Below are 68,939 nucleotides of genomic sequence, written 5' to 3'. Positions count from 1 at the left end.
CAGCAGAGACTGGGCCCAGGGAACCTTGGGAGGCCCACAGCTAAGCGCCCTCTCCAGGGCTGTGATCGCCCCGGGAGGAGAGACGGCCCGGACTGTCCCTGAATCCCCCATTTGTAATCAGTTCAGCGGGAGGAGAAGGGCGCCCTGCCCCACGTCTGGGGCTGGAAGTCGGCCGCGGTCCAGCGGCTGAGCAGAGGGATGGGTGGGGATGATGGATGGCTGCGACGTGTCAGCTGTGGCTGGGGAGCAGGATGGGGCCGGCGGTTCTCTGTCCATCCCCCCAGCACACGCCGCCTCCTCCTCGGCCTCCTGCAGCTCAGGTGACCCAGGACCAGAGCATCGCGCGGGGAGCCGGCCAGCTCCTAGAGTCGGGGAACATTTTCCAACACCCCACTCCCCTTTCTTGCCCCCTCTCAGCCTCCCAGCCCCTTACCTGCCATACACAGAGCCCAGGGGAAACTTCAAAATCCCTTAAAAAAAAAAAGCCACAGCTTTGCTAATAGAGTAAGAAAAGGCCCAGCCTGAATTCAGCCAAACCTGGAACGGAATCGTGTCCTGGCCACTTCCTAGTGGCCGCTTCGCTAGTCTGGAACCTCGGTTTTCCCGTCTGTGAAGTGGGGACGATCCCAACCACCTGAGCACTGCTGTAGGATTACAGGCCCTGAGTGCGGGGTCCAGGGAACGTCACCAAAGAAAGAACACTCTGGAAGTGGGCACACGACAGCCCGTCTATAAAGATTTGCTGATTAAATAAGAGGTGAGATAAAACAGAAATAAAGGATCCCAGTGTCCGTGACTTTGTCTTTCTTTCTGGAAGCACCTGGGAGCGGAAGGTGGAGAACCTTCCGGATGATGTCAGCGCCTGTGTGCAGGCTGCATTTCGCCCTCGGGGTGGCTGGCGCTCGCTCACACTGCCGCTTGTCTGGGAAGGAGATTCAGAGCTGAGTCCATGAAAACCGACTTCAGGTTCTCATCCTGTCTGCCTCGGACCATTCCCACAGCCTTACTCAGGCCGCGTCATCTCTGAGCCTCCGTTTTCTTGTCTGTAAAGTGAGGATGGGAATTCTAACTGTCAGAGCTGCTGCCAGGGTTTTCTGAGTTTGTGAGCGTGGAACTGGGCCTGGCCTGCAGTGGGCCCCCTGCACACGGCAGCTGTCACTCTTACTCCCTAAGCTCACCATTGTATCCGTTAGCTACTGCTGCGTAACAACCACCCCCAAAATTAGGGACCTAAAACACAGCTGTTTATTTAGCTCGAGATTCTGCATGCTGGGAATTACAGAATTCCCCCACATTCTGTCAGCCACAGTGAATCACGAGGGGAGGAGCCAGCTGCATGGTCACATGGTGGAGGGCATCTGTACAGGAAGAGAAGTAGTGTGACCGTTTCTGTGAATGATTGGCCACAAGGCAGAAAATCAGGGCATGTGTGGGACAGGACCCAGGCCTCTCCTTTCCTGGTGCAGTGACCGCATCTCAGCTCCCACTCTGCCCCGTGACTCCAGCAGCAGAGCCTGTCACTCTCCCAGATGGCTTCACGGCTCCACTCCCCACCCCCATCAGAGCCGGGTTGTCACCTTCAAGTCCCTTTACCCTTAGGAGCTGGAGAGCAGACTCGCACAGGGCCAGCCACAAGCATCCTGTGCCTGGAGTCATGGGGACCCAATGACCCGCATCCCCTGTGGAAACCCCGTGGGGTCCCTGCCCCCTCATCCTCAGGGAAGGAAACACACACAGCACACCCGGACGCCCTCCCCACAGGGGGCAGCCCCAGCTGTCTGCTGAGTAAGCTCATGGAACGGGCCCGACGAGGCACTTTAGGCCTCACAAACCTCAGTTCCTCCTGCCCACGTTAACCCTCAGGACGCCCGGCAGCTCCCCTGGGGGTGGGGGTGCCCGGTCCTCATTTGTGTTCACGGTTGGTTCCTGTGCATCCTCTCCAACTCTGGGCCTGCCAGCCTCCTGGTGGCGTGGCAGCCCGCACAGTGCCCCAGGCAGTGAGGACATCCGGTGACACAGCCTTTCTGGGGACAGGCTTCTTCTGTGCATTTCCTGGCAGGTAGAGACAGGGTCTTGGTCACCTGTCCCCAACACAGGGTGCATTTTCCATTTTTTTGTGTATTGCCTGTGCCCCCGCCCTCCAGACTGTCAGCTCCACGAGGTCAGGGACCTTGCTCACCTCGGTGACCCGGGCTCCTTCCCGAGAGCCTGGCATGTAGTGGATGAATGAAGCCTCAGATTTAACTGAGTTGAGCCTCTTCAGAAACGGCCCACCTCCTCTACTGCTTTCTGAACCGGGGGTCTTTATTCCCATTGACCTTGAGGCCTAGTAGAAAGGGCACTGGACACAGAGCCACAGGCCCTGGGGGCCAGTCCCAGCTTCTCCATTTACTGTGTGATGGTGGACATGAGGCGGTCATGGGCGGTGGTGCTGGTTGTTCACTGTCAACTCCAAGGGGAGCCATTTATTTAGACTACAATGTGAATGACTCCTCCTGGGTTTGTGCAATGGGGCAGGCTTGCAGCAAGCCATTTAGCTTTTCCAAGTCTTGGTTTCCACAACCATGAGGGGGTGAGGGGAGCAATCGTGTTTACTTTGCCCCGGTTTGAGGGTTAACAGTTGACACCGAGTAAACGGTGGCTGCTGTGATGGCTATGCTGGGGAGGATGAGGACTGGGAAAGAGGCCGAGTGCCAGGGAGATGCAGCTCCCATGCCTGCTGGCTGCCCGCCCTCTCCTCCCACTGCCCTGCCGGCCACCCTGCCTGCAGCTGCATCATGCCTCGCCCGCAGGGCTGGCCCGCTCTTACGCCCAACTCCTCCTCCGGCAGGTCCCGTTCACAGCATTGTGCTCACTCCTGCCCTCCGTCCCTCCTCTCTGTGGGCTCCCTCGGGTTTGCTCCTCTGGGGAATGGCCTCTCTCCTCCCATCCTCCCGTCGCCACCTCCCCAAGGCCCTGAGTCTCCATGAACCAGGGCCCAGAGGATTGGCCGATGGGGTCACTGGGTTGCCGTCACCCTGGAAACCCCAAGCTGGAGTCACCCCTAGTGTGTGATATAGGGGCAGAGGCTCGACCCCTTCACTCCTGCCGGCTGCCACCAGCACCCCTTCCCGCCCCCCAACCCCCCAGGAGGCTGCTGTTGAGACCCCTCCAGCTCCCGCCTTCCCTCCTCCCCTCCAGCCCTTCTGCACTTCCAGCTGTTCCGGGGGCAGGGGCTCCACACCCCCAGCATCCTGCAGGAAGCCCATCCTATTCCCAGAGAGCAGGATGCTGCTTGAGGCATCTGAGGTGACAGTGGGGTGGCGGGGGGGGGGCTTGGCTCTGGGCCTGACATTGCCACAGCCCAGAAGGCAGGTGCTGGGGAAGTGACTTCAGAGGGGACAGGGGTGGGGGTGGGGCGCTCACAGCTCAGAGGGCCTCTCAGCACCTTCCCCACAGGCCAGGAGGCTCCGCCCCACCGGGCAGGGCAGACAGTTGGGCGCAGCAGATTGCTTCCTGCCCCAGGCCCCGCCTCTTGGACCAACCAGCATCCTGCCCTGGAGGCACCAAGGGTCTCCTGCCTGCCCTTTCCTGTCCAGAGAGGACACCCCCCCAGGGGAGGGGGAGCCCCTGGAGCCGGGCCAGGCACGGGCACAGGCCACCCTGGGAGGCAGCTTGCGGTGTACGGTATCTCATTTAATTCCCGCAGGAACGTGGGGCTGGGGAATTACAGCCCCCACTTTATAGATGAGACTGAGACGTGAAGGCCCTCGGCCAGTCCCCCACCCCCCGCCACGAGCTGGAGCTCTTCCAGTATCTGATTTCAGGGGGGCGGGGGGTGGCCAGGGGAAAGGCTGATTCCCTCCCGCCAGGGTGGCTAGAGGGGGTGGGCCGGGCGGTGGGCGCTGCCGCCCCCCTGTCTGTTCCCCTCGTGGTCACTGTTGTCTTTCCTCCCACAGGAGGACTTGGAGGGCCCAGGGGCCCCGAGGTGCCCTCGGCGGGCATGGACTATGCTGCCGGCAGCTGGCAGCTGTGCGCGCGCGTGTGCAAGTGTGTGTGTGGGGGGGTGTGCACAAGTGTGTGCAAGGCTGCCTACATTCCCAGAACACAGGTGTCGTGGAAGCTGCTTCACTGCCGTGGTCTCAAGAGCCTGGGACAGCCTGGCACTGAGTAGGTGCCATTAAGTATTTGTGGAATGAATGAATGAATGAATGAATGAACAGACCTTAGCCCACAGGTTCCAAAGACCCCGGAGAGCAGCCAGACAACTGCCCTGGGGCCATGTGGCCACCTGAGTGCGTGTCCCTCCACAGGGGAAGGAGGTGTGCAGTGGAGATGCCCTGGTGGCCGGACACTCCAGTGTCTTGAGTCACCCCTTCCTCCTGCTGCTGCTCGGCCCGGGGGTCTCGCTCACCTGGAAGACCCCAGGCAAGGGCTGGAGGAGCTCTGCTGGGAAACAGGCAGATGGGGGTCAGCGTCCGGGCAGGCGTGGAAAATTCCAGACTGGCAGTCGTTTAGCTTTTCTGCCCCCCAGAGGCCCCCACAGCTCAGTCTGAGAGGAGAAGAGCTGGGGCCCCTCAAAGCTGGACACGGACTGAGCTTAGGGTTTCAGGACCCGTGCGTGTGCATGTGTGTTCGTGCACACACTGGGCTGACATCCCGCCGGACTTGCCCACACAGCCATGCCAGTTACTAAGATATTGAAACACCTCTGTACTGCTGACCACGACCCTCCCAGGCCAACCCCGAGGGGCCCTTGCACCTCCCAGCAACCCACACAGGAGGACCCATCCCAGATCCCGTCTGGCTTCCACTCCTGTGGGTCAGGGTCCGTGCCACACAACCCCCGAAGTCCAGCTTCCAGGACACTGCCATTGCCCCCACAAAGGACCCAGAGAGCCAGCTGGCGCCCACCCGTGCTTCCTGCCTGGCCCCAGGGAGCAGCAGGTGGGCCCCCCCAGGGGCACCCTTGCATCCTCCTGCCCACTGGCTCAGCACCCAGGCCACCTTGGGGCCCATGGGCCGGTCCTCTGAACAGCATGTCCCTTTGCCTAGACCTAGGGGGAGTGACGGCCACCTGGGGGTGGCCCCGGCCCCATGGAAGGCCCCCTGCTGGCCCCGCACCCAGGGAGGCAGGAAGGATGGAAGGCCCAGGCGGGCTCTGGATGGATGACGGGCTCTAGCATCCAGCTCAGGATGAGAGAAGCTGGACTGTGGCCCCCCCACGAGGGCGCAGGAGGGCGGCTGAGCCTGGGTCCTCCCCAGTTGAAGGAGTGAGGGGCCCAGCAGGCTCGATGCTTAGTGACCCGATTTCACAAACTCAGGTCCCGGTCCGACAACACAGCACGACACTGGAGCCAGAGGATGTCTGCAGAGTTGGATCTGGCGACACCTTCCCGGCTCTGGCGCTCTCCAGCTGTGATGCCTAGGACACACCTCACAGGTGACACTCCTGCACAAGCAAGCTGGCGGACTTAGCTCACCCCCTCAATGATTTCTGGCATTTTCTCGTCTTCTCTAAAGTATTTTGCAGGCACAGCTTCGAGCCCACCTCCTCTCTCTGGGCCAGTGCCACGCAAGAAGACGGAGGTGGCGCTGGCTTCAACCCCAATGACAAGGTGTTGAGGAAGAGCCATGCTGAGGAGCTCCCTGAGGGCGATGCTGGGAGGAGCCCCCCAGGATGACAGGGCCGCGAGGACAGGCTGAGAGGGAGGTGGCCCAGGCCGCGGAGGGGAGCCCAGCTGACACCCCTCAGCTGGTGCCATTTCAGTGGGAGGCCAGCAGGTGGCTGGGACGGCAGGTTCCCCAGGTCTCCCTTGCCCCTCACCTTCTCGAGACGCCCAGCCTCCGCCCAGAGCCCTGGGCATTGGGGTCTGGCCCGCCCAATTTCATGCTCACTCCTGCCCCGCTCACACCTGCTGCCACTCTTTGGGGACGAGGCTGGCCCGTCCCAGCACCCCCATTCTTCCCAACGCTAGGTCCAGGCAGCTGGGGAGGAGAGACGTGCACTGGGGAAGAAAGGGGCCCCCAGTTTCTCTGCGCTCAGCGGATTGCGGGGTCTGCCCTGGGGATGGTCCCCAATGCCAGGGGCCTGCTGGAACCCTGAGGGACGGCCCTGGCGGAAACCCCACCTGGACCCCCCCAACCCTCCGCCTGTCTGCTTCTCCCACGCGGGGGGCTCCCACCTGCAGGTGCCACTGCAGGCAAGGTAAACCCCCGCCATCTGGCAGCCAGACTCTCCTGCCATCCACCCCGCGGGGCCCGGTGCTTCTCAGTCCCCCTCCTGCAGATCCTGCCCCTCTGCACGACCCCCACGCCCTCTGCTGCCGCAGACAGAGCCCGGGGAGGTGTCTGCTCAGCTGGGAGCGCTGTGAGATGGGCGAAGCTGAGGCTACAGTTGCTCACTCTGGTTTGGGGTTCCCGGGGGTCCAGGCACCCAGCTGAGGGCTCTCCATCCCCACGTCACCTAAGCCTCCCCAGCCCTGCCAGCGTGCCAGCACCCGGACGAGGAAAGGGAGGTCCAGGAGGTGGAGGTGCTGGCCAGGGGTTGTGTGGTGATGAAGCCCCCAAGCTTCCATTTGAACCCGGTCCACCTGACTCAGGGGCCGAGCCCTTCTCAAGGCAAAGGGCTGGGCAGCCTCGAACCCCTCCGAGACCTAGGGATGTGGGATGGCCTCGCGGGAACCCAGGGACCTCTGAGTGCCCCAGCCCACAGCTCCAAGTCCAGCTGAAGCTCCAGATTTTCCTTGTCTGCAACCGGACGGCCAAGGCGTGGCTCCCGGCTCCTCTTAGCAGCAGCAGCGTGTTGAGGAAATTAGGGGACCTCTTCTTTCAGGCATACAGCAGGCTCGTGGATGCTTTCTGCTCCAGTCACGAAGAGCGTTCGAGGTCTGTGTGTTTGAGGGTGGTCTCGAACTCCAGATTCCAGACAGCCCCCTTCTTCCTAGTAGCCAGGTAGGAGGGAACCTCGGGAAACAAGAGCTATGTAACAACAAAGTTTCCCTTTTTGCCTTGACCACCAGGAAGCTCAAAGACAAAATTATATATGGTTTAACTACACAACGAGAGCCCAAGGATGGCAATGGCTTTATTTTTGCATCCCAACCAGATTGATGGATAGTGCTAAGTTGAGAAGGGTTCTGAGGCTGCAAGGAGTCATAGTAGCTGTAAGCACGGCCAGGGCATACGGGGCTAAGGAAATGACAGTAACGATCCCTTAGGGATGTCTGCTGTGAGCACAGCCACAGAGCGCACTATGTGCCCAGCACGCACTGGCCACCACCAGGTTGGTAACTCAGCTGTGTTTATTTCATCTGGGTCCACGCTTCTTCATGAATGTCTATTCTCTCTACGTTGTATCTTTTATTATATCTACTGCCTTTGTGGGATGAGCAGGTCGGAAGTCAAGTAGGCTGGAACGGCTTTGCTGGGCGCCCTCGGTGCAGCAGAGAACAGCTCCAGGGGAGCTCGCTCAGCCCCCAGCCTCGCACCCAGCGCCTCCCGCAGGCCTGAAAGCGGTGCCCCCGGGTTTGAGCCACAGGAAGCTTCTTGCAAGAAGTGCGTCAGGTTCAGACCAAGAGTTAGACCATCACTAAGGTGTGTCCCTTCCGTCCTCACCCAGGACAGGCTGTCCGGCCCGGCTCCCGGCTGCTTCTCTCCTTGGGGAGAGTCTGCGGCCAGATCTCACTGGGGCCTGAGGATCTAAAGCAACGTGATTTCGGAATCACCTCGGCGGGATGCAGACGCCTTGTCCCCAACCAAGGGAGGCACCAGAATCCCGAGCCTGGGAATCTGCATTTCCGCCAGCGCCCCCGCTGGAGGGAGACCCACAGGCCTGGGCTGGCGAGGTGCCTGCAGCCACCGGGAGGATGCCGGGCTGCTGGCTCTCGGGCTGGGCAGCAGCGCCGCCTGGCGGGTCGAGCTGGAACCTCATCTTCCTCCATCACACTCATTGCATATGAAGAAAATGCCTCCTTCCTTTCTGAAAAGCGGATGCTCCAGAAGGAGGCGCGTTGATCATGTGGCTTCACGGACCCCGCCCCCCAGCCCAGTTCTGTGCACCTTCTGGGGACACCTGCACCCCGGCCTCGGAGGCATGAACCCAGATGTGTGGTCTACACCTGTTTCCGCTCACAAATTAAACTCCAGCCGCGCCGCAGCCAGGGCGGGCGCCACTCTGCTCGTCCACCAGGCTGCAGGGGGCCTGGAGATGCTGAGAAAGGGCGCCCCTCTGTCCCCAGAGCCAGCCACCCTGCTCACACCCGCTCCCTCTTCCTCCCCGGAAGCAGCGTCCCCACCACAGCAGGCTGGGTTGTTACAAACCCTCTTTAATAAAGTCAGTGATCAAACCTCCAGTATGTTTTACAGAACGGTGCACGGAGCCCCTCCCACTTCGCCACAGGGCACAGCCGCACCCACCCACTCCCCGGGGGCAGAGGACGGGAGAAAAGGTCCCTGCTTCCCTGGACGGCTCAGGGTCCAGGCGAATGCAGGGCCAGCTCTGTGCCCTGCCCTGAGGGTTCATCCCTCTGTCTCCCTAAGCAGCCCAGGGCCAGGCAGCCCCCCTTTGGCCCAGGCTCCAAATCGTGGCCCAGGCTGATCTGAGCTGCCCGGAGAGGCCGGATCAGGCCTGGGGAAGGGGGGGCCGCTCCCAAGTCCGCTACAGCCCACCCCTCCCGTGACATTTAATGAAGATGCGAAACCCAAACATACAAGCATCGAAGTGGACACTGAGTTGACCCACGCAGTGGGCAGTCCCCTGACAGCCCGGGCACCTGACCCCCACCCTCCGCCCAGTTTCTAACACATCCCCCCAACTATGTACAGCCCTGGAAGCAGGTAGAGCCCAGCCCATCTGCGCAGGGAGGTTGCGGCAGCATTTTCTCTGAGTTGCAAAGAGAACCCCGGTGGGCAGGGAGCGGAGGAGCCATGGAACAGCCGGGCTCAAAGCCGGAGGCGGAAAGACAGGGAGGGGGGTCCAGGCCCCAGAGAGCCCCCCATTTCCAGCCAGCACAGGATGGGCAAGGGGCCTTGGCAGTGGGGCGGGAGGCGGGCCTGGGGGAGGGAGCCAGGGAGGCCTCTAGAAGGACCCCTGGAGGCGGGGGACGGGCAGGGAGGTGGGGACAGCCGCTGCCTCAGTACTTGGGGACCTTGCTGTAGTCTTCGGAATGGACGTGCCGGCACAAGCAGATGGACAGGAGCATCCCCAGGAGCTGTGGAGGCAGAGGCAAGAGTGAGAGGGCAAGAGGGACAGGGAGGGCAAGAGTGAGAGGGGGAGGGTGAGAGGAAGAGGGCTGCCCGGTCCCCCCAGGGGCCCCAGAGCAGCATCTCGCCGTCCAGGTCCACACACAGGGTTTACTGCACAGTCAGCAGACGCTCAAGGACAGCCTGGCATTCAGGCGGCAGAGGGTCAGGGAGGGACAGTGTGCAGGCCGGGGTGGCCGCAGGGCTTCCAGGAGCTGAGGGGCCTCAGCCTCCCCAAGCACATCTGCGGAGCAGGGACAATCCGGGAGGGCGGGGCGTGGGGAGGATGGAGCACGGGGATGGTGGGAGGGGAGGGGACTCAGACCTCGATGACAGCGACGCCCACACACACGCCCAGGACGATGCCCAGGTTCTCCTGCAGCCACGCCTCCACCCTCTCCATGCAGCCCTGCGAGGGAGAACACGGCCACGTCACCACGTCAGGTCGCCTCACCCGGCACGCAGAATCCCCAGCCCAGAGGGCCTGCAGAGAGGGCTCTGCGTGCTCCCTGGATGGATAAATGACAAGGGACCCATGGACCCACGGCAGGAACAGCTAAGTGAAGGGAGGAAGGCTGGAACAGGAGGCCAGACGAGCCCAGCATCCCCGAGCCCCGGCCCCGGCCCCCACCCACCTCTCTGTACACGGGCCAGTCCTCGGGGCTATTGCCGCTCTGGGTGGCGTTGCGCGGGGCCTCGCAGAAGCCCCGCCTCTCCAGGGTGTCGCTGTCTTCCTCCCTCCTCTTGCAGGAGCAGGGGAAGGTGATGTTGGTGCGGTTCATGAGCGCCGCGTTGTCCGTCCAGTTGTAGAAGCTGGCCCAGCCGCAGCACTTCACCTGCGCACAGGGGACAGGCTGCTGGGCCACTGCCCGCGCGGGAGGCCGCCCCCTGGCAAGGCGGGCCCCCCGACGGAGGCTCAGCTCTGCCACTGCCAGGCCTCCCCCGACCCAGCCCGACGGCCGGGCTAGAGCTGAGGTCCCACTTAGGCTTTGGGAGTCACAAGGAGCTTAAAGGGGCTTTTGGGAAACACGCTGTCAACCGTGAAGACGGCAGGAGGCCGAAATCAGGATCGGCAAAAACACACAGCAGATCAGAAGGGAAGCTCAAGCGGGAAGACAGAGCACAGGGGTGCAGGACGCAAGGGGGGCAGACGGCAAACAGCCAAGATCGTGGGGTCTGGAGTCAGGCTGCTGGGTCAAACTGCAGCTCTGCTGCCAACCAGCTGCTCAACTTTGGGCCAAGTCCTGACTTCAGTTTCCTCATCTGCACAATGTGGGTAACAAAGTCCCTGACACACAGGGCTGGCAGCAGGGCCGTTGGGACTAGAGGGGTCGAGGCAGGCCAGCGGCCAGCATGGGGCTGGAGGGTGTATAGAAGGCCAGCCCCACCTTCAGGGGCCAGAGCTGAGTTTGGGCTCTGAGCTTCCTGGTGGCCAAAGCGAGAAAGGAGACGTGGTCAATTCTGCTTTTTTAGTGAAGAAAATGCTCTAGTTCCAGAGGCAAGGAAGCTTGCTGGGCTCCGCGTGGTAAACAGGTCTCCAGGGGTGCCATGGAGGGGACCCGAGAGGCTTCGGGTCACGTCTGGGCTTGAATCCCCAACGGGACTAGGATCCCAGGGCCTGGGCTGATATGCCCCCAAAAGGTGAGGGGGCGTTCAGATCCTGCCTTGCCCTGTGCCTGGGAAGCCCCCGCACTTCTCTGAGCCCCAGCCTCCTCGTCTGGAGAAGGGGATGCTGACAGCCACGGAGCTGGGGTCCCTGGCAGGATGCAGAGTGCCCTGCGTGCCCCCACCTGCTTCCTCCCCGGCTCAGGGCAGCGAGCGGCCAGCAGGGGGCGCACCAGGCACGTGCAGGGGGCCCGGGGTCCTTTCTGTGCCGCCCTGCCCGCTGTCCCCTCTCCGGCCACCCCTGGCCGCATGGAGTGGGGCAGCTCCCGGGTCCTGCTCCCACCCTGCAGCCCTCCTCCTGGCCAAGGTCCGTCCCAGCCACCACGTGCCCCGCGGCTCAGCGGCTGTGCGTGACGAGTGTCACCGCCGAGTGTCACTGCCGACGCGGCCCACGATCGGCGCAGCCGCGGTGCAGCGGGCTTTCTCAGCTCGTCCCCATGAGCACGGACACACAGCCCACTTTGCAGACGAGGAAACTGAGGCCAGCTAGGCAGCGGCAGGGTGTCATTCCAGCTCAGGGCTGAGCCCCGCGGCTCTCGGCCGCCACCCCCAGCAGCGCCTGGCAGACGCCAGAACCATCTAGAGGCCCCGCCCTCTGGGGGATCCCAACCCAGTCCGCTGCCTCCCACGTGGGGCCTCACCACCTCCGGAGGGACCCTCTCCCCCAGACCCCTGGAAGGTGGCGCTCTCATGCCAGAGCGCCTGCCTCCCTCTGATCTTAGTGGCTGTGGGTCAAACCACTGTGTGACAGGACGTCTGCCCACGTGCAGCCAGCCTCCAGCTGCCCCAGCCCTGCCTGCCCCGGCCCCGCACCCACAGCCCTCCCCACAGGGGAGAGGAGGCTGTGGCCCAGAGAGGGTGGGTCCTGCCCACGGACACACAGCATCTGGGACCACGAAAGGGGGGCGGCCAGGGCAGATTGCTGAGGTCGATCCGTGTTTGTGGTGATGGGTTCACCATCAAGGCCGGCTGGAAACCCAGTCAGTCAGTCAGTTAGTCGGTCCGTTAGTCAGTCAGTCAGTCCATCAGTTCCTCTCTCACTGCATTCGAGGGGGAATACACACACACACACCCCAAGGGCACAAATTCAGCCTGGGGAGTTTTCACACACATACTGGCGTCACCACCACCTGGATCAAGATGTGAATAAGTCACTCCCTTCACCAGGAACGCTCCTCCCCAGAGGTCGCCCCCCTCAGACTCGTGTCAGCTCACCAGCCCCGGCGCCCAGGTCCCGGACCCCCAGCGTGGGCCCCCCTGAGTGCCCAGCAGAGGCCAAGAGCTGCACCTCCCCCTCTGGCCACGGGGGGACCTGGTGAGCCACGGCGCAGGGACTGTGGTGGCGGCTGGGGCGCGGGGAGGGGGCCGCCCGGGAGCCGCCCATCACACACTCACACACAAAGCCGCTCACCCGGCCGCGGCCGCCTACCTGGGCCTGCACGTAGTCCCAGGCTTCCTGCAGGCTGTCCTCCTGGCCGTCCTGGTAGTTCTGGATGAGCTGGCTCACGATGCCGCCCATCTCCTGCTTCAGCTGCAGACGGAGGGCAGGGGTTGAGGGCAGATCCTGAACCTGGCACCACCCCACTCCTATCTCCTTAAACTGTCCCCAACCCTGGGGACACACTCACGGCACTTCACGTCCTTTCCAACCCTTTCTTGGCCCTTACTGGGTACCAGCTCCCTGCTGTCCCCACATGAAGCCCGGCACAGTCAGGGCCAGCCCCCCCACCCTGCAGTCTGTCTAGCACTCAGCAGCTGCACAACCCTTTAAATGTGACCCTTTCCAAGTTGCTTCTTCAGCGGCCCCCCAGCCCCTACTGTCAGGACAAATGCCAAGGTCCTCTCAGTGGCCCCTGGGCCCGACATTTGGCCCCTGGTCTCTCCAGATCTCATTTTCTCTGTTCCTGCTTCCTCTGCTTCAATTACACAGGCCTCCATGCTGTCTGTGCTGGGCATGTTCCTGTCTCAGGGCCTTTGCACTTGCTGTTCCCTCCTTCTGGAAGCCTCCTCCCCCAAATATTACCATGGCTCTCTCCTCCACTTCCTTCAGAGCCATGCTTAAATGTGACCTCTTCAGAAAGGCCTTCCTGGACCACCAAACAGAATGCCAGCCCTTCTGCATCCCTCCCAGGCCCTCCCGGTCCTGCAAGCGTTCTTCACACCCTCGCGAGCATGTGCTCACTGGTCCTCAGGATTTGCCCTCTCCTCCACCGGACTGTCAGTTCGTGGGGCAGGGAATGTGTCTGGTGAAGGCTGGCCGGAGAGGCAGACACCAACCACGACCGTGTGCGTAACCACGTGCCTCGGCACGCACCGTGCAGCGCCCGCACTCTGCTGACTCCCCCCACGACATCCACGTCCCCAGGGCACTGGCCCCCTCAGTGCTCAGGAAGGCAGGGCCCCTGGCTGAGGAGGAGAGGAACCCGTTTCCCTAATGCCCACGAGAAAACCTTGGTTGACGGAGACAGCAGCCGAGGGCGCAGGGCGCAAAGCGTCGGGCCCTAAGGCCCCTCCCGGGCCCACGACGCGGCTTTCCAGGAACGAGCCAGCTGTGCAGGGGGCACACAGGCCACCCGACTCAAGAGCTGAGCCCAGGGTTCCCCTGGCCCCCAGAAGCCCGGCCCCAGGTGGGGGGCCTCCGAGACCCAGCCCCGGCCCGGCCCCTCCCGTGGCCTTTGCTCAGGGCCTTCCCCTGAACGACACACACCGGTGGTGGTCACCTGCTGCCGCAGTGGAACCAGGCGAGGGGCCCGAGAGGGGCAGGGCAGTCAGGGGACAGCAGTGCCCCCGCCCCTTGGCTGCTGAGAGAGGGAACTGGGAGACGGGCGGGGGGCTTCCAGGCTCAGGGCCGGGTTCGGATCCCCGAGAGCGGGCTGCCGCCTGCCCACCACAGGCTGCCTGCCAACGCTGTGCTCCTAGAAGCCACATCCTCCGGATGGAGCTGCCAGCCGGCCCTGCACCAGCCCTGCCCCCCAGCCGGCGGCAGCCCCGCCAGGCCAGCTCTCTGCTCCTCTCCCTCTCGACCGACCGAACTCTCGAACTCTCTGCAGGGTCACTTTTCGTGTTGCTCGCGCAGAGCTCTACCATTTACAAAGCTTTTCCATCAGTGACTATAATAGTGGCTTTTATCCAAGGCTTGTTACGTACCAGCACTGTGCTGAGCCCTTTCAATGTGCTATCTCCCTTGAATCCTCAGAGCAGGCCCGTGTGGCCTAGGTATTAACCTTATTTCCTCTTTATAGAGAGGTGAAAACTAGGCCCAGAGAGGTTAATTCACTTGCCCAAGGTCACACAGCCAGCCTCTGGAAGAGCTGAGGTTGGGCCCAGGCCTGTCTGATTCCAGAGCCCCGGTTTTCACCCATGAAGCTCTATCAGCATTTAAACCACATGGCCACCCCTTGAAGGAGGCCAGAGCAGTTTTAAGGAGGGCCCAGAGAAGCTAAGGGGTTTGCCCATGTTACACAGCTAGGGCTGCCCCGGGGGCAGGTCTTGGGTCTTTCTGCTCTGACCGTCGCTGCCCCACCTCGGCTCCCCACGGACAGGTGATCCCCGAAGCGTGTAAAGGAGGGGTCCCCAGGGGCATCTGCATAGAGACCCGCCTCTCTCACATCCTCCCCACCCACCGAGGCTCTATTTATGGCCCAGGCGGTGGCTGCAGCCACCCAGACTTCCTGGTTTCAGGTCCCTGCGGTGAGCAGGGGATGGAAGCCGGTAGTTTCCTTTGAGGCTGGGTGGTTTCCATGGAAATGCCACATCGTCCTCTGGCCCGAATGTGGCTGAGACACGGCCCTGGGGGTGGGGGCTGCAGGGCTGCCTCAGCTGGGGCGGCTGCCTTAGGACCCCCGCGCCCAGGAGGCTGTGCTGGGAGCTCGGGGACGTCACCGTGGCCACCAGGAGGATCCTGAGACTCAAGGAGCAGCCAGGGAGTCGGAGAGGATGCTCCTGTCGCTGCTGTGGTTGGGCCCCTGCCCGCGCTCTCTTCCTCCCTCCTTAGGGAAAGTCCCTCCCCCTGCCCCCCTGCCCCCGTGCATGCGGCGTGTGGCTTGAAGGCCCCGCCCCCTCACTGCCACTTGTGCCTTCCACAGCCCGGGCACAGAGAGAGGCTCGGGGAGGGGCACCTGACCCAAGTCACACACGCGGGGGCTCCCTTCCCGCTAATCTGGTGGGCTAGGGGCCTGGTGCTGGTGGCCACTTCAGGCCCTGCTGGGGACAGCCTGCCCGAGGAGGGAGCCATGGCGGGAGAGCAGGGCTGAGGGGCAGAGAGGGACCGCGTCCTCTGGCAGCCTTTGGAAACCTGGATCCAGCTGAGCCTGCAGCCCGCCTGGCCAGTGTGAGCCGGGTTACTGTTACATGCAATCAAGGCCTTCCCGGGACGGGCTGCGCACTTCACAGGCCAGTGCAAAACGACATTGCAGGGCCCCCCGTCCAAAAAGGACCGAGAATTTCAAGACAGCAGCAGCAGCAGAGCTTCAGACCAAGTGTGGGCCCCTGTGTGACTGCTAAGGCCTGGGAAGCCCACCCTGGGCCTGCCCCATTTCCCAGGAGAGAAAACTGAGGCTCAGAGAGGCAGGGCCACTTCCCAAGATGGCACAGCTAGCAAGCAGCAGATGCGACTGTAACCCGGAGATGGGCTGTTCCAGAACCCTGAGGTCTCAGCCACAGCAAGCCACCCCTGTCACCACCGGACTCGAGGCCCCGCCGTCTCCCGGGGTGACTCTGCTCCCCCTCCCCAACCCGTGCTGGGCTTTGACGTCACTGGTGGTGGGACTTTGCACAGAGACGTAGAACCAGAAGAGAGCACTGAACCCAGCCCAGCGCCCAGCAGGCGCCCGAGGGTCCCCGCCCCCTCGCCCTCCGTGCTCCCTTTCCAGAAGGACGGCCTGGACGCCTTGTCCCCTGCCCCAGAGGCAAGGGGATGGCCACCCCTCTGACTCGGCTCCAGCTGCCTCCCTGACAGCAGGTAGAAACCCACGCCGGGGATCCAGAAGCTTCCATCACAGCGAGGGACCGCACCACCCTCAGGGACCCGTTCCACCCCCTGCGCATTGCGGCGTGCGCACACCGGGTATCGGGGCTGCCTGGTGGCAGAGGGAAGGGGGCCCCACCTGTCTGCGGAGCACACAGCAGTCCGGCCAGGCCACTGTCACCGCCCCCGACCCCGGCGCCCACACAGCCACGTGAGCCCCTTCCGCTCCAAGCCCTCAGCCCTCAGGCCGGCTGCTCGGGCCCTGATGTGACCTCCCAGGGCCTCACCTGGGCAGGCTGTTGGTGGCACGGCCCGCACGAGCGTGCAGGCCAGCGTCCAGCGCATCACAGGAAGCAGTACGTCCACTTCCTCCTGACCCCCTCCCACCCCCACTGCCCAGAGAGGACAAGTCAGAAGCCCAGAGTGCCAGAGCTGGGAACAGCCCAACAGGCCACCCGAGGCTCAGAGAGGCCAGGGAACTTGTCCAAGGCCACACAGCGATCAGCAGCAGAGCCCACCTAGAACATGGGGCCCCGGAATTCCAGAGCTGGGCTTTGCCCGCTAAACAGAGGCTGGAACAGCCGGGGGCATCGTAACACCACACCCATTCCTGGTTCCCACAGCCCCAGGGAACGCTGCCATCAATGCTGACGACGACAGGACCGGCAGACATTCTAGAAACCAACCAAGTTAAGAGTGGTGACAACGGTAACAAGCCCCGGCACGATGCCAGCCACCTCTGCTCTGCCCGGTCCCACGCCGCGCCCTCCCACAAGGCCACGCTTTGAGCCCCGGCGCAGCCCGTCAGGCACCCCGGGCCCACGTGCCCGCACCGAGGGACGCTCAGTCTGAGAAAGGGACTGGGGCGTGTGTCACGTCCCACAGCCTCTCCCGTTTATACTTCCCGAGGGACATCTAAATGGGGTTAAAAAGGCCATGTCCATTCAGGTTCAATTTTGCCACCAAATGAGCTGCAAATGGCACTTTTGGGTTTTCAACGTGCTTCTGGATTTCAAGATCACAGAAAAGGGGGCGTGGGCCTGCACGGTTACGGCACGGACAAAGGAGGCACAGAGAGGATGAGTAACGTGCCGAGGGTCTCAGAGCAGGGGCTCCACTCGGCAGCTCGGCTCTGGGGTCGAGGCCCGTGGCCGGGGGCCAGGCGGGCTTATTCTCAACTGACAGCCGTGGAACCCAAGGCCCCAGGGCCGCGGGCCTGCTCAGGTCCCCCCCCTCTGCGGCTGCGCTGCTGGGGGCAGGAAGGACAGACAGCCCTGGACCCCACTTCTGGGGCAGCCGGGGGCTCAGTCCTTCCACCTGCCAGGAGGCCCAGGGGGCGGGGACAGCCGGCCCTCGGCCTTTAAAAGGCTTTCTCCTTGAGGCTCAAAGGAGCCCATGCCCAGCTGGGCCCCATCTGTGGGAATAAACACCACCCAGGGGATGTTTAGTCTCCACTGGGATTTACAATGTGCGGGGAAAGAAAACATAAATCAGGCCTGCGACTCGGGAGGGAGTGGCGCCAGGACTTCCCCAGCACAGCAGGGGAAATGTCCCCTGCCTTCCAGGAGAGGATGGCCGAGGGGAGGAGGTGGAGACGGGAGAGAGGAGGGAACAGGGGCACAGACCAGCCTGCACGGGAGTCAGGAGACCCGGCCACCTCAGAGGAACGGCTCCTGGGGGTCGGCCCGCCAAGATGACACCGGCAGGGGGGAGCAGCGCCGGGCAGAGGGAGCACGGGCCTTGGGGCAGAGGGACGGGGATGGAAATCTCCCCTCTGATGCCTCGAGCTGTGTGTGACCAGCAGTCACTCCGCCTGCCTGGGCCTCAGTCTCTTAAACTGGAAAATGTTGGAAAACTGAAATGTGTGTCAAGTTCCTAGCTCGGCTCCTGGCACGTGGTGGGTGTCTGACAAGTGGCCGCCTGCTTTATTACTGTGAGACAGGGAAACACACAGCGGGTGAGATGGTGGACTCCCCACGACCCCTCCCTGCAGGGTTGAGTGACAGGAACCAGCTCACTGGGGCCCAGTTCTCAACCACCCTGATTTTAATGCACCACTGACTGGGTCCCAGAGAAGCTCTAGGTGCCACAGGGCAGAAATGAAGACCTGATCCCACAACCCTCTCTCCGGGAAAAGAGTTTCCCTGCGCTAAACACTGTCTTCCTGTCTGACACCCAGGCGAGCTTCCTTTCATTTACGGAAACCAGTATTTCCCCTTTCTCCTTCGCTGCCAGGGAGCTCAGTGTTCAAGTTGGCCCTCAGCTCCCGTATCTTGTCCCCTGGCTTCGGGAACAGTGGTCTTCCTCTCTCTCCATGTCCATCCTGATCTCTCGCATTTTGATTTTAGTCACCCTGTGCCTATGTTAGAAGGCAGCTCCAATTCTCCTGGGAAACAGGCTGGATGTGGATTAAAAGAAATAATGCAGATTGAGGTAGGAACCACCACAATGAGAATTTCACCAGCACGAACCCAGAAGCCAGGCTGCCTGGGTTCAAATCCTGGCTCTGCCACTTACTAGCTGTGTGGCCTTTGTCCAAGTTGCTTAACTTCTCTGTGCCTCAGCTTTCTCATGTGAAAATGGAGGTATTCAAATGCATGATCTACAGGACTATGGTGAGGAACAAGAAGCCATGCGGCGCGTTTAGGACCAGGCTTGTTTGCGAAGCGTTAGCTATCAATGGCGGTGGAACGCGTGCTCAGCTCCCTTCTTAGAGGGACCTGAGGCGACTCAACCTTCAGGTGGCAAATGGAGGCGCCCACCTGGCCGCCAGCTCCCCCTCATCGGTGGACAAGACCCGTGTGGCACTGGAGGACACAGGGCCCTGGGCTCGGCCGGCCATGGGCCACGTGCGGTGAGTCTGGGGTGGGGCGAGCTCCAGGCTCACCTGGCCCGGGCACTGCCCAGCTGGGCGCCCTCCCCTCCCCTGCAGGGTGGGGTTCTGAGGGTCAGAGAGAGAATGAACTGAAGCGGCCGACCTTGGACTCAGCACGTGGGGTGCACCAAACCCACCAGAGGGGTGATGGCGCTTCTAGTTACTATTGTTGCCATTGCTATTGTCATCCACCTATCTGAGCATTTGCTTCCCTGTCGGTCAACTTAATGCAGTGCAGAGCTGTTGGGAGGATGGGCCAACGTGTGTAAAGCTTCTAGAAGATACCACATGAACGTAGTAGGTACTCCATCAATGATAACTGTGACAGGGCTCCCCCAACAGCCATTCCCAGCTCCCATCTCTCTCATGCCTCTGTCCTTCCGGTCTGAAAGCTGGGCACTCACTGTCTTGGCCTCCCTCGAAGCCAGGGGTGCCTTGTGACCCGTCTTCAGAAGCCCGTCAGAGGACTTGCTTCTCTAATCAAAGGGATGGCCACGGTCGGCATTGCCCCTTACCCCTTCTTCTGGCCACAGCAGCACAGATGTTGTGCTGGTGCTGTGGCAGCCATTTTGTGACCATGAGGTGAGTGGCGTGATGGGGATGCTGAGCAGCCAGCCAGAACCAGGGTCTCTGAGCTTCCAAACCCAACTTCTGGTTAAGTCAACAACAAACGTCCTTAGAGTTGAAGTCACCAGTCGTCTGATTTTCTATTCCTTTAACTAGACATTGTGCTGAGTTTTACTGAGATAATCTTACTGAATCTTCACAACCACCGTGAGTATTAAATTTATCGCCCCCAGTTTACAGATAGTGGAAGAGGCACAGAGAGGCAAGCAGCTGGCCCACGGCCACACAGCTAGGAAGTGGTCGGGGAGAGTGGAGCTCAGGCCCAGCAGGGGCTCTGCCCGTAGACACTGCCCTCCCCTCTCCGCTCCCATCCACGCGGGACCCCAGGGCACTGGGCCCCCAAGGCCGCCCCACCTGCTCTGGGATGGTCTGTGACGACGGCGGGCTTCTTGTCTGTCCCCTGCCCTCAGGGCCATGTGGGGTGGGGGTGCTTACCTTGCCCATGTTTAGGTAGAAGAGGACCCCGGCCGTCACCTGGGCGATGAAGATCAGCAGGAGGAAGGTGATATACTGGGGGCACAGAGCAGGTGCAGGGTCAGCGGCGGGTCCCCCAGCAGGTGCAGGGCCCCCTCCCTCCGGGAGACGCTCCCACCCCGCCTGGGCCAGGGCGGCGCTCAGGCCCGGGGCAGGGGCCGGGCGGACTCACCAGCCCCAGCAGGCAGCGGACCTCCCGGATGGCGCCGATGCAGCCCAGGAAGCCCATGAGCATGGTGACGGCACCCACGGTGATGAAGACGTAGGCGCCCACCTTGAGCGAGCTGGACGAGGTCTCTGCGGAGGGAGAGAGGAGGGCGTGTGCTCAGCCGCTGTCCCGCCCCCATCATGCACGACATCAGGGGCAGGGCCCGGGCTCGGACCCCTCTGCATCCCCTCCTTGGAGCGGGAGCCCTGGGGTCAGCCCCGCACAAGGGACCAGGGAGGCCGCTTCCGAAGGGCCTCCCCGACGTCCCCCCACCCATCTCTCCTGACCCCGTCCCTGCCCTCGTTTCTCTCGTTAGCACCGGACAGGATTGAACAAGATACTTCTTCCTGATTCTCCTTGCCCGTCGTCTGCCGCCCCCACGAGAACGTAAGCTGGACGAGGGCGGGCCTTTGGTCCCTGCTGGAGCCCCAGCCCCCAGAACAGGGTCCGGCACAGTGAAGTGCGGCGAGTATCTGCTCAACCGCGAACCCTGGGCTGGCGGGTCCTGTGGCCGCAGCCACGACAGGCTCCCCCCCACTTGTCCCTGTAACAGGCGAGGGCTCCCCACAGCCTCTCCAACTCTGACAGGGCGCTGCCTGGGAGGCACCAGCGCCACCATTGCACAGATGGGGAAACTGAGGCTCAGCGAGGCACGCGGGCAAGGGCCAGAGCTGGGGTTTGGAAACACGGAGCTCCAGGCCCCGCTCTTCCCACTGATGCTCGGGGGCACACGTGTTGACACAGGCATGACATCTCTTCGCTGATTCAGCCGAGAAATCTTTACCAAGTGCCCACTGGGTGCTGGACACCGTGCCAACTGCTGGGGACCCAGAAGTCAGATGGATGAGGCCCCCACGCCAGGAGCTGACATTCAGTGGGGTGGGGTGGGGACAATAAATAAACAACGAGGGTCTTGTGGTGTGGGAAGGGCCACAAAGATACTGAACGCATGGGGCCAGCCCGGTGGCACAGTGGTTAAGTTTGCACACTCCACTTCGGAGGCCCGGGGTTCACCGGTTCAGATCCCGGGTGTGGACACGGCACCGCTTGGCAAGCCATGCTGTGGTAGGCGTGCCACATATAAAGTAGAGGAAAATGGGCACGGATGTTAGCTCAGGGCCAGTCTTCCTCAGCAAAAAGAGGAGGATTGTCAGCAATGTTAGCTCAGGGCTAATCTTCCTCAAAAAAAAGATACTGCAGCTGCGAGTGTAGAGAGGTGTGGGGTGGGGACGGGCTGGGGGGTGGGGAAGGCTGTCCTGAGCAGGGACATCTGAGCTGAGATGAGAACGGGGAAGTCAGCCAAGTGCAGACGGAGGGAAAAGCATCCCAGGCAATGGGAACAGCAGGTGCAAAAGCCTGAGGAGGAGAGCGCGTGAAGCTTGGTGTGTCTGAAGAACAGAAGAAGGCGAGGAAACATGGACCAGCAAGAGGGGTGGGGGTGGTCCACAGGCTCATGCTGGAGAGACCCTCTTCAGGGCCACAGGCCAACAGAGCCCCGGGCAGGTGGGGTCAGCCGTTCCATCAGGGCAGCTGACCAGCATCTCCTGAGAAGCCCGACAGAGGACACAGGGCACGCTCACGCCCCAGGACTGTCAGAGCTGGGCTGGAGGATGCGTGCTCTCGGGCGGCAGCCTGGGGTGCTGTATCCAGAAGGCGGAGAGCAGCGGGGCGCATCCGCGGGTCAGAGCGCCTCTTAGGGACGCAGATCCCAGGCCTGTCACAGCCCAGCAGACGTCCTGGGAGCCCGCCTGGTCTACAGCTTCAACGTGCTCCCCATGGACCCGGGCACGGTCGGCTCTGACCAGCTGGCTGTCAGCAGGGAGAACACAGGCTGGCTCCCGGGGTGGGGGGGAGGGGGCGTGGGGAGAGGACCCCCACCTGGGCCACCGAGGGGGCGTTAGCGTCCTGCAGGAGTAAGCACAAAGCTGGAGAGCGGGCGGCGGGAAGGCTGATGCCGTCCACTTCCTGCTCACACACAGAATGTTCTGGAGCTCGGAAGAGCCCTGGCCAGCCCCTCGTCCCCTCAGGGTGCCAGGGCAGGGCTGCCTCCGCCCAGCTCCTCACAGGAGCCCCCCGGGAGGCCGGGGAGAGCCCTCCTAGGGCGAGTTGGGGGCTTCCGGGCCTGAGCCACCTTTTCATCGCAGGCCCCCTCTGCCCGGGTCCCAGCAACCAGCAGGGTGGGGCCGCCAGAGTTCCCGGGCGTGGTGCCAGCAAGTCCCCCCAGAACAACGGGACCGGGGGCCCCTGGGAACCCCCGTGCGCCACCCACACAAGGCCCATCATGTGAATCCCCCCCTTCACTTCCAGAACAGCGACAGGCTGCACGGACATCCTGACCCGACCCCAAGGTCCTGGGGTCCAGAGAGGCTGCCAGGCCGCCCGGAACCCAGCAGGCCAGGCCCAGGGCTGAGCCCCCAGCGCAGACCCCTCCCCTGAGGCCGGCGAACTGCGGGGCCTCAGCTTCTCAGCACATCTCCTGTCCTCGTAGGGTCTCAGAGGCCCGATCCTGACTTAGGAAGGGGCCACCTGAGCATCCGGGGGAGCCCATCCTCTGTGCATGGCACAGGCAGCTTCCTGGTCTGACTGGCGGGTTCCAGCCGAGGGTGGGGGGAGGGGAGGAAGCGGCCCAAACAGAAGGGACCAGAGGAAGTGGGTTCTGACCCCAGCTCCGCTGCTGACAGGCTCCGACCCCGGACCAGCCCTTCTGGGCTTTATTTCTTTCTCCGTAAAAGGGAAGAAAGTCCTCCTTCTTAGCGACATTATGAGGAGTCAATGGTGTCACAAACTCCTTTAACGGTCACTTATGTAGGGTTCACTCTTCACTAGAAGCTTTTCCAAACTCCTTTCACATGTTAACGCATTTAATTTCTCGTAATACCCTCATGAGGTGCCTTCTATTATATTCCCCTTTTATGGATAAAGAGGCACAGAGAGGTGAAGGAACTTGCTCAGGGTCACACAGCCAGCAGGTAGCAGAGCCAGGATGGGAACCTCGGCAGGGTGTGCTCTGAACCACTGTGCCCGCTTCCTCTTGTTAAGGCAGGAACACGTGGCTGGCCACAGAACCCTGCGCTCCATGGATTGGGGGTCTGGGGGCTCAGGAGCTCTGCCACCGGGTTCATAGCCCAGCTCGCCACGTTCTAGCTGTGTGCCCTTGGACAAGTTACTTCCCCGGCCTGTGCTTCCGTTTCCTCCGTTTTACAGTGGGCATGGTGCTGCCTGGCTCCCCGGACTGACAGCGAGGACTCACTTAGGAAAGGGGGGAGCTCGGCACATCGTAGGTCAGGAGCCCCGGGCCCCAGCTCCGACCTCAATTGCTGTGTGATTCTCAGGGAGCCTTTGTCCCCTCTCTGCACCTCTAGCGACGGGCTAGCAGATTGGTGCTTCTGAACCTGGCAGCCCGGGAAGCCTTTCAAAAACCATAACGTTCCCAGCCCCCACTGGCACGGAGGGAGGCAGATCCATCAGGGTGGGGCCCGGGTCCTGGGGTTTGTAAAAACTCTCCGGGTGCAGCTTGGTGCCTTTTGAGTCTGGCCAGATCCTCAGATTCTCAGATCTGACAGGGAGGAGGTGGGAGGAGCAGCCGGCAGCCCCCAGCACCCCGGGCAGGGGGCAGAGGGCAGAGGGCAGAGGGCAGATGGCGGGCTGGGCCTCGAGACTTTGCCCCGTGGCACAGCGCCCGGTGGGTGTGTGCCGGCCCAGGAAGCAGCAAGCCTGGGCCTGGTCAGGGCTGAGGAGGACGCGTCCCCTGTTGGGAGGGTGTGGGGAGCCTGGGCACCTGGCTGAGGCAGGAAGCCCGCACCCCAGCCCAGGATGGGGGAGCAGTGCACGGCCCCAGGACGGAAGCAGGCCTGGCAGCCCCGGGCCGCCCCGGACGCGGCTAGAGGGGATCATCCTTGCCTCCCTTTGCTGCTGAGGGCAGGCCTAGCCCCCTGGGAACACAGTGACGGATGTGGCCCTGCATCACCCCTCCTAGCCTGGTTCCGTTTTATTCAAATCGAGCAGCTGTTGTGGGCCTAAGTCCAAACCCGCTGCCCTGGGCAGCTGCTGGGAGGGAAGTGAGCTGCGGGCACACTCGCCGAGAGCACCTCCCTCCCACTCGGGCAGCCTCGAGAGTCCGTGCAGCAAGCCTGGCGGGCTTCCTGGAGGAGAGTGTGAGTAGACCCAGAAGGGCTCTTACCATCTGGGGAGGGGTGCCTTGGGCTTCTTTCCTCCTGCTTCTAAAGAGAGACAGAAGGGGCCTCCGCACTGTGGCTCACCCCCAACGTGCAGCATTTCAGACCAACGCTCTCAGAGTTCCAGTCCTGCACCTATCACTCAGCAGCTGTGTAAACTTGAGCCAGGGCCCTAACTTCTCTGAGCCTCGCGCCTTCATTTGTAAGGCGGGACTAGCACAGCTCCTACCTCGCAGGGCTGTTGCAGGATTAAAGACAATTTACACGGGCAAGATGCTCGGCCCCTGGCCTGGCGCGGAGTGAGCACGAACCATTGATCATGGTGCCTTCCTCATCAGCGCATGTGCCCGACCCGCCTTGCCGGTGCCAGGCGCATAGTAGGCACTTCACCGACGCCTGCTGGTCTGTCGCTCCTGGCCCTGTCTCACAACCCTCTGAACTGGGGCGGAGAGGGAGCATTGCCCACATTTTGCCGAACAGCCAAATGGAAGGCCGAGAACGTACAGAGGCTTTCTCACGGTCAGGGCTGAGGGAAGGGCCAGGGTGGGGAATAGCCCTCCCTCACCCCAGGGTTCTCCAGACAACAGCAGCTTTGTCCGGGGAGCGAGAGTAAATTCCTTCCAGAAACCCCTGTCGCAGGGCCCATGGCGGAGCGGTCAGCAGCAGGCCCCGGGCAAGGCCCTGTGGTCAGCGGGGAGAGCAGCCAGCAGGGGCCACAGCAACAGTGCGAGCAGCCGTGCCTGCTGCCCCGGCCAGGAGGGAGCGGGGAGAGGGGTCCTTACGCAGGACAGAGATGAAGCTGCTCCTGTCGGCCAGGACCCACACGCCGAAGCCCAGGATCATGGCGCCCAGGATCTGGAAGGAGAAGGGGCAGTTAGCAGGGCCTGGGAGCAGGGGGTGGGGGAGCCCCGCCAAGCCACCCCTGCAGTCCAGGCCAGGGGGACACGGGGAGCCACCTGCATCCTTGCCCAGCCCATGTCAGGGTGACCTCAGGCCCCAAACCGCAGCCCTGGCACCCCAGATCCAGACAGTGTGGGGAGCCCCTGCCGCCCGTCTCCCCACCCCATGCCCATGCGTGGTCAACTGAGCCTTCCAGCTTTGAGGGGTGCAGCCCCCTGGCGGTGTACCCTCCTGCTTCATCCCCTGGCCCTTTCCCGTGTCACCCCTCCACTCCAGCCCAGCACAGGGGCCGGAGCCTCCCCAACAGACTGGAGAAGACCCTTCAAGGACTGAACATCAAAGCCACTGGCCCTGAGACTCGGCCGCCAGGCCTCGGTCTGCAGGAGCGTTTCCGGCAGGAGCTAAGGGCCACCCCAGCTGTGGCAGCCACCATGGGCCCCTCGACAGCTGCTCCCGCTGGGTTAACTCTGCCACGTGTGTCTCCCCAGCTGGGTAGTGAGCTCCCTGTGGGCAGGGCGGGGCTGCATGCAGCTCTGCATCCCCGGGTGCCTGTAGCCCCAGGAGCCGAGGGCTCAGGGACTGAAGGAGCACGAGGACGAGCTGTGAAGGCAGGAGCAGAAGGTGGGGGATGCACGAACACAGGGGGCCGGGGCAGGCCCAGGCCCAGGGACTCCCTCCTCCCTCCCCAGGTGGACCCCCAGCCAGGATCCACGGTCTTACCACGCCGGCCGAGGCCAGGAAGTGCTTGCAGTCTGGGCAAAAGCACAGGCTCCCTCGGGTGGGGCCCCTGCATCCCCCCCAAGGTCAGCCTTTGCCTGGGGCTTAGCCTGGGCCCACTGGGGAGTAACCCACCCTGAGAGTCCCAGCATGTCACCGCCCGCCTCACTGCCAGCCCCGGGTCCCCACCTTGGCCCCCAGCCCATCATCTCGGGTGCGAGGCCAGCAGGGGCGGACAAAGCCCTCAGGCAGGGTGAGCCCCAGCCCAGGGCCTGCCAGGCTGGCTCTGCCGTCCTTACAGCGCTGGGACCCGAGTCAGACGAATGGGGCACTTGCCTCGGGTGCGAAAACTCAGGGGACCCCGAAACCCTCAGTAACCAAGATAAACAAGAGTTTCCAGCAACTCTTTTTAAAAAACCAAAATGAATGGAAAAAATCCATGATGAACAAAATATCAAACTTTTAAATAAGGACAGGATGGGTTTTACTGTTTTTTCCTCTGGAAGAGGAGCGGAGCCCCGACACAGCGGGTACTGTGTCTCCTTCAGAAGGGACGGCCTCACTCCCTGACCCTGGTCCCAGTGCCCAGAGGGACAGCAGAGACGACCACAAATGGGGAGGCGAGATGGCCACCCTCCCCTGGTCCCCTGTCTTCCAGCCGCTCACTTGTCCTCTCCTCTCTCCTTTCACATGGGCCCTGTTATTGTCCTCATTGTACAGATGGGGAAACTGAGGCCCTGACGCCGCACAAGGTTACCCAATTCCCCATCAGGGGCTCAAAGCGCAGAGTGACTGTTGATCGGGGCTGGACAGAGGCACACCGGCCACAGGGCTACTTGGGTTGGCCTGGGCTTGGGCCTGGAGAGCTGGTCTCTGGCGACAGGAAGGCTACTGAGATGCCGGGGAGGGGAGGGCCCACCGTCAGGTGGGGGCACTCAGACTGTGCAGCTCGCTGGGAGGAAGGGGGGCTTCACAGAACCCAGGAGTCTGGGTCCCAGAGGAGACCCCTGGGCCCCTGCCTGCCGACCCTACAGCTCACAGCACGGCCAGCCAAGGGCCCGTCGTCAGGTCCACGTTCTGCTCCCGTCACCCAGACCCACACGGCAGAGGCCTGGCCCGCTCATCTCCACGCTCGGGGCAGGGCAGCGGGGAGAGGAGCCGCTCCGGAGAGGGAAGGAGAGGCAGGGCAGAAATCCCCTCCGGGCAACCGTCATCCCAAGCAGACCTCAATCCGGGCCTGCCCCGCCAAGCTCCTCGGCTCGCCTCCCGGAGAGGGAAGTCCCTGGCACGGCCCCTCTGGTCCCTCCGTGGGTCTGATGACTGCGAATTGACCGTCAGCTGTGGCCGGACCAGCCACCAGGCCTCGGGTCTGCCAGGAAGAAGGGCCGTGCAGGTGGCCAACCAGAAGAGGGGGAAACACCATGGCACCCCCTTTCCCCGTGAAGCAGGCCTGGGGCGCGGGGCACCTCCCCACATCAAGCACTCTAGCCCTCCAGAATCTCCGGACAGGACTCAGCCAGGAGCTGAGACCCCGCCAGCCAGCGTCCTTCCCCAGGGCAGAGCCGAGAAAAGCTGGCCAGGCCGTCTTCGGGCGGGTCTGGCGTCAGGAGGGAAGGAGGCGAGCACGCACACGTGCACACACGTGCTGGGGCAAGCACACACCGCAGCCCGAGCGATGCTTCCAACCACAGGTCCCGTCACGTAGCCACTTCTCACCGTGCGTCGAACCAGGGCCAGCATCCCTCCGGGAGGCCGCAGGGCTCTGCCCGGCCCCAGCCGGACCCCTCCCCCAGCATCACACAGGACTCCAGGGAGCCGGCTGAGCCCCTGATAATTATCTGCTCTCCCGGGGGCCATGTCCTTCATTCCCAGCCAAACACGAGGGCGGTGTCATCGTCCACTCGAGTAAGTGTTTGACTAGAGCCCACCGCCCCCAGAACGTGAGCCCCATGAGGACAGAAGCCATAATCTTCTGCCAGCGAATGTGTCTCCAGCTCCCAGGACGGGGTCTCAGTACAGAGGTGTCAGGGCAGACACCGCCAAAGGGCGAAGGAGCCGACATGGCCCCCAAACTCCCTCCTGTCCCCTCCCCCTCCCCTAGTGCCCACTCCCCATCCTGATGGGCCATCCTGGGCCCCGGCATGCACGGGGTTGACCCCTGACTCCCCCAGCCCCTGGAGCAGCTGGAAAGAGGCGGGAGGGCCGAGCAGGGCAGCGGGGAGAGGGACAGGAAGGGACTCCTGGGCCCAAACCATCAAGCTTGGTCCCTCTCTCCACAAAGTCTCTCCCCACCCCTCCCACCACACTGGGGGGAGACAGGGTGTCTCTGTCCCGGAACCCCAAGCCCCATCGCCTCCTCGGCTATGGCCTAGATCCCTCTCACGAATCCCCAGGATGCCCAGAGACAGAAAGACAGTGCTCCGACCCCCGGCCAGGCCGAGACCCAGGAGCCACGGGTCCTGCTGGGAAGGCCTGGCTCTGGCTGCGTGGGAGGAGCTTTCCAGAGGCCTGGCGGGCCGGGAGGGAAGTGATCACCAAGCTGGGGAGGCCCGGGTGCCCAGGCCCTGCCCAGGATGGCTTCCGGGCCTGCCTGTCCCCCCAGCGGAGGGCCAGAGTCACAGTGGGGCTCAGCACTGCCCTCGAGGAGGGGCTGGGACTGGAGTCAGGGTGGACGACCAGCAGGGCCGGCGGCATTACGGCTGTCCTCGTGCATGTGCGTGTGCACGTGTGCGTGTGCGCATGTGCGTGCTTGCGTGTGCCAGGAACACCCTGGTGAGGATGTGTGTGTCGGGTTAAAGTCATAAGGGGGAATTTACAATGGTTCTTTATTTTCCCAACTTCCCACAATCCTATGTCACTTGTCATGTAAAATATTTTCCCCCACAAGTAATTCACGTCTATTGTAAAAAATCTGGGAAATGCAGAGAAGCATAAAGAACAAAACCAAAATCCCCAGGAGTCCCAACATTAACATGCAGAGGCATTTTCTTCTCCTCTCAAAAATATTCATGTGTGTGTACGAGTTTTGAAAATAAAATTGGACCATAACAAACACCCTATTGTGGAACCCGATCTTTTAACAACGTAGGGTGACCCAGCAACACGGGGAGGACACGGCGCCCAACACTTGGGACCATGAGGGCCCTCACTCCATCACACACCCACTCCCCCACACACACCCCACCATCCTGCCAGCTCCCAGGCAGGAGGAGTGAGTCGGTGCCAGCCCAGAGAGGAACATCGAGCCCCCAGGAAAACCAGCTCCAGATGTGCGCAGAGCTGCCCTCTTGGCGGCCCCCTGGCTCAGGGACCTGGCGAGGCCTGCCAGGGTGGGTGCGGGAAGGGGGCGTGGGTCCCCCTCTAGGGCAGAGCCCATCCTCTCTCGCCCCGCTCTGGGATCTCGGAGGACAGCCCCCACAATGGGGGTGGAGTGCAGTGGGGATAGCCGAGCCCTGGAACAGGAACAGGCAAGTTTTTTCAGGGGGTGCAGGAGGGTGGGGGGGTCAGGACCGGACAAGACAGATCCCAGAGGCTCCTCCCAGCAACTCCCCACTGATGAGTCAGGGGAAGCCCAGGGGGGTCGTCTCCCCCCACGCCCACATCCAGCCCTGATGGGCCTGGGCCTCGGTGCCCCAGGAGAGGGCAAGGCTGAGAGCGGAGCCCAGGGGTCCCCCACAGAGCCACTGGGAACTCAGGGAATCTCCTTGCTGCCCCCAGCCGGTTCCCTTGGGAATGGTCTATCCTCAGCCCCCACGCCATGCCCCGCTGCCGTCCCCAGGCCTGGTCTCTGGAGGGTCAGGCTGGGATGTCCCAGGAGGAGAGAGTCTGTTGTTGGCGATGAGGACGGCGGTGGCCATACTTACAAAAAAGAGCAAGTTGAAGAGGAAGAGGAAGTATTTGGTAATTTTGATACAGGCTGACGCCATCCTGCTGGGCCTGGAGCTCCCTGGGGAGAAGAGAGAAGGCAGGTAGGTCAGAGGAGGGCGGGAGGGGGCCAGGGCAGGGGAGGAGAGGCAACCAAGGCTGGCGGGCACCCGACACCTGCTGGCCCCACACCCTCCCAGCTCACCTGCACAACCCCATGAGGTCGGTACTAACGTGAGGTCCCATTTTACAACACCCTGAGGCCCAGAGAGGTTAGACGCCTGGCCCAAGGCCACACAGCTAGGAAGTGCGGTCCTCCGGGCAGGCTTGGCTGCTTGATGCTCAGTAGTTAGGGTCTGGGTCAGCCACTCCACCGGGGCGGGGCCTGGAGTGACATTACACAGAAGACCCTCAGGCTCTGTAACTTGCCTAGATGGATGCTGGCCGAAACTGGGAGCCTGTCATCATCTCAGGAGCTGTCCCTCCTGCGTGTGTGGTTCTGAACAAAATTGGGCTCGTGCTGTCCAGAGCGATTTGCAGCATCATTCTACAATCTACAGTCTCTGTGTGCTGAGAGGATGCTCTTCCACGACACAATCTGACATGTTGACAAGAATCCACACTACTGCTCAGCACTCATTAACGTTTGGGGGGGGTCACAGACTCCCCCGGAAAACCCATGTATAGGTAGCATTTTGCAAATAATCTCTGGGGGTTCATAGACCCCAGGAAGCCATCCAGGAGCCCCCCCAAGGCCCCCAGGTTCAAGTGGTATATAGATATACCACGAAGCATTGACTAGGTACTCTGAGATCGGACACACAGGTTGTTTCTCATTTTCAGTCGCCCTGGGGGACACACCTGTGCTTCTGAAACGACTCAAACGGTGCTCCAGCACTCTGGCCGTGTCCCTCCACACCCAGGGAGCCCAGGCCAGGCAGGACTCAGGGAGCAAGCGGGAAGCTGGAAGCTGGCTGCCCTCACCCCCTCCCAGCAGCCAGACAACCCAGGAATGACAGTGGCCAGCCCTCAGCCCCCGTGGGGTCGTGGGAGCCAGCATGGGGCAGCTGGGGCCAGGACAGCTGGCCTGGGACAGCTGCACGGGCAGAGCTGGGCTCAGGGGTGGGAAGCAGGCACAGCCCCAGCCGTGTTCCCACTGCCCTCTGGGGAGGACGGAGCAGAGGGAACGGAAGGCCGGGCCGTGGGCTGCCCCCTCCTCGTGCAAGTGTGAAAGGAGCCCTCCGTGTTGTGAACCCCCCCGTCCATCTGGAGGCCGCTCAGCCTTCTCGGGACACAACCATCCTAACAGTGCATAACAATCCATAACAGCCCAGCTTCCACTTTCTGCATCTCCAGTGACGGGGGTGGGGGGCTGGGGAGGGCTCGCCACCTCCCAGGGGCCCTGCTCAGTTCTCTGACATCACTGCTAGACAAAGCTTTCTTTCGCTGCCTTTCTGTGGGTCAGATTTGGGCACGACAGGAAGCAAAGCCATCCAGAGAAGGAAAAGGCTGCCCGGGCGACAGTGAGCGCCCCGTCACAGGTGGCATGGAAGTGAAGTCTGACAAAGACTTGCGGGGGATTCAAGTGCTACCTGGGGAGACAACACTGAAAGGCTCCTCTCGTCTATCAGGGTCCCAGGCCCAGGTCTGAGGACGCAGGGACAGCAGTGACACAGGACCCAGGGACATCGGGCTCCCCCAGACACAGAGGTGAGAAGACAGGGCACCCCGGTGCCAGGAGTCCAGCGATCTGAGCTCCAGAGCCAGCCAGGCCGAGTGAGGCCGGCGGGGGAGGACCTCATGAAGGGGAGCTATTGTCCCCTTTGTCCCCTCCCAGCGCAGCGCCTGACCAACCGCAGGCGCTTCATCAACTTCATCAACTGTGCTGAGCAAAACAGCAGAGCGGGAAGGTTCTCTGGGGGAGGCAGGCAAGCCTCCTTCCCCCACAAACCCACTGGCTCTCCCCCCAGGAAACACGGGACACTGTGGGGCTGGCCTGCTCGGGTCCTCTGCAGCCTCTGGCAAAGCCACCCCTTCCCCAGCACCTCGCTGCCCACACTCCAGCTGCCTCCTGTGAGCACCGTGGCTGCTGCGGGCTTGTGCAATTGGAGAAGTCCGTTAGCAACCACGGCCGGCCCTCGCGGTTGCACAGTTCTAGAAATTCCAGGAAGACGGTTTCCACACTTACCGGCTCCCGCAGTGTCTGCTCGGGCTGGGTCTCCAGGGCAGCCTCGCAGGCTTGGGAGGTTCAGAAAGGGGCAGCTTTTAGACAAGAGTAAACACCGGGCCTGCCCAGTTGGAAGGAGTGGCTGCCTGTGAATGGCCCCGACTCCGGGCGGCCGTTGGCGTCTGTCATCCCCTTATCCTCATCATCAGCCAGGAAGGGGAGGAGGGTGTTCCTATCCCTGGAGCTGAGGCTCAGAGAGGTGAAGCAACTTGCCCAAGTCACACAGCTCGTGAGCAGTGGTAGCTCCAGAGCCCGAGATCTTTCCACTCGGAAGTGAGGTCATCCGGGGACTAACTACAACTTTACGGAGAGATCTCTGGGGGCAGCTGGGATTCTGTTGTCTCATCAGGTGGTGAGTAGCAAGGTGACACCTCAAAGGAGCTCTGGCTCGGCGGGCAAGAAAGAGCTGAGGTTGCCAGGCTGATATCCCTGGCGCTCCAGACCCTGGGCACCCTCGCTGGTCTCTTGGTCACTCACACAAGTGTGCAAGGCCTTGGGCAAAGCCCTGCAGTGTCCTCTGAGCAAACTAAGGCCCAGGGGCGAAGGAGCTCGCCCAAAGTCACCAGGATGTGGACCAGCAAGGACAGAACCCAGGCGGCCTCGCCCTTGGGCCACCCCACTCTCTCCAGGAGGCAGCTGGGTGGCTTCAGATGCTGGAGCAGGAGCCAGGCAGCCCCACGACTGGCAGGCAGCTTGGTCAATCAGGATGGGACCTGAGAACTGCCTAAGGGAGGAGAAGATGCGGAGAGCTGGAGCCTGGGGCAGGCGGCCCGTGGGCATGTTGGCCCAGATCCTGGACCCTGAGGCATTCCCCAGGGAGCCCACAACCACCACCCAGCCTTGAGGAGACCCCGAGTTGGATTCAGAGGGCCTGGGGTTATGTTCCAGCTCTGCTCTCCCACGTTGAGGGGTCTGACCCCAGTGTCCTCCTCCACGAGACGGGAATAAGGGCCAGTGCGGGGCAGGGGTTGGCCAGCTGGGGCCTGTGGATCAGGTTCAACCCATTGCCTGGTTTTATACAGCTTGAGAGCTAAGAGAAGATTTTACACTTTTAAGTAGAAAGAAATAAAAAGAAGAATATTCCATAACACCCGAAATTCAAATTTCAGCGTCCATAAATAAAGGTGTACTGGCACACAGCCACGCCGCGAGATGACGTGTTGTCCGCGGCACAGCGGGGCAGCTGCGACAGAGACCGTCTGGCCCACACACCCAGAACATCCCTGTCTGACCTTTTATGGGAAAAGCTTGCCAGCCCCCAGCCTAGGAGATCACACAATGTGCACGCCAGTGTGAGAGGCAGTGAGGGTCAGGGACGCCCTTAGCTTGGGGTCTCGGGGAGAGCGAGCTGGGTGGCAGGAGTCGAACGTCAGGAACTGGACCGTTGGGAGAGAGAAGATGCAGGATCCCTGGACAAGGATGCAAGAACTGGCTGTCGACACATGGCCACGGGGAAGGGATTACGGGGCCTCGCAGTCCTCAGCTCCACGGTGAGGGTCCTAAGGGGACCCACCGTTACAGAGAGAGTGAGGTCAGCGCCCGCAGGCAGGGCTCCGTGAGCGGGCGCTGGGCAGCATCAGTACTCGTGGAAGAAGAAAGGGCGAGCGTTTCATTCGCAGATGAAATTAAGCACAAAGGACGCCTCCCAACGTTACGCTCTCTCGCACACACTTCCTGGGAGAGCCCTGCAGGGTCTGCCTTTGCTTTCCTACGATGGCGGAGGGTGTGTTAACAGCCACAGAACAGGGGAAGGAGATGCAAGCACATCTTATCAGAAACTTCCAGAACATTCACTGACGGCTGTGTGGGCACCAGGGCGGGGTGCTGATTTTATGTTAGACTTACTAGCAGGTAAATTGGCCATTTCTAAGAAACTACAATTTAAATTGCCCAAATACATAATTTTATGCCAAATCAGTCTGTGCAACGAAATTACTATACTAATATTTCACTACCTCCTACTCACCCTTCAGGAAGCACCTCAGACAGCGCCTCCTCCAGGAAACCTCCTACTCCAGCCAGGCTGGTCACCACCGCCACCGCCACCCGCTCCCCGCCAACACGCATGCTGGTTAGGGGCACTCCCTCCCTGCTTCCTTCCAGTGGCACTCGACCCTGAAGCCGTTCCCAGAACAGGCTCTGGCATCAGACTGCCTGGGTTTGAACGCAGTTCTATCACTGCCCAGCTGTGTGATCTTGGACAAATGACTTAACCTCTCTGAGCCTCACCTTACTCACCTGTGAAATGAGGAAAATAAAACCTCTTTGCCAGATGTGTCCAGAGATTAAATTAGATAATTTGGGTAAACTGCCGGGCATGTGGTAGGCTGTCAGTAAATGGAGGTGACTATCACAACTCGATGTCGTACACGAATTTTCTATTACTTGTCCATCTCCCCTCTGGACTGTGATGTCTTGAGGGGAAAGACTATGTATTATTTATGAGAACAAAGTAGGCTCCCAGCAAATGTGGCCGAATGAAAGGGTGGATGGAGGGATGGATGGATGAAGGGATGGATGGATGGACGGATGGGTGGAGCGACGGGTGGATGGAGGAATGGATGAGTGGATGAAATGGAGAGATAGAGGGATCGGTAGAGAGAGGGATGGGTGGATGGATGGATGGATGGATGGATGGTTAGACAGATGGTTAGATGAATGGGTGGATGGATGGGTGAATGGATGGGTGGATGGATGGATGGATGGATGGTTAGACAGATGGTTAGATGAATGGGTGGATGGATGGGTGAATGGATGGGTGGATGGATGGATGGAGGAACAGGTGGATGGAGAGGTGGGGGGGGAGGGTCTTCCACATAGAGCACCAGGGCTTTCAAGTGCTCAGCCACCCAAAGGGGGGTCTCAGTCAGCTGAGACTCTATTTTCGGGCCTCTACTGTCCCCACCCAACGAGGGGTGAGGGTCCTGTAAGGTGAGCACCCTCAGCCAGTTCTGAATGCCAGCACCGCTGCCAAGGCTCCCTCACCTCCCCTGGAGGCCCTGGGCACAGGAGGTGGCCCAGGGAGGAGCTGGCGTCTTCCGGGAGCCCCTTCTCTGGGTTGGGCCCTGTGCGTTCACACCTGTAAGGTCGGAGGCTGGCCTGTCCCTCCCCAAGGATGGGGAGGAGCCCTGTGGCCCGATGCTAGAACCCGTATGTCCCCGTCCAGCCTCAGGGCAGAGAGTGATGCAGTGGCGAGGCCCCTCTGGGCCCAGAGACAGAAGGCACGGGCTCAGACTCTGCTCTGACGGGACACGGGGTACGAGGCCTGGCATGGCGACTGCCCTCCCAGGGCTGCCTCCTCACCTGTCTAGTGATGGGGCCAGAGCAGAGCTCTCTGGAGCCGTCCTCAGCAGACGTGACGCACAGTTAAGAACAAAACACTCTGCTGTCACCAAGTCTGGGGAGCACCAGCCCTCCTCCCCGTGAGTCACTGTCCATGAGCCATTAACGTCTCCAAGACGCTGGCAGTAAACACTGCCAACCTAAAACCATTTTCACTTTCTAGCCATTAACACCATGTGGAACGTGTCTTTGGAAATGCCAGGTCAAAGACTCTGGAGGGTCCCCTGGGGGCCGGTCCGCCAGGATCCAGAGGGGAGGTGGCCCTTTGCCCATCGGTTGCCTCAGAGTAAACACTCAGGAGGAACGCTCCCATCTCCGCCTCTCCCGGCCCCAGCCCATGTGTGTCTGCTCCAACCCACCAGCTCTGCCAGCCCCATGCCTCAGCTCCCTGCTATTCACAGGGTCTGCTCCCACCCTCGCCCATCCGTTATCCCCAGCGAGGGAGGGCTCTTTGAGAGATGCAGACCAGATCTCGTCACTCCCCTGCCTGCTGTCCTCTGATGGTGACGGAGCAGACAGGCTAGCTACAAAATCCGGGCTCCTATGTGGCCGGCGGGGCCCTGCCTGGTTTGCCCTGGCCCTCCTCTGTCCTCAGCACCTCCCTCCTCCCCACACACACATCCATCTGTCAGGCCGCTCTTTCCTGTGGTTCCAGTACAGCAGGCCCTTGCCCACCAGGGGCCTGCACCTTGCGGTTCGCTGCCAGGAGCTCTGTTCCCCAGAAGCTCCGGTGGCCTCCTTCCCTTCCCGCAAGCCTTGCTCAGAAGGCCGAGTTCCTCCTCCCAGAGGCCTTCCCGGAACACCCCATCTACACAGCGGGCCTCATGTCCAGCTACACATTCGAATCAAAATACACCAATGCCCAGCCTCGGTCCCCATCCCACAAAGCCAGCAGCATCTCTGGGGAGGGGGCTCCCCGCCAGCCCTGACTCGAAGGAGCAAGAGCTCCGACACCTGGGCCTGTCACATGGCCCCTCTCGTGGCAGTGACCTTATTGTGTCACTAGTGGGTGTGGAGCCCCCCCTGAAAATGGGGCTCCTTGCGGGGAGAGGCTGCGTCTGTCTCATTCACCCTGTTTCCCAGAGCCCAGAACAGTGCCGAGTCCGGAGTCCGCACTCGACACGGGTTTGCAGGAAGGAGGACAGGAGGGAGCCTGGAGAGGTCAGGAAAGGCTCCTCAGAGGAGACAGGATGACCAACTTTGATCCTGCCACCAGAGGCTCCTGGCCCTTAGAAATCATCGCTGGCGTGGGGAGGAGGTTGCTGCCCCCGACACTGGACTTTAATCTCCTTTGGGTCAGGAAAGCTGGAGGGGCTGTGAACTCTCTCCCTAGGAAGATGCAGGTGCATGCTTGCATCCCCTTTTGGGGTCACTGACCCAGGAAAGCCCGGAGCTTCTTACTTCCCTCGCCTCCCAGCCATTCAGAGCACTGGTCCCCAATCTTGGCTGCACCCTGGCACTATCCTGGGAGCTCTAAATTACCCTGGGAGCTCTTGCAGGTGCCTGGGCCCCCCTCCCAGAAATCTGATTTAATTGGTCTGGGGTGCAGCCTGGGCATCAGAAATTTTTAAAGCCTTCCAGGGGATTCTAACGTGTTGAGGGTCATGGCCATAGACGCCGTGCCCAGGGTGGCCGCGTCCCTCTGCTCCGAGTGGGATGCAGGCGGGGCCTGGGGGTCCTGGTGCAGCCGGGCCTGACGGGGATAATCTCACAGCAAGCTCCCCGTGTCTCTGCTCCATCCCCCACTTCCTGGAGGCTCCTTCCTCTGGGTCATTTAGCCCAGAGCAATATCCGGGTGCCAGGTGCTGAAGACCTTTGAGATCATTGCCCATCTCAGAGGAGCCAGAGTGACAGTCTGCAGCTCGCGCAGCAAGACTGGGGCTGAGCACGCAGGGGAGGACTGGGAAATCCCTCTTCTGTCTCCACGCGAGGCCCTGTCCCAGCTCAGCGGGCCTTCAGCAGAGAGAGGCGTAAGGAGAACTGGGCTCAGAGTCACACCGATGCCCTGGCTTCCCACCCTGGGCTCTGCCACACACCAGCCACAGACCCTCGGGAAACACTGCAGAGCCGTCTCCCCGTCAGAGAATGCGGATCCTAAAGCTGCCCACCCCACGCAGGTGTGAGGCGAACCACGATCAGGCCAGAGCACAGTAGGGTTTCATCCATGCTGGCACCCCGGCCCATGCCTCCCACTCTCCCCACTTGAAGATGCCAAAGCTGCCAAGTCTGTCCAGCTGTGTGGCCTTGGGCATCACCTCGCCACTGTGCCTCAGCTTTCCCACCTGTAAAATGGAGTTAATAATGGGTTCTGGGGAGGCCCATGCGAGTTAGTCTTTGTCCAGTGTCTGGCACCCATCAAGTGTCAAATAAATGCTATCAATTACGCCGAGGAGAATGACTACGCAGAAATTGTTGGTTACGTGACCAACAGTCGGACGCCCTCCGGGGGGCTGATCCAGCCTCTAAATTTGTGCCCGGCCTGGAGGCCTCCGTGCCACAGGGTGACTCCTGCTGTTCCCGGGCAAGGGGGTGGGTGCTAAGCGGGGCTGGGCTGGGCCGCCCAAGGAGGGAGCCTCTGTCTCTGAGCCTCTGGGCTGTGCCTCAGGGGCCCGCTGGAGGCCTGGAGGTCCAGCCAATTTGGTGAGTCAGACAACTGATCCTGTTGCCGGAGCAGGAAGTGAGGTGAGAGAGCCCTCCTGTGCACGGGCGCTCCACCTGCAAGCTGGTTCTTGGCCACCTGGCTCTCCGGTTTCTGGACTTTGTCCCGACGGCCCGTGAAGAGGCCGGCCACAGGTGGCTGTGTTTGTTTTCAAGAGGACAGATGATGTGTTTCCTGGAACCCCGGCTGACTCCAGGGCATGGCTCTCTGACTTCCGCACTATCTTATTTTTCAATCTCTGGTCTTACCTTTTTCTGTTGTTGTTAAAACAGAAAAGAAACAAACAAAAAAAAAGTAAAAAGCTGTTACTCTGGGCAACAGGGAAATGGGGAGGCCAGAGAACTTGATTGCGATCTCAAGTTTCTTTCAAGACCCAGGTTCCAACGGCAGCTCTGCTCCTGCTAGCTGTGTGACCTCGAGCAAGGGAGTCGCTGACCCTCTCTGGGCCCAGCGTCTCATCTCTAACGTGGGGACACGAGCAGGACGCCCGTCTCACAGGACTGTTGGAGGACTGTGGCAAGGTGTGCAAAGAGCTTCAGGGGCACTGTCACCTGCTCACACACAAGCCAGCAAACCCCACCACCACCACCACCAGCGGCTGGAAGAAACACGTCCAGATCAGCCCCTCCCAGGAACCCCAAGGCCCCTGTTTGTCTCACAGATGCGGAACCGAGGCCCAGCGAGGAACAGCTCCTGCCACACGGCTCCACGAGCCGCTGTGACGGGCTCCCACTCTCCCGAGGGCTTCTCGCCCTGGAGCTGGGACTGACTCCCAGCACTGGGGGAAGGACGCCAGGGTACCAGAGGGACACAGGCCAGCAGCCAGCCCTGGCCAGACTGGGCCAGAGGAGAGACAGAACTTTATAGTGTGCATAATGTCATCCCACTGTCTCTCTTTTGATCTCTATAACACACAGCTTCCCCCTGAGATATTATTATCTCATTTAACAGACGAAGAAATGGAGACTCTGATGCTCAGTGACCTGCCTAAGGCCACACAAGTAAGTGGCTAAGCCACGGTTAAAATTCAGGTCAGACTTGAGACCACAGCTCTCTCCTCCTCACCTGTGGCCTACGTGAACGGGGTGGACGGTGGAGCCCACTGTCCCCACCCTTCTGTGCCTCTGCCTGCTTGCCTGACCCCCACCCCATCCTGCTCTGGCTCCCAGGCCTGAATCTTGGCTTCCTGTCAGGAAGGAAAAGATCAGCCCCACCAATCCCGGCCAGGGTGTTCCTCCAGTGTGGCTGATGAGGCTGACAGATGTGGCCCTTCCCAGCAGGCTTTGCTCTGAGACACAAGCAATGAGACTGGACAGCCTTCAGCATGAAGAAGTGGGCCACTCTAATGGAGGGGCAGCATGAGGATGAACAGACATCCAGAGCCTTCTAGCCTCCCTATCAGGCCCCCAGGCAGCCAAAGATTCAAGTTGAGGCTGAACCATAGCCTCTGACCTCTCCTTCTCATGGCTCCCTTTCTTGACTGTTTCTGGCCTTCGTGGCAGGCTGCTTGGACCCCCAGCAGACTCTGCTCTCTCCCAATGCTGGGGTCTAAGGCGCACACACTCAGATTCACAGTGCCGCAAAGGCCTTGGACGTCACCTCCTTCAGTCCCCATTTCTCAGATGAACAGACTGAGGCCCAGAGAGGACCATGAATAATCCCCACCCTTCCGGGGAAAGTGTGTGTTGAGTGCATGGTCGGAGCAGGAGGGAACTGGTTAGTGCCTCAGTGCCTCCCAACCCGTTTCCTGTCACGATACATGTAGATAAGTACACATATTTGTTTAGCACACTGGGGCGGACAGACAGGACTGAGCCTGATCTCAGGGGACCGGCCCGCGGCTCTGCCCCAAGGGCTGATGAGCTATCTCAACACACTCGTAACCCATTTGGGCACATGGGTTGGGAAGCTCTAAATTAGGAGGATATTTAGGACTGTAGGAGAGGCTATGCAAGAGCCCCAGATTCCAGGGGCCCTAACAAGAGGACCCAGATTCCCAGGTGGGCTCTCAGGAGTCAGCCACCTTCCCAGGACCCCTCCCCAGCCCCACGGTGAGAGGCAGAATAAGGAACCAGGTCGTAGTATGGACTTTGGATTGAGACACCTAATTTCCAATCCCATTCCACAGAGCTGTGTGACCTTTGACAAGCAGCCTACCCACTCTGAGCCTCGGCGTGCTCATCTTTAAAATGGGGATATGAGGGCTTGTCCAGGAAGATGGCGGAATCAGCTTGCCAAACCCCAGACTGTGAGCCTGGCAGAGGAAAAAGACTCTGCGAAGAGAGCACAGTAGGCGAAGGGTCCCCTCGTCACACGTCAGGAGGAGGGTGTGGGGCTCAGGAAGGTAGTGCCACTTGCCCTGGTCACATGGAGGACAGTGGCCCAGCTGAGCTTTGTGCTCCAGACCCTCTGACTCTGGAGTCCAGCATCCCACCTGCTGCACGACACTGCTTCCCACACGGAAGGCCAGGGGGGCCCTCCCAGGGGGCTCCCCAGCGGCCGCGCTCTGCTCAGAGTTTCCATCCTGAGCCACTGCCCACCGCAGCTCATCGAATCCCTACTCTGAGGGGCCCCGAGCTGGACACAGGAAATGGATGGACGAAACCCATCCTGCCCTCAGGGAGTGCCAGCCCAGAGGGCCAAGACGTGAAAAGGAGCGATTATACACCAACACAAGCATCAAGGGCACGGTGATCCCACCCCGCCTCCAGCTCTCCCTCCGAGGGACACAACGGGCTCTTCAGAACACACTCCCCAGCAGTTAATCCCAAAAGCTAACATCTCTGCCGTTCCTCCTTGCCAGAGACGGTGGTGAGCACTTCATGCAGCTCAGGTTATCCTTGTAAGGGCCCTAAGAGGTCAGCGGGCCTTTACCCCATTTCACAGTTGAAGAAACTGAGGTTCAGGGGGTAACGGGACTTGCCCAAGGTCACAGCCCACGGACCTGGGAGTTGAACCCCAACAGTCTGACTCGGGGCCCCCGTGCTCTGCTGTCACGGTAGGCTGCCTGTGGAAACAAAGGCATAAGTGACAGGTCACCAAAATAACCTCGCCAAGGCCCAACCCACGCTGATTGGGTTTCACAGCCCAGCCTCTGAACCCAACCTACTAATGACACCCTGGGGCCGCATAAGGCACCAGGGACCAGCTCACACATCCATCCCAGGGTCTGGTCAGCTGGGGACAGGTGCGTGACAAAGTGTTAACCTCTGGGCCAGGGCTGGGGTTCCTAAGAAACTAAGGATGGGGGCTGGGTGTGGGGCCTCGGCAGGGCAGGGTGATCCGAAAGGGGGGGGACGCACATCAGGGACGTCACACGGCAGCTGGCATGCTCTTCAGTCACAGCATACCCTCTGCAGGCTCTGGGCTCAGGAAGGAAGAGATGGGGTGGCTGAAATGCCCCCTCCTCCAGGCAGCCTTCCCAGAAATCCTCCTGCACAGACCCTGACAGAACGCTGTCTGCGGCCCTAATTATCTTGGCCTGAGTAGCTAGGGTGGCCGTCAGCCAGATGGGGGCTGTCCATCCCGAAGAGTCACTTAATTTTTCTGAGCTTCAGTTCCCTCATCTGTAAAATGGGCTCATACTTCCTACCTCCCAAGGTTGTTGCTCTCAGCACCTCCTTAGGCCTGGAAGCTGGTTTGGCTTCGGGGCTATTTGACAGAGAGAGAGACAGAGAAGGGGCTGAGGGAGATGCAGTGGAGGCAGCACACAGGGGCAGGCACTCGCTCTCCTGGGTCCCTGGGGAAAGCACAGGGAAGAGGAGGTGAGGTAGGAGGGCACAGGCAGGTCGTCAACTCCCAGGGCTTGGAGGTGGGCGGGGGGCTTCCTGGCGAGACCCGGCTGGAGGGAGTGCAGCCCAGGTGAGGAGTGCTGGATGGCTTTCGGGCCTCACCCCTGCCCCCGGCTCTTTCCCACGCCGTCTCTCCCCTTCTGGATGTCTCCCTACCGGTGTGGGTGGCTTTCTGTGAGCCTTCCACTCTGTCCTGTCTCTCCCTGCTTCTGAGACCATCTCTCCGGTCTCTCCCCTCACGTCCCGAGAGCCTCTGGACATCCAGGGTCCAGGGCAGCCTCACCCCGCCCTCATGCCCCGGCTCCCGCCTATCCAGTCCTCCCCACGGTGGGCACCCGGCTCCAGGGCAGGGGGGCCTGGGAAACCCATTTCCACGGTCAATGGCAGGGATCCATCCGGGCCCTCGGAGGCTGGGAGGTAGGGCTGCTTCCCCACGTGGTGGTGCAGCCCAAGCCCCTGGTTCCCAGGCAGGGCGGTGGCCGCCTAACCAGCCCGGACACCTGGCACTTGGGGCAGGTAGCAGAGGAGACCAGCACAACCCACTGGGGCCCCCTGCCCAGGGAGAAAGACGCCTGCCTGGGCTGCTCGGGTCCTCTGGGCCCGCTGAGGAGCAGCGACGAGTCCCCTTGGGCTGGATTCGGCCATGGGGCCCCCACACCCACTATACCCTCCAGACATGTGCTGGCTTCAGGGGCACCTGGAGGGTAGAGAGAGAGGGCCTGATGGGGGCTTCAGTAGGGGAGTAAAAAGAGAGGTGGGGGAGGACGGGGAGGGGAGACAGAGAGGCAGAGACAGATAAAGAGAGAGACCGAGGATGACAGGGAGACAGGAACAGAGAGACAGATCCCAGGGAAGGGGGGCCTCCCATGCATCTGGGGCTCCAACCTGCAGCCCTCTGGCCCTCTGGGGTCTCCACGGAAGCCCCCAGGGAGCCTGAGGCAAACCCACCAGAGAGCACAGGCCCAGCTGCCCCAGGCAGGACCCCACCCTGGGAGCCAGCTCAGCTCCTCTTCCTGGCCCACCGCCCCCAATCTCATACCTCAGCCCGCTTTGTGGCCAAGAGCCCTGCCTCTTTGGTGGCCGCCTTGGGGGACCAGGGCCCTGTGGTTCTTACCCACACCGCCCTTCCCCTCACCAGCCGCCAAAAGGGCCCGTCCCTCCCCAGCCCATTCTTCTCAGTCTTGGCCTCTCCCCTGCAGATTCGAAGGAGTGCCAGGTGGGCGGTGCCGTGGATGGAGCACCATCAGCCCTCTCCCCCCTGGCCCTGCCCTGAGATTCCTGAGCAGTCTGGATGGATCTTTATCACTAGACAGGGTGCTGGAGCCACCCACAGACCCTAAGGAGCTGACGCAGGGAGAGGGGACTTGGCCTCAGCCAGCAGTGGCTAAGCCAAAATGAGCAGCTCCATTCCAAACAGCACCGCCCCGCCCCCGCCCCTCCCCCCCGCCCCCGCAGCCCTCAGGGTCCTGGAGAGAAGAGAAGAAAGGACGGAGCCCACGAGCTCCAGCCTGTGGTCACCCCACTTCCCTAACCTCAGCTTCCCTTTCTGCAATGGGATGGGCCCTGCGCCAGTGCCTAAAGAGGGTGGACATCTAGGACCCTCCACCGGGAGCCTGGAGACCTGGGACTCGCCAGCCCCGCCTCCTCCCAACCCCCTTCCCCTGCCCATTCGTGGGACACTCCTCTGGAAGGCAAACTTTGGCCAAGAATGTGAGCATCCGCTGAGAGCTGGGGAATGGGGGTGGGGAGAGAGGCTGAGGCCCAGCTGCTGGCCCTGACAAGTGCCTTTCCCTCTCTGGGGTAACCAGAGTCCTTCCCACCTGACGGGAGGTGTAAGCTCTGCGGAATAAAACCGTTCTTGCACAATAAAGGGAAGTGAGAAGGCTCCAGGCCACAGGGAGCTGGGGGAGGGGCTGGACAGGCGAGAAGAGACAGGAATGGACAGGAAAGGTGCTTGGTGCTGCAGGAAGGGGTCTGCGCCCCCAGTGGGCCCCAGGGGCTCTCAGCATGGGGACCTGCGGGGACACACCTCTGTCTCAGAAAATCAGGCTGGGCCTCGAGCCTGGGTGGGCTCCGGGGGCTACACAGGAAGAAAGGAGCTCAGAGACAGGCTGCTCCCCAGGGTGACCCAGCACTCCAGGCCCAGAGCCAAGAGCGCAAGGGAAAGCCAAGAGAGAAAGCGAAAGCAGACCGTAGGCTTCCCAGCACACGAAACAGTGTATGCAAATGAAGCTCGAAAGGCTGCCACCCATCCCCTGGGAGGGAGTGCTCTGGCTCGGGTCACCTGCATTCCCAGGTGTCCTCAGCGGGCCTACCAGGGGCCTCCTGTGCAACTGAGAACCCAGGGGACAGGAGCAGCCCCTCCCAGAGATGGGTGGACCGGGATTCTGGGCCAGGGTCACCATTTGAAGTGGCAGGGCCTGTTTGAAGCTGATCCGCCCTTGCGCTGGCTCCTCCCCCGTTATCAGGCCAGAGCACCCCTACCTAGAGCAGCTATCCTCCAGCCTCAGCCCAAGGTCCAAGACACGGGCTCAAGGGGGTGGGGGGCGAGGGGGGAGGAGAGAGGAAGGCACGGCTGGTTGCAGGGAAGGGTGGGGACTGGCATTCCCGAGGGCCTGGAGCCCAGCAGACACCAGCAGGGGGTACTCTGCGCGCTGTATCTCTTGCAAGCCTTACACGTGCTCAGTAAGGAAAGGAGCTGTCCTCTTCTTCAGAGAAGGGAGGCAGGGCTCAGAGAAGGTAAGGGACTTGCACCAGATCACAAAGCGTGGGTCACAGGTCTGAGGCTGCCCCAGCACTCTGAGCACCGCCAGCCTGGTGGGGACCCACAAAAGCCACGTGCCCACCCCCAGGGCCTTGTGGGGAGTTAACTAACCCAGTTAGTCAGTCACCTGAAGGACAGAGCCAGAGACAGCCGAGTGGGCTTGCCCAGAGGACCAAGACCTCCCTGAGGGAGGCGGGTGGCTGCAGCTGGGCCCAGAAGGATGAGGAAGACTCAGGTCAGGATACAGGGAGGAGGCGAGGACAGTCAGGCAGAACCACAGGGCCCAGGCCCCGAGGTCTGAGAGTCTAGAAAATTCCATACCACGCATTGGAGGGCAGGCACAGGGCCCAGGGGAAGCCAGAGGCTGAGGTGGGAGGGGGAGCCTGGCTGCACCCCTCCTCCTGCCACCACCAGGAGCTTTGAATGCCAGGCCTCAGCAGGAGCCGTCAACATGGACAGCAAGGACCACCCTATCTTCCCGGCCCATGGTTCCGGACCCAGAGCAAGCGGCCAGGGTCTGCCTTTCCTGGAGTCCTGGGCCTCTGGCCCCCAGGACCCAGCAGCCCCACGAAGAGCCCTGGGACCCCTAATCCGAAGGCTGAGAACAGAGCAGAGCCCGGAGTTGCCCCTCCTCACTCAGGAGGCAGCTCCAGGTGATGGGCCAGGCTCGGGATGGGGAGCAAAGACGACACGGGTTCCAGCCCCAGCTCTAATGCGTCCTCAGCTGTAGGGTGTGGGGCATCTCACTCACGGCCTCTGTCATGCCCTGTAAAATGGGCTTAGTAATAATGCCTCCCCCTAGTTCACGAAGGGCTCGGAGGCTTCCAGACACAAGCACGTGAGAAAGCGCTCACTGCTCGGAGCCACAAAGCAGGAGGCATCCGTGTGACAAATGAGGGCTCGACACCCCAAGGGGGCAGCGACTTGCCCAAGGTCACACAGCCAGGCGGCAGCAGAGCACGATCTGAACTGGGTCTCCCGATGGCGAGGCCAGGGCCCTCCCCCGCAAGACCTGAACCCAGAGGGAGCCAGCCCCTCGGGCTGGTCTTTGACTGGGGTGGGGATGGAGCACAGGCTGCCTCCCCCACACCCCAGCGGGTCCAGGACCCATGCCCCTCCAGACGAGGGGGTCCAGCCTGGGAGTTTGGGATGGAAAGCCCAGCTCTGCCCCTTTCTGCTGTGACCTTGGGCTCTTTGAACCCCCCCGGGGTTCTGTAAAATGGGGGCTGACGATACTCTCTACTTGGGGGGGTGCTGGTGGGAGGATGGCCTGACGTCACAGCTCCAAAGCGCCCAGGGCAGGGTCTAACACGCATGAGGAGTGCACAGATGAGGGTTCTTCCCGTCCCTCTGCTATGCCTGCCGGTAGCGCCCAGCTCAGCAGGAGAAAGTTTCCAGCCTGCCGGAAAACCTGCCCAGAACAATACCTGGAAACATAAACGGGCTGGAGAAGACCGGATCTTAGGAGAGGATCACGTTACCAAATGGCTAGTGGTGGGTAGGAAGGAGAGCGAGACCAGCTCAGAGACAGCGTGGGGGAACCTGCCTTCCCAGCCACCTCACTTGAGGTCCCCCGGGGCAGGACAGCGCTCTGGGAAGGCACCTCTGTTTCTGTGCCAGACCTGCGTGGGAGAAGCCTGGAGTGTGTGAGGGGAGGGCAGGGAGAGGTGACAAGGCCAGGGCTCCTGTGTCAGCTCCCCTGCCGGCTTCCAGGGCATCTTTGGACATATCCAGTCACCTGTCAGAGCCTCGATTTTCCATTCTGTAAAATGGGGATGGCGATAACCATGCACATCCATATATAATAGCACATGCTGGAGGGGGGGATGAGGTGGGGGCAGAGGGAACTGAGTGCCAGCCTCATACGAGGCTTTATTAAACGGGGCAGGGTTCCTACTGTCAGTAGTGCCAGGAGGTGAAATCCAGCACACAGCCTGCCCTGCCCCATCCCACTATTCCAGGGGTTCTCGAAGTGTGGCCCCCAGACCGGCAGCAGCAGCAGCATCTCCCGGGAACTTACTCTCAATGCACCTTCTCGGGCGGCACCCCAGATCAATGGGGTCAGAAACTCTAGGGGTACCAACCCTGCTTTAACAAACCTCTGGGAGCCTGATGTATGTCAGAGTTCAAGAACCACAGCACCAGCCCCGCCCCGCCTCCTACTCCGGAGAAACTTCCTCCCACAGACTCATTGCCGCACTCCCTGGCTCCCGGAAGGCTGGCTACTGGGGAGAAAGGAGTCACCAGAGAGAGAGGTCATTAAATAGTAAAGAGATCCCATAATTAGTTCATGACACCACTGGTTCCCAGAGAGGGGGAGGGCCAAAGTGAGACTACAGGGGAAGAGAAAAGCTCCCCAGCTGCGGGCTCCTTTGCACACACACCATCCCCCGAGAGCCTGCCCCCTTCCCTCTGTGCGTTTGCTCACTAGCATTGAGGGACAGTCAATGCCCTCTCCCCCCGGTGGGGCTGGAGCTAGATGTGGGGGTCCACTCTGGGCGGGTATCAGCGAACAGGCTTTCCCCTGAGAATCTGGCTTTCAGACCTTGAGTTTGAAAACCGTCTGACTGGAAAGCCACGTCTAGGAACTCACTTTGTGGAGATCATTAGAATTGAGCTCAAAATATAGGTCTGGACAAGGTGGTCACTACAGCGACACGGATGCTATGAAAAAGTCAATGAAAAATTCAAAACGGCCTAAGGGTGGCACGGCAGGGAAATGTCTAACTGGGTCAAGGTAGATCCCTGTGGCAAGATACTAGGGAGCCAGGAAGCAGGCTGCGGACGAATACTGAGTAACATGGAAAAATCCCCCTCTACGATGTGAACCTGAATGCGACAGCACAGGAAGTGGGTCATACTGCGTGATCCCAATCGTGTGTGTGTGTGTGTGTGTGTGAAAGAACACCAAATGGTTCGCAGTATTTATCTCTGACCAGTTATTTCCTCTTTGCCTCTGTTCTTTACCCTCCAAATTTTTCCACAAAGACGATTTCTTCAATAACCAGGAAGTCTTTTTTTTTTTTTTTTTAAGTGGCTATTTGGTTCTGATGGAGATGAAGTTTTTTAAAAAAGTTCACACGAACGTCTCTTTTCTACATCTGAATCACTGGCTGGGGTGGGGGCCCTGCTATAAGGGAGCCTTGGTCCCTTCAGGGAGTGTCCACATTCCACGTGGTCCCAGAGAATGATCAGGACCGACGGTAGGAGCTAAGGGACAGTGGGTTTGCTCAGATTCGATGTCATATTTTTTAAGAGTCAGATCCATCCAGAGATGAACGATAGTGAGCTCTCCAAGCTTCGAGGTGTGCAAGCAAAGGCTGGATATTGTCCATGGATCAGTCTGGGTAGGGAGACTGGCTCGACGAACTCTAGAACTGCTCCAGATCACCACAGGACCAAGATCACAGCCCCCAACTCTGCCCTCAACTGTAGGCCGCCAGCACCAGGCCGAGGTTGGGCTCAGTAGTCTGATAGAGGACTAAGCCCCCCACAGCCGAAGGCCCTCTTGACCCCTGGAGCTCCCACTAGCCCTGGAAAGACCCTTCACCCCAGAGCAGGGGCTCCAGTCTTTTGGGAGGAGGACTCTGTCATTTCCGCAAAGGAGCAGGCTTCATCCATCATCATCACCCGGATCATCCTCCGGCCGTGTGCAGGGCGCAGCCTGACATTCACCCCACACCCAGTATCTCATCTAATCCTCACGCAAGCGTGGGAGAGGTACCACTGCCATTCCCATTTCACGATAGGGAAACCGAGGCTCTAAGAGGTTGAGAAGCTTGCGCGAAGGTGAGCAGAGAGGGAGGAAGAGCTGGCCCAAGCCTGGGTCTGGCCAACATCAAGGCCTGAGGGGCTGGATGAAGCCCAAGCTGTAAGCACAACCCCAGTGGCCCCTCCTTGCAGCTTGCCCCCCAGGATTTCGGCTATGCACAAAGCTTGAGAAGCATGGTGGCAGGCTTTACAGTCTCCTGCGGTTGACCCTGCCAGAGAGGGTGTGGGGCAGAGAGAAAGGCGACCAGAGGCGCTTTCGCAGAACGTCTAAAGGCACAGCACCAGGGCAGAGGACACACCCTCCCAGCCACAGTGACTGCTCCGCTGTGCGTTCAGCAGGGCATGGGGGTCACGGAAATGGGCTGTCTACGCGACAGTGACGTAAGGACGGGCCACCCACTCACTTGCCGCAAGACCTCAGAAAAACCCATCCTCCCCCATCCCCCTGAGTTTCTATTTCCTCTACCCGTGAGGGCGGCTCACAGGTCCATTGCAACAACGTCCTAATATTCCATCTCCCAAGACAGTGAGTGGGAGAGTGACTTTCCAACCTTAATAGCAGAATTACTCATTGTTACCATTATTAGCAACGACAAAGGAACGTTTACTGAGCGCTAACTGCATCCCCAGCATGTTTCCAAGTGCCCTATGTGTATGAGGGGGAACACATATTCCCCTCTCCACTTGCTTCCCTATCCAGGGCCCTCTACCTGGGGAACACCGCCGGCCTCGCCCCGCCCCCTTCTCACGTCACGCCTGCAGTGACTTATCTGATTGGTTCGGCTGGGAGACACACTGGGCCTGCCCGGCAGGGCCCCGCCCCTCACAGAGCCCAGCTGCCTGCAGGGAGGGTTGCATCTGGGCTGCACCTGCGGCTGCACCTGCAGGGAGGCCCGCGCCTGTCCAGCGCCGCCTGTGACCGGACGGCAGCTCTGCCAGGACCAGGCAGACGTTAGCAAGCCCTCTGGGTCCCCATCTAAAGCCGCCTTCTCCGGCCAGCCTTCTCAGTAACGACGCTTCCATTTGGAGCTAAATCTTTGTCACCTGTTTTCACTTGGTCCCAAGTTAAGGAGGAAAAGAGGGGTTCCCTGGGAAACCTCCACGTGGGTTAAGCTCCTTTACCGCTCACAGCACCCCCTGAATTAGGCATTACTATTATTCCATTTTACACATGAGGGAGTTACGCCCTTGGGTGTTAAGGACTGTTGAAAAGCTTTCCAAACGCCACACGGCACTCAGGGTGTGTCCACCAGCAGGGAAGCTGACGACACTCCCAGCCATATCTGACTCCACTCTCCCAGGCTCTGAGGCCGCTGGCCATGGCAACTCCCTCCATTGCCACTCCCTCTGTCAAATTTTGAGGCGTGACAAGTCAATAGTGACTTCAAACCAACACTCCACTGCCTTTTGAAAAAAAATGACACTCCAGATGATCCCAAGTTCATATAATACATTTTTGTTTAAATAGGTATAGTAAGGTTTTTGATAGCTTTATTGTGGAAGTGTGTTCTTCCTTTCTTGAGCATAAAAATAAGATGGGCTCACTACAGAAGATTCAGAAAAAAGGGAAAAGTAAAAAAATAAAGGTCTGTAATCTGATCTGTATAATCTCACTGTTATGTGTATATTTAAATGCATTCATCTACTTTTCGGCCTTGTTAAGTACAGTCATGGGGAGGCGGCTGTGCCATTCTGTGTCTGCAGTGCCTCTATGGCAGCACCAGGACCTGTCCCCCTACGGTGGCTGTCTCAGTGCAGGGGGACGGGCCAGGGACCCAGAAGTTCTTCCTCTGAATAAAACCTGCCACTGCCCACTGTGACATCGCATGTGCCTCGCTTACACGAGCCAAGTGCAGCAAATGCAGGATAATTGTTATAATTTCGCGGCCGAGAAGGGTTGTAACTTGCCCAAGGTCACATGGTGAGTAAAGGATGAGCTGGGATCAGAACCCACTTCTCCTGATCCCCAGACTCAAGCTATTCACCAAGCTTTCCTGCCTCAAGGACTTAAATCCCGCTTCTTATTCATAATGGCAACACTACCAAAAGCAGTGGGTACATATATACCGCTTACTGTGCACCAGGCACATGTCACAATGCTTCACGTACATTAATTCATATTATCCTCAAACAACCCTGCAAGGCAAGTACGTTTATCATCTTCGTTTTAGATGCTGAACTGATGCACAGAGAGGTCAAGACACTGGCCCAAGTTCACCTCCAGCAGGGAAGTAGCAGAGGCAGGAATCACCCGCAGGCTGTTTGGTTCCAGAGTGGGTGACACAGCCTGTGGTTCTTTCCCCACGCCCCGGTCCGTGCCCTGCTGGACCGCAGACAGGCCTCTGGAGCACTTGCTGCCTGAAGAGTGAGAGACCCAGCCTAGAGGGTCACCTCCCTGGGCAAAGCCACGTGGCCACTTCCCAGCAGAGCCAGATGTGAACCCAGGCTTCCTAACGTCCCCCCCTACGCCCAGCACTGTGTCCACGTCTCTGCATCCGTTCCACAAAGCGAGGTCCAGGATGCGCAGCAACTTCCATCCCAGATCACCCCTCATCACAGCAGGGAGAGTCAGGGGTGGACCCAGAGAAGGGGCAGAAGCCCCCACTGCAGGGAAAGAAGCCAGAGGGGAGAGAGGGGGCACTTGGCAGAGCAGACCAGCTGGTGGGCTGCAGGGGTAAGGTCTGGGCTGGGCCTCCAGCAGGCACCTTCCATCCCCCAGCCCCGAGCCCGTACCCTCACAGGGCAGCAGCATCTTCCGTAAAAAACTGCTGACCTGAAGGTGCCTTTTCTGGCTGAGTCAGGGTTCATAAGGGCAGAGTGACCCCTCACCAGCCTGGGGCTGGAGGAAGTTGGGCTGTTCCCCTCTCGGGAGGGGAAAGGCCAGACATCACAGGGGAAGCCAGAGCCCCGAGTGAAGCAATCCCAGGCCAGCGAGCCTCTTCCCACCTCCCTGGACCCAGGTTCCAGGAGCGGGGAGGGCAGGCCTGAAGGGCAAGGCAGGGACATCCGGATCATGCTTCCTGGCTCTGCCTCTGCCAAGGAGTCACAGAGGAGCTGGCACCGAGCTGGGTCCTGCTGGGCTGCCCGGAGGAGAATCACGTATTCATTCAACCATCATTTCCTGAGTGCCCGCTGTGTGCCAGGCACTGTGCCAGGCATCAAGGATACAGAGACGGTCAGGGTAGGTTCATGGAGACACTCCGTATGCCACAAAGCAGGAGGAAAGCACTCAGTGTAGACAGCACAGAAGAGGGGGGAAGGGGAAGGAGGGGGCTTGGAGAAAGCTTGCTGTTGCCGTTCAGTCCTACTTCCCCTCAGGAAGCTTTGAGTCATGTTGGGGAGACCCAGCCACCCCAGGAAGAAGTGGGGAGCATCACACAGCCGGAAATGACTAGCATCTAGGGGCACACACACACTCATGCTGGAGCGGCACAGAGGGCCCATACAGAAGGTAGGTGCTCTGCGGAATGTTCCGGAAGGCCTGCAAAGCAGCCTGGCACAAGCCTTGACAGATGGGCCAGGTGCAGACAATAGCAGCAGCAGCAGCAACTCTTATGTATGGAGCCATCACTGTGTGCTGGGTATAAAACTGCTAAGCAATTTTCTATCATTATATTATTACACCCAATTTACAGATTCAGAAACTGAGGCTCAGAAGGGGTCACAGAACTAGGAAGGGGTGGGGCCAAGATTCTGGCTCCAAGTCCAACTCGTTACCACCATGCTCGACCATCTCCCTAGTCTGCAGACAGGCAGAAGGTAGGGGTGGTGCTTCAGGTACGGGGCGAGGAAGGGTCAGGAGGTGGGCCTGATTATGGGATGTCTGAGATGTGTTTCCCAGTGTCACTCTGTCCTGAGACCCTGTGTGTGTGCGTGTATGTGTGTGTGGGCTCACGTGTCCTGCTTTACAAACGACAGATCCCAGGTTACGGAGCCCCGAGAGCCAAGGAAAGAAGAGGCCGTGAGTAGAGCAGAGCAGGGAAGGCCAGAGAGGAGGAGGAACTTACAGAAGGTCACACAGCCTGTGCACAAGGTGCTGGAACTAACCCCAAGCGCCAGCATACAGGCCTCTTCCTTCCCCTCAGCTGCTTCTCCCTGTCAGCAGTGAGTGAATCAGCTGCTCACAGGAAGCCCAGGGTGCAGGGGGATCCCCGGGGCGAGTCAGGAACCAGCCAGCCCCCAGACACCAACTGGGCCTGGTACGGAGGCGGGGGCCTGGCTGGCCGCCTCCTCACAGGCAGCATCGGGCGAGGGGAGAGGAACCACACATCCCACCCCTCTCGGCCGGCCGTGTTTACCTCTGGGCTCCCCTGCCCGGCCCTCAGACCCAGGCTGGAGGGGGAAGCCGGTGTGCAGGGCCGTTCCTGCCGAGATTGAACCGGCCCCTCCGGCCCCTTCCTCGCCCATAGTGGCCCGGCTCTTCCCGCCCACCCGCCTCTCACAGAGCCAGCTCCTGACTGTCTGATGCTCTCGATTAAATGATAACCACCCCTCCGAGCTTCCTTTGAGGTGGAGGGAGTGGATGTAATGGTTTGGAGCAAGGGGGTCAAGCCAACCCAAACCAGGGGTGCCAGCTGGCCCCAGCGCTCCAAACCCCTCGGAATGCTCCGGGCTCGGGTCTGCTCTGCCCTGGGCCAGGGGAGAGCTGTCTGGTCCTTAGGGGGAACAGGGCTCTGGTCCCCGGGCTGGGGGAGAGGGAGATAAAGACGGGGAGCTTCAAGGCAGTGGCTCAGACGTCTGAGGCCTCAAGAGAGAGGGGACTGTCCCACAGTGCCAACTTCACAGGAGCCCGGGGGAACCAAAACCCACCCCCGATGTGGGAAATGTGTGCCTCTCTCGCTGACCTCTCACCTCTGCCTGCCCTGGGCTGGAGCTAGGAGTGGGAAGCCACACGCAGGATTTCCCACCGCCCCACTCGCAGACCCACCGCGGTCTGCCTCAAGCTCCCGCCACTCGGCCCAGATGCCACGCTCCATGGCAGACACAGGGCCTTCTCGAGCGGCTCCCTCCCTACGACTCTGTAGCTCTCATCTCCCTCCCCAGTGCCCCACCCTCCAATCCAGCACTTTCCTGAGCTCCTGCTCGGCACCAGGGTCTAGGCTGGGTGCCGGAACAGAAAGGAACACAGGGCATTCACTCTCTCTCCCCTCATCGCTCGTCTCCCCTCCCATCCCCCAACGATGCCTTTTCCATCCCCACGGCTGTTGCCTCTTTCTTCACTACCAGCCACCAACATCCCCCAAGCCCCCAGGGCCCCCTTCCCCATCCCTGCAGCCACGGGTTGATTACCCCTGCCCACTGGGTCCTCCACCCCAGCACATCTGGCACAGGCTGCCTTTCCTAAAGTGCCGCTCTGATGATGTCACTCCCCTGCTCCCAAACCTTCAGTGGCTCCCACTTTCTCCAAATCCAATCCGAAGAGTTCACCTTGGCATTCAAGGCCCTCCACGAGTTGATCCACCCTGCCACTCTCCCTTCATGTCCCTGCGCAGTCCCAACTCTTCAGTGGGGCTGATCGGCCTAGGAGTTCCTTAAAAATTCCCTCAACACTCCGAGCTCCGTGCCTTAGCCTGGCGTTTCCCTCTGCCCAGAACACTGTCTGCACTGTGGCTGCCAAAACCCTCCCAGGCCTTAGGGACCACTCACAACTTCACTGCCTCCATGAAGCCCTCCTGAAGGCCCCTCTAATCTTTTCTTCTCTGATCTATGAGAGTCATTGGGATCCTTGTCCAGACGGTAAGCAACCAAGGATGGGGTTAGTGTGTCACCGTGTGTCATTCATCATGTGGGTGATGGGTGGTGGGGAAGACTTTCCAGTAGTGGCTTACTAAGCACCGTTTGAAATGAACATCTGTGGGGCCGGCCCGGTGGCACAGCGGTTAAGGTTAAGTTCGCGCACTCCACTTCTGCAGCCCAGGGTTCGCCGGTTTGGATCCCTGGCGCGGACCTGGCACAGCTCATCAAACCATGGTGTGGCAGGCGCCCCATATATAAAGCAAAGGAAGATGGGCACAGATGTTAGCTCAGGGCCAGTCTTCCCCAGCAAAAAGAGGAGGATTGGTGGCGGATGTTAGCTCAGGGCTAATCTTCCTCAAAAAAACAAAAAAAATGAAATGAACATCTTCTCCTCTCCCCACAGGCACCACCTACTGACACCTCTTCCTCCCCACCATACCAAACTCTAATCTTATACCATCCAAACGCTTGGAGAGGGGAGGCTGTGGCCCCCAGCTGATCCAAGCCCAACCAGAACCTGGAAGCCCAGGCAGAAAGTCCTGCTCAAGTCTCACCAACTCCAGGAAGCCCTCCATCCCCCAAGACCAGTTTCTGCAGTGTCTCAGTTCTTCCAAGCAACCACCCCCCCCCCCCCCGGACACACACACATAGCGCAGGCTTCAATCAGACTTGTGCCACAGTACTTTCCAGCTGGTTCCAAAGTGTAGGGCTCCCCCACCCAGGAGAAGCAGGAAGCCGACACGCACCACTCATCTCCTTTGGTGCCCAACCCTGATGAGACAGATAACTGGCGCCTCACCTCCACCCCAAGCCAAGGGTACAGTGGAATAGCTGGTCTCCAGCCACCAGAGCAGGACAGACCCAGGAAATCCCGTCTGGCCCCGAAGCCTGGGTGTGAGTTATCTTCTCCCGGAGGGGCATGGTGGGGATGGGGGAGCCCTCACTGTCCACAACTCAAAATGAGGGCAGAGCCAGGTCTGGCTAGTTCACCTCTGTATCCCGTTGCTCCATTGAGTAAATAGTAAGGACTCAAGAAACATTTTTGGGGTTGACACCCACAAACGTCAAGCAATATTACAGAAAACGCAGCCACTCTGGGGTCCAGATGACACACTCCCCAACCCTGAAATGGACAGAGTGATGCTGGCGGCAGGTGGCAATTTCTGGCTCTCACAAGGTCCGGAGGGGCCACAGCCAGCCTCCAGCTCTCCAAAAACTGGCTCATTCCCAGGCAGGAAGCCAGTCCGTCACCTGCCCATCCACATCAGAGCAGCTGTCATGTTGCAAGGCCTCACAGAGTGCCTGGCGCCTTGCTCAGCACTATATGAATGTTATTCTATTTAGTCCTCACTACTGCCATTGGGTACCGACATTACCTCCATTTTACAGATGGGGAAACTGAAGCTCGGAGGGTGAGTGGAATCCAAGTCAATTTGGTCCCAAAGCCCAAACCCTTGACTCCTGCACCAGGCAGCCTAGGTAGCATGGCCCTGGCACCGAGCACCCGCCACCACCAGGGACAGAAACCTCCAGCCAAGGAACTAATCCTGGGCAGGCAGCGAGAGCCGGGGGCCCTGGGCTTGGGTCCGGGCCCAAGGTTTGGTGGGGAAATCCCCACGCACCCGGATAAGAATTTGTCCCCTGGTTTCTGCCCCGGGCCTCCCAGGCCAGCTCACCTGGAAAAGCCCCAGGACGGGGACAAAAGCCCCGCTGAGTTTCCAGCCTGAACTCGGCCTGGCTCTCAGTGTTGGGGGAAAGGTGAGACCCACACCTCCCTGACTTGGGCTCCCCCTCCCCAGGGCTTGTGGGTCCAAGTCCCTAGTGTGACAAGTGTGACCTTTACAGCAACTCGCGGCTCGCTCACGGAGAGCTGGTTTTGCTCGGGCCGCTAGGCAAGGCGAGAAGCTGCAGCCCGGGCAGCGCCATCTGAGTACCTGTGGCTGAACTGCAGCCCGCTCTCACCTGCCAGCGCTCACCTTCCGGGGTTTTACTGAGAAAGGGCGACGGGACCATGGCGTCCACCTGGTTCAACCCCCTCCCTTTACTGGAACCTGAGAGGTCCAGAGCCGAGTCGGGACACGGGCCCGGGGTCACGCAACTGGTGAGCCGGAGAGCCGGGGCTCAGGACTCGGGGATTTACGTTCCTTCGCACCCGCCAGTTGCCTCCGTGGCCCGACCTGTCACTCGTTCCGAGAAAGCTGCCCGAGCTGGCTCTGGACACGGGGGCGGAAACTAACTCTGCCGCCGCTCGGCCGTCCGGCCTCCCCCCGGCCCCACTCACCTGCTGGCTCTGCTCTCTGCTCGGCGCTGCAAGCCCGGCGTCGCCCGCTCGCGCCCCGGTCAGCGTCCGACTGCGCAGCCCCGGGCTGGGTCCCTCGGCCGTCCCCCTCCTGGTGGCCGTCGGGGAACTCTGCGGCCTCGGCCAGGCCCCGCCCCCGCCGGAGGCCCCGCCCCGAGCACGCCCCCTGGGCTCCCCGCCTTGCGCCCGCCAGCCCCGCCCCCGGCCCTGCAGGAATGCGGCCGGGCTCCGCCCCCACGGCCTCCTGCCCCGCCCCCGGCCCCGGTGGGGCCCCGCCCCTCGCCCCGCCCCGCTAGGGCCTCCCCGACCTATCCCCGCCGGCCCGACCCCGGCCGCGCCTCCCGGCCCCCAGCTCTGCCCCAGTAGAGCCTGGGCCCCCGGATCGGACCCCGTTGGGTGGGAATCCCCACTCACAGCGCTCCCGAACGGTGCCCCCCTCCTCGGCCTTCCTCCTCTTTCTCAGGCCCCTCCCTCCGCCCCCGCCTCGGTCCCCTTCTCCTCCGGGCCTCCCCCGCCCCCTGGCCCTCTGAGGGGAGGCCACGCCCCTTCCCAGCCCAGCGCCTCCCCGATCCCGACGCGCCCGGCCGCCCCACCCGCGGCGGGCAGTCCCGGCCCCTGGCTGGCATTCCAGGGCGGGTGCATCCGGTGCAACCGGCGAACGGCGTGGGAGCGGCTGGCGCTCCAAGGAGGCCGCTATCAGCAGGCAGCCTGGGCCCAGGCGCTCTCTCAAAATCCTAACGGCTGCCACCGATTGAACCGTCGCCAGGCTCCGGGCTCCGTGCCAAGCGCTGTCAAAAGGACTGGCCCTTGAACTGGCGCAACTCTATGCAGATGGGACTCCTGTGGCCCCCATTTTAGCGATGAACAGTCTGAGGCTTAGAGAAGGGACGTGGTGGCCTCTGAGTCTGCGCTGCAGGTGAGCGGGATCCAGCCCCGGGTCCAGAATCACAGGCTGGCGCCGGCCCGGCTTGCCCGGACTGGCCCCTGGAGAAGAGGCCGGGCCAGTAGCGGTTGCGCCTGAGGTGAGGGAGGAGGCGTGGGTGGAGGAGGGGCTGCGGGCCTGAGCCCTCAGAGGCTGCCTTTCTCCCTTGAGAAGTGGCTCAGAACTAAGATGGGCTGCAGAAGATCTCCTGGTGGCTGTGGTGCCCCGACCTGCATCCCAGCCCTTTGCACCCCCGGACCCCAGGACCAGCCTCCGGCGGGTGACTCGGTTATGACCAGGGCCTTTCCCCTGGGCAGCTGACAAAGCTCTTTCGCTCCCATGATCTCTGCGGCGTCTCACAGGGCCGCGGTTGCGGGGAATTGGGAGCGTGGGATTACTCCCCGTTTGCATGGCTGGAGTCGGCAGGGAGCCGGCTGCATCCCAGCCCGGCGCGGCGGTTCCCAAGGCCTGGTCCTGGGACCGGCAGGAGCAGCAGCTGCGATCTTGTTCGGAATGAGTGGGGTCACGTCGGGGACATCCCCATGAGAAACTCAGGGGGAGGAGCCTAGCCGTTAGCTTGGACAAGGCCTCCAGCTGATTCCGAGTCACACTCCAGCTTGAGAGCCCCTGTTTAGCATCATGGTGAAGAAGTCAGGGTGGTCTGAGAATCGCAAAGCCCAGGTGGCCTGCTGGGAGCCTTGTGACCCAAGACGAGGCAAGGTACCTAACCTCGCTGGGAGGAGCCCGTCAGTTAATCCCACGGGCGCTTGCAAGGCTGTGAGGACTCGCTGGTGGTGCTCATGAAGCGACCGCCCCGTCTTGGACACTGTGCGTGCTCAAACGCGTTCTCTTTCCAGTGAAAAGTCTCCTTCACAGAATCTCCACGGCAAGTCCGGGGAGTGTGGCTGGGGAGTCTTTGAGCCCAGCCGTGTCCCACTCTGCTGTCCTTCCCACGGAGGGACCATCTTTCCCTCAAGGGCCTCGCAAGGTGCCAGATGATGTCGATGCTGCTGGCCCAGGCCCACGCTTTGAGAACCACTGTGTTGTTCCGTCTTGGGCTGGGGCCATAGCCAAGCCATGCAAAATGGGCATAAAATACCGTCCTCTTCTCCCCCACCAGAACGCCCCCCCTCCAGCTGAGGGTGTTGTGATGGTGATTGGCAGTTGGCAGAACAGCTGGATCCCACCAGCACCCCCCCGCCCCAGGCGCACACTCGCTCACATTAGTCCCACCTGCTACCCTTTCCTGTCCCTGTCACTCCAGATTAGCGATGGTGGCAGCTGTGGCCACACGGAGGGCAGTGTGCAGGCAGCTCCTGGAATCTCTGCCATACTCCCCCACCATCCTTTCAGCCCGGTAGAAGGTCTTCTCATAGGAGCTCCTGGCCTGGGCCGCTGGTCCTATTATCCTGTAGAATGCCCCTAACACGTGCATGGCGAAAACAGAGCCCCTCTCCTTTCTACCTCAACGGTTATCGGACTGTAAAATAAAATATGCTTATTCTCCTGCCTTGAGAAACATTCTTGATGATGACCCAGAGGGCCATGTGCAAATTTAGAACGCTTGGACTCTGGAATGCTATTCAGGAACATGGCGGTGTCGGGTGGGTCAGCCCTGACCCCAGCCCTCAGCCCACCCAACCCAATTCTTTCTAGACCCATGTCTGTCCTGTGTCACAAGTGGCCCAGGACTCAGGCGTGTGAACACCCCAGCCCACATACCCATCTATCCACACGCCTTGCCTCCAGCTGTCACTCGGTCAGTCCTCTAGGAGTGGCCCCGGGGGCACATTGTACCCTCAGAAGGATGGACCCAGGGAAGTTGCTTGTGTAAGCCCTAAAACTGGTCTCGGACCGTTGAGGCAGAGATTCCCAGGGTTTCAGACACCGGAAGCGTGATGGAGGACGGGCATGGGCATGCAGGCTCTGAGTGGACACAGGTGGCCCTCTCACCCAGGTCTATGGGTGGCGCACCTGTTTGGCCTTGTCGCCCCAGCGCCTGGCACAATGCCTGGCACATATTGGGGGCTTGAGGGACAGTCGCTGAGTAGCTGTGTGTCTGAGTTCTTCACTGAAATATCAAACGGGGTTGTTTCTCCCAGCATTCCCCTTCCAGCAGGAGTCCGGCTTCGTCATAGCGCACCTGGGGCACTTGGCCAGGCAGAGAGCAGAGCCGGCCCCGTGGGAGACCGCTCCCATTTTTTGTGAAATCCTTCGTCCATTCCAGAGGTGAAGCCGGGAGTTCTGGAGGTGAGAAAAGGGGCATGAAGAACCATCTAGAAAGCCTTGAGAGAAGGTGTCAAATGGCCAACTTGGACGTAGGGGAGATGGGGGTATGGCAAGACCTCAAGAGGGGATGGCCATGGGGTTCCCAGACTCTCAGAAGATTCCCCACCCCAAAGGTGGCCCGGGGGCTGCAGGGCAGGAGGCCTGAGGGTCCTTGTGGGCAAGAACATGGGTGTCGGGGGTCTCTTTAGTGCCTGGGCCAAGGTGAGGCCCCCAGACCGTTTGCACAACTCTGAGGGGAGGGAGAGAGGGAAGGAGGGAGAGGGGTGCATCTGTTTCCCATGGCTGTGTAACAAACCGCCCCATCCTTTATTTAGCCCATAAATCTGCAGGTTGCGGGGGTGGTTCTGTGGGGAAGGCTCGGCTCTGCTCTGTGCAGTGTCAGCTGGTTCAGCCGGAGCTTGAGGATCCATTTTCAAGATGGCGCAGCCACATGGCTAGCAAGTTGGTGCTAGCTGTCAGCTGGGAGCTCGGCTCAAGCTGGGGCGCAAGGCCTCGGTTCTTCTCCAGGAGCCTCCTGCACAGGCCGCTGGGCTTCCTCACAGCAAGACGGCCGGGTTTCTAGAATGAAGAGAGAACAAGCTAGAAGCACATGGCAGCTCATGACCTAGCCTCAAAGTCCTGTCGCATCACCTCCTCTGAATTCCGTTAGAGGAGGCGATCACACCCCCCCCGGTGCAAGGGAAGGGGACATGGTCTCCCTCTCTGGATGGGGGGTGGCAAGTTCTAGAAGAGCTTTCAGGACAGAAGATAGTGTTGCAGATATTCTTGCTGGCTGGAGACTCAATCTGGAAAATACGATCTATCTGCCCCAAGAGGGTCCTCAGAATGACGAGTAGAAATTCCTCTGGTGGGAGCTGAGAGTCTGAATTGAGCTGATTTAGAGAAGAAACCATGCAATATCTCTCACACGACCATTTGTGCACAAAAGAATAAGAAGTGTGGTAGTGGACAGTGAGTCTTGAGATTTTCCTTCTTCAGAGTGTCCTCGGGCGGAGTGGGCACCTCCCTGCCCTCCACCTGCACTGTTTCCGTGAAGCTAGAAACTTAAATAGCACCCATGTGATCCTCAGAGCGGCGACCTCCTGAGGTCATACTGTTGTGATGCTCGCTTCCGAGATGTGGAAATGGAGGCACTGAGAAGGTAAGTAACCTGCCCAAGGTCAGACAACTGGTAGGTGACAGAGGAAAGAGAGATGGCAGTTTGTAGGCACCCCAGTTTTCAGTTGCAGAAACTGAGCCCCGGGGAAAGGGCCCAAGTTGAGCAGGGCGCAGGGACCCCGATCTGAGCACCAGCTCTGAGCCGTGTGGTCTATCAGAGCTCCCTCCCGGGGCCTGGAAGGGACCCTGCTTCCTGCTTGAGGAAGAGGCTGGCCCGAGGAGCTGGGCTCCAGCCTTGCTTGGCACACGGGCTCGGTCCTCTTGCTGGGTCTCGGGCCGCGAGTGTTAGTAGCGGTGTCTCGAGCCCGGGTCTGTTCCTGCGGGTGAGGGGGCTCAGCAGGGCCGCGACCTTTCCTTTCTTCTCCAGAGGACTGAAGGACCTGAACTCTAAGCCCCTTGGGGCTGGGCTGGAGCTGGGACGGGACCCACGTTCCCGCCAGAGGCTGAGCCATTGCTCCCTTCCTGTCTCGGTCACTGAACAGAGACCCTTCAGACCTCTGCTCTGAGCCCACCCTGCCGCTGCTGCATCCGAAGGCCCAGGGCTTAATCCCCCCAGTGCCGGCCTCGGGGCTTTCGGCTCAGTGGGGACGCTGACCATAAACCAGTGCAGCGGTGCCCTGCCCTGCGATGCTGCCATACCAATAATGACGACAACAATAATAGTACAGCCTTTGTTTTCAAAGCAAGCTGTTACCATGGACCAGACATTTAAAAAATGACTTTGAGTATATTTAACTAATTTGATAAGAAGCCTTTGCGTTGTGCTTTTTTAAAATTATTTTTTAACAACTGTGGCATTTGGCTGACTGGAACTATGCAATGATGTCTCCCTACCCACAGTTCCTTGTTACAGCTGTCCTTTTCCCCGTTTGGGCATCAGCTCTGCCCCATGACAGGGGTTGGGCACCCCAAACAGTCGTGAGCCCACACCCCAATGTGTGCTGATTTATTTATTTATAATTGACATGCACGCACGCACTAATTTGCTAGCCATTTTGCATATTCTGAACCATACACAAAACTTTTTAAAAACAAGATAAAAATGATTTAAAATATTCAATATAAGCAAAGATAAAGATAAATACAAAGCGATCTTATTATTTCCTCCTTGAACCTCAGTAGATCCCATTGGAGACCGTCTACCGTGGCGTCCACACCCCCAGGGAAGAATCATTGGAGCAGAAAACAGACGGCTCCTCTGGGCAGCCATTTTCAGGGTCTCCTGATGCTCCGTGGTCCCAGGAATAGATGGGGAGATGTTGCCGAAAGCGGGGCTCTCACCCCTTCATTGGGTGGAGCTGCCCTGACCCAGAGATCCTCCCCTGAATCAGGCCCGTGGTTAGAAAGAACACTCCTGAGGCCCAAGAAGCTGACGGTGTAGTGTAGACATCATTCCCATCATACGGTTGAGAACGCCAAAGCTCAGAGAGCTGAGTGGAAAAAGTTTTGAATTTGTCACCAGCATTTCAGAATTGGGGAATTTTCACATTAGTGTTTTAATGTACAGCTTCTGTTGGAAACCAGAAAAGTCCAAACACCCTGATGTGTGTCCTGACGGGGCCACAGCCGGCTGGACCCAAGTGTGGCTTCCCCTTCAGTTGTAATGTACACCCTCCAGCTGGCCACAGTCCCCACCACTCCCTATTGCACACCCAGCCTGCTTCCCGCGTTTCTGTGACCTGCCTGCTCCCTGTGGGCAGCTGAGTGTGCATTCTTGGGCTCAACTGATGTTCTTGAATTGACGGTCGTCCTGAGATCTCGCTGAGGAGCAGAGCCACAGACCGCTGCAGGGAGACGGAGACGCTGCGTTCTTCTCTTCCCTTCTCTCCGTGACCCCCCTGAGACAGCTGCAGTGTTAGCACAGCCCGCCCCTGTGAGCGATGGGTTGGGCTCACGTCCCAGTCGGCTCGCTTTCCAGCCATGGGACCTTACGCGGGCATCTTCCCCTCGCCAGGTCTGCTTCCTGGCCTGTGAGCTGCAGGCCGCGCACACACAGCGTCTGCTGCTTTAGGGCCCTAAGAGGACCAGCTAATTCCAGTTGGTTCCTTTCACCATCAGAAATGGAGAGAAAAAACCAAAACTCCTCCATGCTCTTCCCTCCAAAACGAGCGTGTGTCGCCCTCTGGTGTCCACAGCGCTCAGTGCAGCCTCGAGAGAGGAGAGGAAAGGCTGGGGGTAGGGGGTCCCCACGGGGTCCTGCCCTCGGGTCAGCAGAGCAGAGCCCTGGCACGAGGGCCAGGCAAGCGCAGAGGGGGATTAGTCTCTCTAGCAGGTTCCAACTGCAGATTCCCCACCCAGCCCAGGCCAGGAAGCTTGGTGTGGGACCTATGAGCCAACTCTGGCGGGCCCACAGTCCCTGGGGCACGTGGAGGCCTCGAGGACCCGGTGACTCTTATTTCATTGTGGCAATGAAATCATAGTGACCACAGTAGGCTTTATAGGCACAGGAAGTAGAGTCTGGTTGTTTATGCAGCAAAATTTACTAAAAGGCGCTAATGAAGCCGCTGAGCCATTGGGTGGGGAGTTGGGGCGGGCTGGAGGTCGGGCCTACACTCAGTTTCCAGAAGTGAGGCCTCAACTATACCGCAGAGCCGGCCTGAGAAGACAGCTGTCACTGTCCCCATCCTCCATCCACTGTGCCTCCGCCCCAGGAAGGCAGCCGTGCGACCCCGGGGAGGCAGCGCCCGGAGGTCCCCTCGGCCGCACCAGCAGCACTCCAAGGCTCCTCGCAGAGCCGGTCGCCCGAGTCCAAGGCTTGCGTGGGAGAGTCAGCCCGGAGGAGCCTGGAATGTCGCCCGCGGGCCGGCCGCCAGCAGGGCTGGGAGTTTAGAGGTCGATGCCGACGCCCGGAGGTCGTGGCAATGGGGGACCTCCTCACGTATGGAAAGACCATGCTAAAGATGCAGGGCAGCCATGACTGGGACACGTGTCCCCCTGCCGATGGGGGCCCTGCGCGCTAGGCCCTGGCTTTATCTCACCTGGCTCAGCCTGACCCTCTGAGGGAGGAGCAGTGACGGTCCCTGTCCTACAGAGAAGGAAACTGAGGCTCAGAGAGTTTAGATAATTTGAGTAAGACCTCACCACTGGTAAGTGGCACGGCCAGGAGCGAGCCAGGACTGCCTGACTCTGAAATCCAATAAACATGCTACGCCGCCTCCCCAAAGTGCCTCCTCGGTCAGGACTCGTCGCGTTAACTGAGGACGAGCCATGGCGTCCAGAATGAGGGCCTGGAAAGGGCTTCAGAAGCAGCTACCTGCCCGCCTCTCCGGGCTGCCCCTTGGCCGTGTGGTCGTCACTTCTGTGCAGTCAGGCTGCAGTAACAAAGGACCCCCACGTTCTCTTGACTTGGAACCACAAAGGTGTATTTCTCATTTCTGTTGCGTGGCCACTGAGCACGGCCGTGGGTCGGGTGAGCCCTGCTCCTTGCGTCTCCCTCATTCCTAGGTCCAAGGTGAAAACTTGGCCCCTAAGGGGGAGATGCTCTTCTCAGTCGCATGGCCCCAGAGCTTCTGCTCAGATGCGGCGTCTGTCCCTTCCGCCCGCATGCCAATGGTTAGAGCGAGTCACACAGCCGAGCGACACCTCCGTGGAGGTGGGGCTGCTGGGCACAGGACAGTGGGCGGGGCTGTCTCGTCTCACAGGGACGGGAGGGGGTGACGGGGAACAAGAGCACGCCCTCAGCCCCGAGAGCTGGATTCTAGGTCGCGGGGTTACCACAGACCCCAGTTACAGGGCAACTGAGTGAACAAATGGTGCTTCATGCTCTCATTGACTAGAATGCATTTTTGCATCTCACAAATATTGCTGAGGGCCTACTGTGTGCTGGGCAATACTCTACCTTGGAGGAGACAGCAGTAAACAAAACAGTCAAGGGCCCTGCCCCCTTGGAGCTTCTTACCTTCCAGTGGAGGACAGATAATAGTATATAATACGTGAGTGGTGATAAGTGGGCTGGAGAAAATTGAAGCACAGTGAAGGGTAGGAAGTTTCTAGAAGAGAGAGGCTGTTTTGTATAACAGGTCAAGGAAGACCGTCTGAGGAGGTGACCTGTGAGCAGAGACCTGAATGAAGTGAGGGAGTGAGACCTGGAGGATACCTGGGCAGAGGAGTGGCATGTGCAAAGGCCCTGAGGCTGAAGCAAGGTTGGAACAGAGTGTGTGAGGGCTGGTAATAGGAAGTGAGCCAGAGAGGTGGCAGGGACAGCTGGTGGAGGGCCTTACGGGCTTGGGCTTCTGCTCAGAGGGAAGGATGGGAGCAGGGGAATAGCATGACATGACTCATGATTTATGGGGTCCCTCGGGCAGCTGGGTTGAGAATAGAGTGTAGGGGGGCAAGGTTAGAAGAGGGGGAACCAGTGAGGAGGCCACCGCAATAATCCCGACCTGGCCCACGGTGGCCCACTGAGCATTCAGAAGCACTTTTGTCAATTTATTTATATTCCCCAGAGCAGCCCACAATCACGAGGAGAGGAGACGAGAAGGCATCGCCGATAAAGGCAAGAGGATGGAACTGTGGCAGACAGAGACAGGGAAATTCTATCTCTGAAAAGCCCAGTTACAAAAGCTCCAGTGAGCACGAAACTGAGGGCTGGAAATGTGGCAATAGTCTGGCTCCGTGCTCTCCGGAGCCAGCTGTGCGGTGACGACATCTTCACCCTGTGTGGACGTGCCTGGGCTCCCCTGGGCTGGCTCAGCGGGGAGGGGCTTCGGGCCGCACGACCCCTTCCCCCGGCAGCTCTGCTCTCAACTGTTTCCAACTGTATATCAGAATAAGATTTCTTCCAAAGAAAGGGTGATAGACACACACCCCCAATGAAAAGATTTGAACATTTTGAAAAAAATGTTTACCGAAAATGTGCTCTCTGACTAATGAACAGGAAGCCTGCTCTGATGTTTCTGTAGGAAAACGGCATAAGAACGTTTGCACTTCCGGGGGATCCGGTGAGAAGACTCGAGCGAGCGGTAATTGCATCTCGATGGTTCTTCCTGAAGGTGGACATCCAGAGTCCACGCTGCGTGGTGGGCCAGGAACCACTGCTGTCGTCTTCCCCACGCTGTGAGGTGTGAATGTTTTGTATGAAAGAGGAAAACCCTGTGGAGAAAGAAGGTGAGCCAGGAGACCGAGGAAATCTAATCCAGAAAATAATCTAGAAAGTTTGCCAATGAAAGAAATGAACGGATGAGGCCATTCGCTGGCCGCTCGTGTGGCTCCATCTCCGGCACATAGTTTTTTCCATGTATGAGAAAACAACGATTATAAACGTGTTGTTGGTTCTGGAAATCAGCACATTCTTGAGCCCAACGTGGGGTTTTTGGCCAACCTAGAGAAGCAGTTGAGGGATGACCGACAACCTGCACCCACTGAGGGGCCCCTGATCGCCGGGTCCACACGGCGTGCGCCCAGCGGACAGGCAGACCCACTAATGTCAACTGGTCTTGGACAAAGGAGCAGAGGCAATACAAGGCAGCAAGGACAGTCTTTTCAAAAGATGCTGCTGGAAGAACTGGACATCCACATGCAAAAAAAAGAGAAAAGAATCTAGACACAGACCTTACACTCTTCACAAAAATTCACTCAAAATCGGTCACAGATCTAAATATAAAATGCAAAACTATAAAACTCCTAGAAGATAACATAAGAAAGCCTAGATGACCTTGGGTATGGAAATGACTTTTTAGATACAATACCAAAGGCACAATCCATGACAGAAATAATTAATTGATAAGCTGGACTTCATTAAAATTAAAAACTTGTGCCCTGTGAAAGGCAATGTCGAGAATGAGAAGACAAGCTGCAGAGTGGGAGAAAATATTTGCAAAAGATACGTCTGATAAAGGGCTGTTATCCAAAATATGTAAAGAACTCCTTAAACTCAACAATAGGAAAACAAACAATCCAATTAAAAAATGGACCAAAAACCTTAACAGACACTTCACCAAAAAAGATACACAGATGGCAAGTAAGTAGATGAAAAGATGCTCCACATCATATGTCATCGGGGAATTGCAAATTAAAACCACAGTGAGATACCACTGCACGGCCATTAGACTGGCCAAAATCCGGAACTCTGACAACACCAAATGCTGACAAAGATGCAGAGCAACAGGAACTCTCATTTGTTGCTGGTGGGGATGCAAAGTGGTCCAGCCACTTTGGAAGACAGTTGGGCAGTTTCTAACAAAACTAAACAAACTCTTACCAGATGACCCAGCAGCCGCATTCCTGGTATTTATGCAAAGGAGTTGAAAACCTAAGTCCACACAAAAACCTGCTCACAAATGTTTATAGCAGCAGTATTCATAACTGGCAAGATGCAGAGGCAACTAAGATGTCCTTCAGAAGGTGAATGAATAAACTGTGGTACGACCAGACAATGGAATAGTATTCAGCGCTAAAAAGAAATGAGCTGTCAAGACATGGAGGAAACTTAAATGCATGTTACTAAGTGAAAGGAGTCAATCTGAAAAGGCTGCATGTTTTACGAAGCCAACTCTATGCCATTCCGGAAAAGACAAAACTACGGAGACAGTGAAAAGCTCAGAGGTTGCCAGAAGTTGACGGGGTGGGTGGGGAGGGGTGAACGGGCGGAGGACAGAGGATGTTCGGGGCAGTGAAAAGACTCTGATAACGTAATGACAGTCACGTGCCATTGTACATTTGTTTAAACCCACAGAAGGTTCACCACCAAGACGGAGCCCCATGTAAACTGTGGGCTCAGGGTGACACCCATGAGTCAGTGAGGCTCATCAAACGTCCCACCGTGTGGGGGATGCGGACAATGGGGGGCTGCGCGTGTGTGAGGGCAGGGGTGTGTGGGAAATCTCTGTTACCTTCTCCCCATTTAGCTGTGAACCTAAAAAGCTCTAGAAAATTAAGTCAATAAAAAAGTAAAACAAAGAAGAGCACGACTCAGAGAATTGCCTCAGGCTGTAAACAGTGAGTGCTGGAGCCCAAATGAGAAAATACGGCTTCCCGACTCCTGATTTCATTGTCCTAACCCGTCTTTCAAACAATAACGTCAAAGGTTAACTTCAGGCCACTAGGAACGTGTTTTAAGAAGCGGAAGCAAAAATCGCTTTCTGCCAAGACCTCTCCCTGCCGTTCTAGAAACCCGCCCTGGTGCTCGCTGGGGCGCCAAGTCTGCGGTGTTGGGGCCGGGTCCTCACCTGGCCACCCTGCCTGGTCCAATCCAGAAGCGAGTAGTCTGTTTCTGGAGCTGGGGCCCTTTGCAGCCTCTAGTGGAAGAAAACTTGCTGGTTCACCATGAAAGGCCACCTTTTTCCTGGATCTGAGACGAATTTGTTTGCAGGTCTTTCTATATAGGGACATGGGGCCATACAATGAACTTTATCCATGATAGCAGTGTTTAAAAGAATGTTGTCTGAGTTCCATTTCAAAAATTTCCAGGTTATGCCCTTAAAAGGGCAGGAGACTGCCTTTCCCTCCTCCCACCCTCACCCTCCACATTGCTACTAGCTGGAATACAGATGTGATGGCTGGAGTTGCAGCAGCCATTTTAGACCTCAAGATAGCAGCCAAATGTTGAGAAGGCTGAGCAACAAAGACAGAAGGCACCAGGGTTTCAACTGTGTATTCAGCTGGGTCCACTCACCTAAGAGAGAGAAATCAATTTTAGCAGGAGCTCACGATGACCACCACCACAATCACCCTTACCAGCCACATCATCAGTGTCACCAATGATGTCATCAGTGTCACCACCAATGCTATCACTGTTCTTACCATTATAATCCACTATCACCACCCTCACAAACACCACTACCATCCCCATCACTTTCATCATCATCACCATTGTCATCATCATCTTCGCTGCCACCATCACCACTGCCACCACCATCAGTGTCACTGTTAACAACGTCATCACCATCATCGCTGTCTTCATCCACATCATCAGAATCACTGTCAGCATCTGTTTTACCAGCAGCAGCAGCATTAGCATCACCATCGCCACTCATGGAGTGACACAGTAGAGAGGGTGGTCAGGTCACAGTGCCAGGAGGAATGATGTCCGCTGGGCAACACTGTTGCTGCTGCTACAACTGTCATTCATATTACCACTTACCATTTCCTCAGCGCTCGTGTGCCAGGCCCTGTGCTGTGGGCTTTCCACAAATTATCGCATCCTGAATGAGCCCATTTTACCGATGAGAAAACTGACGCTTAGAGAAATAGAGTCTAAGTCGCTCGTTCGAGGTGAGACAGCCAGGAAGGGACAGAATTAGCGTGTGGGCCCAGGCGTTCTGACTCTGGAGCCCTTCTCACCTTGACGA

General features: G+C 59.8%; 1 protein-coding gene and 1 long non-coding RNA gene across 9 annotated transcripts; one reads left to right on the top strand and one right to left on the bottom strand.

Annotated features, from left to right (window-relative positions):
* Window positions 1–8,286: 8,286 nt before the first annotated feature.
* Window positions 8,287–56,775, bottom strand: CD82 (CD82 molecule). Of its 6 annotated transcripts, none has more exons than XM_070563820.1 (10): window positions 42,752–42,865; window positions 41,514–41,660; window positions 29,693–29,775; window positions 24,995–25,067; window positions 20,002–20,126; window positions 19,791–19,865; window positions 12,317–12,418; window positions 9,858–10,058; window positions 9,548–9,631; window positions 8,287–9,191 (listed from the first exon to the last, which is right to left on the bottom strand). In XM_070563820.1, exons 3-10 carry the CDS (start codon window positions 29,753–29,755, stop codon window positions 9,114–9,116), a joined length of 801 nt encoding a protein of 266 aa, XP_070419921.1. In that variant the 5' UTR covers window positions 29,756–29,775; window positions 41,514–41,660; window positions 42,752–42,865; the 3' UTR covers window positions 8,287–9,113. The 6 variants fall into 6 exon arrangements, with proteins under 6 accessions (XP_070419921.1, XP_008533493.2, XP_070419922.1 ...); XM_008535271.2 differs by having other exon boundaries at window positions 41,514–41,572; window positions 42,752–42,855; XM_070563821.1 differs by lacking the exons at window positions 41,514–41,660; window positions 42,752–42,865 and adding an exon at window positions 56,697–56,775.
* Window positions 56,576–67,548, top strand: LOC103560931 (uncharacterized). Of its 3 annotated transcripts, none has more exons than XR_547322.2 (4): window positions 56,662–57,198; window positions 59,307–59,454; window positions 59,808–60,634; window positions 65,097–67,548. It is a non-coding gene; the product is annotated as an uncharacterized lncRNA (long non-coding RNA). The 3 variants fall into 3 exon arrangements; XR_011523827.1 differs by having other exon boundaries at window positions 56,907–57,304; XR_011523828.1 differs by lacking the exon at window positions 59,808–60,634 and having other exon boundaries at window positions 56,576–57,198.
* Window positions 67,549–68,939: the final 1,391 nt, after the last annotated feature.

The sequence above is a fragment of the Equus przewalskii genome, chromosome 11 (assembly GCF_037783145.1).
Source record: "Equus przewalskii isolate Varuska chromosome 11, EquPr2, whole genome shotgun sequence".
Taxonomy (NCBI): domain Eukaryota; kingdom Metazoa; phylum Chordata; class Mammalia; order Perissodactyla; family Equidae; genus Equus; species Equus przewalskii.
The sequence above is the reverse complement of the archived record's forward strand: the minus strand, read 5'-3'. Positions and strand labels throughout refer to the sequence as shown.

What these genes read in the sequence shown, in the direction of transcription:
- CD82 (XM_070563821.1), bottom strand. Translation starts at nt 29,755, where the DNA reads ATGGCGTCAGCCTGTATCAAAATTACCAAATACTTCCTCTTCCTCTTC. An exon ending in TCTTCAACTTGCTCTTTTTT is followed by an intron (nt 25,068 to 29,692) that starts GTAAGTATGGCC and finishes TTCTCCTTCCAG; the next exon opens with ATCCTGGGCGCCATGATCCT. An exon ending in TCTACCTAAACATGGGCAAG is followed by an intron (nt 12,419 to 19,790) that starts GTAAGCACCCCC and finishes CTCCGTCTGCAG; the next exon opens with CTGAAGCAGGAGATGGGCGG.